General features: G+C 35.0%; 5 protein-coding genes across 5 annotated transcripts; 4 read left to right on the top strand and 1 right to left on the bottom strand.

The window, feature by feature from the left end:
- Positions 1–18,333: 18,333 nt before the first annotated feature.
- On the top strand, positions 18,334–24,264 carry LOC126723886 (uncharacterized). The gene is made up of 11 exons (XM_050427867.1): positions 18,334–18,521; positions 18,615–18,655; positions 18,765–18,832; positions 19,995–20,044; positions 22,109–22,262; positions 22,369–22,613; positions 22,720–22,929; positions 23,075–23,167; positions 23,270–23,371; positions 23,464–23,817; positions 23,941–24,264. Exons 6-11 carry the CDS (start codon positions 22,572–22,574, stop codon positions 23,986–23,988), a joined length of 849 nt encoding a protein of 282 aa, XP_050283824.1. The 5' UTR covers positions 18,334–18,521; positions 18,615–18,655; positions 18,765–18,832; positions 19,995–20,044; positions 22,109–22,262; positions 22,369–22,571; the 3' UTR covers positions 23,989–24,264.
- Positions 24,265–33,549: 9,285 nt separating this feature from the next.
- LOC126726146 (uncharacterized mitochondrial protein AtMg00310-like) lies at positions 33,550–34,251 on the bottom strand. Its single transcript, XM_050431304.1, has one exon. The coding sequence runs from the start codon at positions 34,249–34,251 to the stop codon at positions 33,550–33,552; it is 702 nt and encodes a 233-aa protein (XP_050287261.1).
- A 4,040-nt stretch (positions 34,252–38,291) lies between these two features.
- On the top strand, positions 38,292–42,528 carry LOC126723882 (uncharacterized). Its single transcript, XM_050427860.1, has 4 exons — positions 38,292–38,616; positions 39,014–39,144; positions 41,306–41,410; positions 41,814–42,528. Exons 1-4 carry the CDS (start codon positions 38,524–38,526, stop codon positions 42,235–42,237), a joined length of 753 nt encoding a protein of 250 aa, XP_050283817.1. The 5' UTR covers positions 38,292–38,523; the 3' UTR covers positions 42,238–42,528.
- Positions 42,529–53,952: 11,424 nt separating this feature from the next.
- Positions 53,953–56,149, top strand: LOC126723879 (uncharacterized). The gene has a single exon (XM_050427844.1). It carries the CDS (start codon positions 54,588–54,590, stop codon positions 55,944–55,946), a length of 1,359 nt encoding a protein of 452 aa, XP_050283801.1. The 5' UTR covers positions 53,953–54,587; the 3' UTR covers positions 55,947–56,149.
- Positions 56,150–68,358: 12,209 nt separating this feature from the next.
- LOC126723871 (AT-hook motif nuclear-localized protein 28-like) lies at positions 68,359–69,541 on the top strand. The gene has a single exon (XM_050427832.1). It carries the CDS (start codon positions 68,463–68,465, stop codon positions 69,411–69,413), a length of 951 nt encoding a protein of 316 aa, XP_050283789.1. The 5' UTR covers positions 68,359–68,462; the 3' UTR covers positions 69,414–69,541.
- The last annotated feature ends 2,548 nt before the right edge of the window (positions 69,542–72,089 follow it).

Genomic DNA, 72,089 nt, shown 5'->3' with positions numbered 1-72,089 from the left:
TTCTCACCAAACCAGATAATGAGTTACTGAAAACAAAACAATTTTAGGTGTTTTTGAGTTACAAAAACAGAGTAATAGGTGACAATTTCATAAATACACTCACATTAGCAGGCCCCCCCCGATTAGGAAGGTTTGGTAAAGTTAGGTTTTGAGGTAAGTGGGGTGAGGAGGGGGCTGGTAGGGGTTTTGAGAGCATTGGTAGCCTAGGTTAGAGTGTGGGTCCCACATTTTTGAGTTTTTGGATTTGAAAACATAACCAAGTTTAGGTGATATTTGAGGATTTTTAAGTTATAGGAAATGAGTTATAGAACGATGAGTGACGATATTTTTCCATCCAAACAAGGCTAACAGACTAAGCAATAAGCAAATGACAGCTGTAAGCCTGTAGTCCACTAACACTATACACACGTGTCAACTATTAGTCTAATGCTACTTAAGTTCAAAGACACCGTTTCCCTTTAATTTGCATTTCTTCCTTTGGATTGAAACTGTGTCGTTTTTGATTTCATCTGGTTCCTTGTCACTGCAACCCGAATCTTCTGTCCTCTTGGTTAAAGTTTCAACAAATCTAGAACTCGGTTGAGTCTGACTCTGGGGTTATAGTAACGTCTATGTACTTACAAGCGCGTTTTCGGATTTCTACAGCGCCCATAATTATATTTCATCAGTGAAGCCTCATAACACGTACTCCATGACCTTAGAAGAGCACCACAACACAAACTTGTTGGACACTTTCACAGGTTTCTCTTTTGTTTTTTTATCAAACTTATGGTCAAACAGAAGCAGCTACAACGTGGATATAGTTCCTTTTAATTTATAGGACCAACGTGAATAATTTGTCAATCTACTATCGTAAAATTCAAGGGAAAACCGTTGACTAATTAAGAACTTATCTCTATTATTACTTAATAAAGAAGATAAAAGAAAGCATGAAGAGAATGTGAATATTGGTACGTGATTGACTTTGCCCAAGAATTAGCTTCACACGTACGTCATCTCTTACAACAACTAAACTATACTATTTCCATAAGTTAAATCATTTTTGTTTTTTAGGTATAGCTACTTTACACTTTTTTTCAAAATAGAAGATTAAAAAGGTAATCATGTACACAATGTTGATTGGTCAAGAACAAGAACTAACATTTTTTTTTTTTTTTTTGGCATCTTTCACTTGATTATTATCAGAGAGGGAATGTCTTTTAATCTAAACTAGTTGTAAATTAATTATTACTTTTTTTTTTTTAATGTAAACGACCATATGTTTAATTTATTCATTTAAATACGTAAAGTCAGTTGTGCACATGTCGTAGCAGGAAGGTTGGAACCTAATATTCCATTTCCAGCCAAACTTGACTGTGCTCAATTATTATTAGGCAACTTTGAAATTCAGGTATACTAGCCACACATTTGGAGATCCTTCGATCTAATATCTATGGATATTTTGAAGAAAAAAAAAAAAGTGGTCCGTGTTGGTTAGAGTTTTCTTCAACTAATTCAATAATTTGCTTGAACTTATTAGATTTGCTCATAGCAGATTTTTTTAGGTTGGGCTCCATAATTATTAATGAATGGCCAATATTTATTTTAGGTTTCGTGCATGTCCTAGATAAACCAAAAAAAAATCAAGTCTCGTGTATAAGCAGAATTGCTCAGTTAGTTCAAAATCAAATCTCTTCTTTCTAAGGATGTCGGGATTCAGGATTTCATCGTTGAAGAAGGGGATTCTTTGATACTGTACAATGCTCTCTGTGGGAACACATCACCTCCTTACCTCAGTGGCAGTTGTGGTTTTGGGTATGACAGTGATGTGTGGGGACCTTTATTGCGTTGAATTTTCACATACTCGTAAACAAAGGAATAAACCAGCCCACTTACTTGCAAAACATGCTCAATGTATTGTTGATTTTATTACATGGATGGAAGAGAATCCTAACTTTATAAAGAAGGCTCTTACACATGATGTATCGACGCAATTATAAGTCTTAATAAAGTTTTACAGTCTTCCTATCAAAAAAAAAAAAAAAAAACTCTTCTTTCTAACCTGTTGTAGGTCTAACAATTAAAACAAACAAATTAACAAAATATTGTTCAAAATAAAGATCTCTCACCATCTTGGACTCACTCTTATTAATTACTAAACGTTTTACACACACATGGAATTTTCCTAGTTACATGTGAGTTTTGACATTATTTTACTGGGGGTAAAAATATGCCTAGACTTGCTGTAGTTTATGTATATTTATTGACATCCTTTGTGTTTTAAAATTTTCTAATCACGTCTCCTATAATATTATTTAATTATTTGAAATCAATTACTTCCATACATTGCTATTTAAAATATTATTGAATTTAATGGAAATTAGTCAAATGAAACGAGAATAATTTGTTTTGGTAAATGAAATTAGAATAATTGGAGATATAGTTAGAAAGAAAAGGGGAAAAAAACAAAACAAAACAAAACTATGGCATATCTATCAAAACCATTACAAGGTTTTAATGGTTAATATATACCATTTTACACGGGGAAAAGTAATACTATTTGTAAAAGGACTTTCTGATGTCTTGCAAGGCAGGTATTCTCCATATGTGGCTGCGACTGGTAGCACAAGGTGGATTTTCTAGAGTACTTTGATGCATGATTTAACTTATCTAACACAATCTGCAAGAAAAATATAAAAAATAAAGAGTAAGAAAGACATACTTAATATTGATGATCATCATAAAAAAAATAATAAAAAAAAAAAAATTCAAGATAAATTATAAACTAACCTGATTGAAGACCAACTGAGCTATATTCATGCATTACCCTTAGAGTCTTCAACCTAGACATAATTCTAAACTCTGGTAAATCATTGATCCGATAAATCAATATCATCTAACAAACACTTTCATAAGACTACAATGAAAATTTTCTAGTGAGAGTAAAAGGTCCAAGAAGGTCTATTTATAATCAAAATTGCTTAGGAGTCATTACACTTGACATCTATAAACGCATATACCACAACAGCATGCCTTGTGTAAATGTTGGCATGCAAATAAAGAAAGGATAATCACAACTTTGATTTCTTAGCATAAACGTATGGAGCATTTTTATTCTTTCCAGGTAAAATATACTATATAGGTCACATAAATGAAAGGGCTCCAACTATGTTACCATGTATAATTCGAAAACATTATCATATATTAGATTCCTTACCAAAATAAATTGTATGCATTTAATTTTTTTTGTTTTTTTTTTGTTTGATAATTACAACAATAAAAGAAGAGGAGTTTGAGTCTTGAACGTCTTCATTGAAAATAGGGAAAAATGCTCATACACCCCCTAAACTTTGAAGTAGTGGCCAAGACACCCCCTGAACTTTTATATTGGCCAATTTACTCCTTAAACATTCTACAACTGCTAAATCAATACATCAGTTAGTCTACCTTTAAAACATTAACAGAAGTGGCATGTGAGACTCACGTGAAATTAAAAAGCCACACAGTCTTAAGAATCTGAAATACAATAGAAAGAAGAAAGAAGAAAGACAGACAAACCTGGGTCTAACCAGCAAAGAGTAGAGAGAGAGGCGACAGAACCATGTGATTAAAAAAAAAAAAAAAAAAGCTTGTTTTGATTCCCTTTTGAAAATTTTTTGGTTGATGTTCGGATTGATCACAAAAACCCAACTCATCTTAGCGACCCATCAAAAACATCTCTTTTTAATCTTTTCTCTTGATTCTCTTTTGGCTTTTGCTACTTTAGTTATTTGATATTAGGGAATAGATTACCAAGTTATATAACAATGGGAATCGATCTCATTTTTTGGCATCATATTAACTATTGTAATGAATAAAATAATGGGTTGATGCTTGATGGACAAATACGTGTTGGTATAGTCGTATAGGAGAGAAATTTTTGGGAAAGTATGAAGGAAAATGGAACCTATCAAAAGACACAGTTGCCTTTTAGATTTTGACACTGAGAAAACATAAAAAATAAAAATGTGCCACGGATCAACAAAACAAATCAGCTTGTTTTGAACCCACCAAGGCACCTTCAGGATACAAATGGCGAGATGATGGCGGGATAAAGAACTAGGCGCCGACACACCGTGCCACAGTGGCTCAAGTGGCTCTAGTTCTACTGCCTCTTTCTCTCTCTTTCCTCTCTACCAGTCTGTTCATCTTTTTTCTTTCTATCATGTTCAAATCTTTGGGATTGTTCTACTTTTTATCTCAAGAAAATAAATAAATAAATAATGGGACTGTGTTTTTTTTTTTTTTGAGTTCACGTGAGTGTCATGTGCCACTTCCTTTAGTGTTTTAACGTTAGATTAACTGATGTATTGATTTGGCAGATGTGGAATGTTTAAGGAGTAAATTGGCCAATATAAAAGTTGAGGGGGTGTTTTGGCCACTACTCTAAAGTTCAGGGGGTGTGTGAGCATTTTTCCCTTGAAAATATAAGAAAGTTTTAGTAAAATAACAATACTCTTGACACGTTTAATTAATTAAATTTTTTAATCTTGCCACTATATATATTGGTAATTTGTATTATAAAATCTTGTGCTCTCACTCTAAATAGAAATGAACCTTTATTGATGAAAGAGTGAAATGAAAGCAATAAAATAATACTAGCTCTAACCCTATATTTATATACAGAGACTAAAGTAACCAAAGAAAACTATTAAAAAACTAACTCCCTAAAAGAGGGGAAAGTCTGTTACAATTGCATTCCAGCTCATGCACACGTGTCCAATCACCTTCTCAACATCCTTGCATACGTGGCATCATCTACTGCATTGAGTACAACACTTGATCATAGTGAGGCATTACTTCAATCATAGTCATAGCAGCCGTTTGATCAATGTCTTTGTCACCTTGAAGTTGTGAGCTGATCTAATTAGCAAAATGGACTTCTCCTTGATGCAAGGAAGCATCCTGCTATGCTGTTTTAACACTCCCCCTCAAGAGCAAAGCTCTTGTTTCTTGATTGTGCTTCTTATACTCTAGATACTGTATTTTGTGAGCAAAAATGTTGATGACTCCCAGCCTTGCTAATAATCTGGAAAATTGATCAACCCCAAGTGCTTTTGTGAATATATCTGCCAGTTGATTCCTTGAAGAGACATAAAACATCTTGATGGTACCATCCAACACTCTGTTTCTAACTATATGACAGTTTGCTTCTATATGTTTTGATCTCTCATGGAATATAGGATTTGCAGAGATATGTATGGCTGCCTGGTTGTCACAGTACAGCAACATTGGTCTCTCATGTGGAATGTGCAAGTCTCTTAACAAGTAAAGCAACCAAGTAACTTCACATGTGGTGGTGGCCATGGATCTGTACTCTGCTTCAGCAGAGGATCTGGACACTATTTCTTGCTTTTTAGATCTCCAAGAAATTAAAGAATCACTTAAGAAAACACAATAACCAGTCAAGGATTTCCTTGTGTCAGGGCAGCCTGCCCAGTCAGCATTACAGAATACCTTTAGCTGTAGGTCTGATTCGACAGGGAAGAATACTCCTTGTCCTGGTGTACCTTTAATGTATTGGAGGATTCTAGTGGCTACCTTCATGTGTGGAATTCGAGGTTGAGCCAAATATTGACTAAGTCTATGAACTGCATAGGCTATATCAGGCCTGCTCAAAGCCAAGTACATCAATTTTCCTATTAACCTCCTGTACTGCCCTGCATCTTTAAGTAACTCCCCACCTGCCTTGGATAGCTTCAATTGTTGTTCCATTGGTGACTTGACAGGTTTGTAACCAAGCATTCCTGCCTTTTTTAGAACCTCAAGAGCATACTTTCTTTGGTTAATGTTAATACCTTTAGCACTTCTTGCAATTTCCAAACCCAAAAAGTACTTGAGTGAACCAAGATCTTTGATTCCAAATTTCTGGTCTAATAAGGATTTTAACTTGGCAACACAAGCTGAGTCATTTCCTGTAATTATCATTTCATCTACATACACCAATAATGCAGTAAAAGAAGAACCATCAGTATGGACAAACAAGGAATGATCTACCTGAGATTGTTTGAAGCCAAGCTGCACAATGGTAGCAGAAAGTTTAGCATTCCATTGCCAAGACCATATAAGGACTTCACCAATTTGCATACCAAAGGAGTAGCAGAAGTGGAACTATGAGACTCCCCCTTACTGTGAAAACCAGGAGGCAAATCCATGTATACCTCCTCATCAAGCTCACCATGGAGAAAGGCATTGTTTATGTCTAGTTGGTGCAAAGGCCACCCTTTGGCTGAAGCAAGAGCAATCAAAACCCTCACAGAAACAGTCTTAGCAATAGGACTAAAAGTCTCTAAGAAGTCAAGTCCTTCCCTTTGGATGTACCCTTTAGCAACCAACCTTGCTTTGTACCTTTCTACAGTGCCATCAGGATTTAGCTTCACACTATAGACCCATTTACACTCAATAGGTCTTTTACCTAGTGGCAAAGGGGTAAGCACCCAAGTATGAGTCTGTTCTAAGGCTTGAATCTCCTTATCCATAGCCTCCCTCCAAAGAGGATTTGTGACAGCTTGATGGAAGTACTGAGGTGCCTGATGACTATGACTAACAGTCATGAGATAGGACTGATAGTTTGGATCCAAATGACAATAAGTGAGACAATCTGTAATGTCATAAGGAGTACCTGAGACATGAGAAGAGGTAGCTGAAGGTGATATGGCAGTTGAATTGCAAGCATAGTCTTGTAAGTATACTGGAGTTTTGTGAGTTCTGGTGGACTTTCTAGTTGGTGAAGGATCTGCATTAGGAATGTTAGGAACAAAAAATGCAGTATCAAGGGAATCAGAGGTAACCAAAGGCACACAAGGAGGAGTAGAACTGGGTGAAGGAGTTGAAGAAGGTTAGGAAGGTGAAATCAAAGAAGTACAAGGAGGAGAAGACTCAATGGGAGCATCTGGTATGTTGACAGGAGTAACAAAAGGATCTATAGCAGAAGCAGATGCATCAACCTCAGTAACAAAGGGATCAGAAAAATCTTGTACAGTAGTAGCAAAAGGAAAAATATTTTCATGAAAGTAAACATCTCTAGAAACAAACACAGCTTTGGTGGATAGATTCATTACCTTGTAACCTTTAACCCCAATAGGATAACCCAAAAAGACACACTTAGATGCTCTTGGATCAAATTTAGTCCTATTGTGAGAAAGGGTGGAAGCATAACATAGACATCCAAAAACCCTCAAATGAGAGTAAGTTGGGACTTGACCAAAAAGAACCTCAAAAGGAGTTTTATGATCTAAAATTGAAGATGGAGTTCTATTGATTAAGTAAGTGGCAGTAAGGATGCAATGCCCCCACAAATACAGAGGTAAGTTGGATTGAAATCTAAGTGCTCTTGCAACATTCAAGAGATGTTGATGTTTCCTCTCAACTATTGCATTTTGTTGAGGGGTTTCAACACAACTTAATTGGTGCAAGATGCCCTTTTGAGAAAAAAAATGTAGACATGATGAATTCAGTCCCATTATCTGTCCTAATGCATTTAACCTTTCTTGAAAATTGTGTTTCTACCATGATGCAAAATTGTTCTAAGATGGCTTGAGTTTGGGATTTATGTTTAAGGAGATAAACCCAAGTGCATCTTGAACAGTCATCTACAACTGTTAAAAAAAATTTGCAACCATCAATGGTACAAGTTGAAAATGGTCCCCATAAGTCACAGTGAATCAAATCAAAGCAATGACTAGAGATACGAGAACTAGAAGTGAAAGGTAATCTCTTTTGCTTAGCTAAAGGATAGATTTCACAATCAACCATTTTATTAACATTGAAAAGTGGTACATCATTATGTTTTAATAATGCCAATTTAGCATTTGACAAATGTCCTAATCTGAAATGCCAAACATGTGGCTGGACATGAACATTATTGACAGCATGAACATCATTTACAGAATGAAAAACAGTAGAACAATTTGATAAGGTTGAGATGCTCTCTTTCAACAGATATAATCCTTTGTATTCCCAACCCAGACCAATTATGCTCCAATGAGCCAGGTCCTGGATGAAGCAAAGAGTTCCAAAGAACATGAGACAACAAGAAATTGACTTAGCCAATTTACTAACAGAAAGAAGATTAAAAGTGAATGAAGGAACACATAAAACATTGTGAAGAACAAGTTTTGTTGAGATTTCAACAGTTCCTATATGTGTGACTAAGGCTGACTCTCCATTTGGAAGATTAACAAAAGTATTCAAAATAGCAGTAATAGAAGTAAAACAAGACACAGAATGCACCATGTGATCTGTGGCTCCTGTATCAATTACCCAATCAGATCCATTAAAGGCAGTCCTATCAACTTTTCTTGCAGAAAAAATGGAATGCTAAAAAGAAGGATTAAAGAAATTATTGGAATGATTACCTGACATGAGTGCAGGATTGAAAACAGGATAGGTATTGACATGTGACTGTGAAGAAGATCCTACCAATCTGGAACCCTCACCAAAGACTCCTCCTACACTAGTAGCCATACAAGAAATGCTTGCATTTGCAGCATGATGTGTATCGCCAAGAGCAATCCCTGTCCCAGTGGTTCCTGAGTTGAGAAATGCTAACAATTTCTCACATTGTGCTTTAGAAATGGGGCATTGATTTCCAGTAACCAAGGCACCATCTCCAGAGTTGAAAGATGCTTGATTTGCATTGGCTATTGGCTTGCCTTTGGGCTTGTAACCAGGTGGATAGCCGTGCAATTTGTAGCATTTTTCAACAGTGTGCCCTGCCATATTATAGTGAGTACAGAAAGGCCTTTCCTTTCTCCCATTTCCTTTGAAGTTTCCTTTGGAATTGGCATACATTGCCATTGTATTAGACTGAGAAGAACCAGAATTTCCATGGCCAACATTCTTGTGAGATTCCTCTTGTAAAATCAGTGAATAGACTTTGCTCATTGAGGGAAAAGGATCCATCATGAGAATTTGACTTCGAACAGTGTCAAAACTCTCATTTAGCCCCATCAGAAACCTCATCACATAAGCCTTATTATGAGAATTACTCAGAGTCTTCATAGCTCCACAAGAACACTCTGGCATTGGTTCATAATTCAGCAACTGATCCCATAATCGCTTGAATTTGGTATAAAACTCAGTCACCGACATTTGATTTTGGCAAATTTGAGAAATCTCAGTTTGTAAATTGTAGATCTTAGGTCCATTTCCCTGTGAGAACACATTCTGAAGTTCAATCCACATCTCCCTTGCTGTTTCACAGTACATGATATTGCTTGAGACATCCACATGCATAGAATTTATCATCCATGAAAGCACCATAGTGTTGCAACTCTCCCAATCTTCATATGGAGGTGAATCAAGATCTGGCTTTGTAACCTTTCCATTTACAAAACCAATCTTCTTCTTCACAGTGAGGGCAAGTACCATAGCTCTTGACTAGGATTGGTAATTTTGTCATTCCTAATAGAGGTTGTGTAACAAGAATGTTTCCTGGATTCTCACTGGAATTTAAGAAATAGGGATTAGGAGTAACAGAGGCTGAAGTATTCGGTGAATTCGAGTTTGTGTGTGTGGATTGATTGTTGACAGGCTCAGGGGATGTGTGTGTGGATTGATTGTTTGCTTCAGTGGACGCCATTGCAGGACCTTGAAGCTCTAATACCATATAAAATCTTGTGCTCTCACTCTAAATAGAAATGAACCTTTATTGATGAAAGAGTGAAATGAAAGCAATAAAATAATACTAGCTCTGACCCTATATTTATATACAGAGACTAAAGTAACCAAAGAAAACTATTAAAAAACTAACTCCCTAAAAGAGGGGAAAGTCTGTTACAATTGCATTCCAGCTCATGCACATGTGTCCAATCACCTTCTCAACATCCTTGCATACGTGGCATCATCTACTGCATTGAGTACAGCACTTGATCATAGTGAGGCATTACTTCAATCATAACCATAGCAGCCGTTTGATCAATGTCTTTGTCACCTTGAAGTTGTGAGCTGATCTGATTAGCAAAATGGACTTCTCCTTGATGCAAGGAAGCATCCCGCTGTGCTGTTTTAACATGTATCATCATGGATCATGAGAGATTAAATTATTGTTAAAATGTCAAAAGCATTGTAACTCAACTGACAACTCTTTGTATCATGAGAGATATATCCTTAGTTTAAATCCTCCTATGGTGTAACCCCATTGTGTCTCCTCGTGTGGTTGTGGATACAGTTATTACTTCTTGGTAAAGAATATTAAAAACAAGTTAACGATTACCTAGTGTGGGGGCAACACATCATACTAGCATCCCATTGTTAGCTTATCTGCAAATGAAGGGTCAATAGTTATGTACTCAAATGTGGAGTTCACGCCTAAATGAAACCACAAAGTTTGTACACTAGCTATGAATTATCTTAATTTCTTCTAAATCACCACCAAAATCAACACTCTAATCATCACACATGAGAAGGGGGAATAACAATCACTCACTCACGCCCCATTTTTATAATTAAAAGAAAGATAAAGTTTGGCTACAAACTTGGTTAGAGCACACTACGAAAATGGTAATGTGTCCACTTACTAAACCATACTTAAGTGATTGTATACAATCATTTTAAGTGAGTTATATGCATTGCACATAATAGAAATACTTATTTTCTTTCTATTGTTAAGTTTGTAGTCAAACTCTATCCTTAAAAAAATGATGATCTATGAATTTCTCTTAATAAAGAATTGTATTTGCCATCATTTAACATCCCCATTCATAGAGCAAATATGTTGATATGTCTTTACTATAGATATATACATTTTTGTTTTTAGGTTACACAAAGGGGAGGCATTTGAGCTTGGATTCTCTTAATAGGAAGACTGCACAGTAGACTTTTTTTGGTCTAGTGTCATAATTTTGTTCTTAAAAAAAAATGGATAAGTTTATTTTGAAGACATAGATAAGTAGAAGAGTGTTCTATTTTGTAGGCATTTTAAGTAGAATTGAAGATATATTTTTACTGGGTTGTCCTCAAGTTTTTTCTCTATTAAATCTAAGTTTTGGTGTATTTCTGAACCACATAAAAAAGTCTAGCACAAAGAGATAAATCTTCTTATAAATAGTATAGATAAAATCCTATATTTGAATAATGTTTTTTTTTTTTTTAGATACAATATAAAAATTAAACCTATGATGTCTGTTTTATAATAATTGATCTTTTTCATCATGCCAAAACACTAATTGGTTTTGGTGTAGGTAAGGTTTAAACTCCATATCTTTTATTCGATGACAAAAAAACTTTATCAACTATTCCAAAAATTTATATTAATTTTTTTAATTAATTTTAATGTATAGTATATATATAATTTTATAGTTTAACTTCCTTTTATTTTATTTTATTTTATAAATTGTATTCTTTACTTTATTTATATATTTTAAAATAAATTCAATATTAATTCAATTATTGGACTTTTTTTTTTTACTAGTCAACCTTATACTTTCTTGACAATTCAATGAATCAGTATTCGCTCCATTACGTGGGTACAACTAGTTCAACTAATAAAGTCTCTAATGCTTGAGTAAGAGATCTGAAGTTTAATCGTCGTCTATACCAAAAACTGATTAGTGTATTGATCTGATAATAAAAATTAGGAGCAGACGCCATATATTAGAACTCTCTTAAAAAAAACACATATTTCCCCTATTATGAATTCTGATAACTATGCTCAAAACTTCTTTAAACTTCAAAAAGTCCATGTGTAGGGGCACGATTTTGGGGCTCTGGCCCAACAGGCGGGTGATTCTAGCCCAAAAGTCCCTCAACAATGAATTTGTAGAGAGTAGGTTACAGAACTAGTTCTTGACAGAGGAAACGCAGTTACGACCATGCCATGCAACCAGTTGGACGTAAGGATATCCCTTCGAACTCTTGGAGTAATGGACCCTGGGGCTGTTTCTTATACTTCTATCTCTTTTCTCGTTCTCTATCTTTTTCTTCCCTCAGCTTGCGATCCTTTTTCCATGGGGATCTTCTTCTCTTATATAGCATCCTTCCTAAGATTATAACCCTACACTTGTCAACCATCTGACCTTCCACTTGAGTGCCTGTCCCATAGGTCATCCTTTTTCTTTTCTGTGAGTTGCACTGGCCAAGATGATTCTGCCTTTCTGTCCCTTCCACATTAATGCGGCTGGAAAAGTAGTTCCTTGGCATTTAATGCGGCAGTTGTGGTTGCCCCCCTTCCTGGACGCCATGCACCATTCCTTCGTATTGAGTGACCTTTCGCCAGGTAAGAGGTGCGAATTTGACGCTCACTTGGCGAGTCCGAGGAGGTACTCCTCCTCGGACGCCCCTAAACAGGCCCGGCCCATCATAGTTAGGATGGGATATCCTGCGCCCCCTGCCTTTTCTTCTTATCGTGGTTGGGCTTGGTACATGAATTACGGCCCAACATTCGCTGACAGATTTTATCCCCCACACCATGTTTTAAGGAAAACCTATTTTAGGGTTGTGTATACATTTTTTTCTCTCTTCAATAATCAAAAGGTGAAATGCATAAAAAGAGAGAACATTTTATTTATTTATTTTTTCAACAAAACAAAAGAAAACAAAGAAAATGTTAGGACATTTGTGTTTCACATGTTAGAAACATATGTCACTATTTTATATAATTAGTTAATCTTTTGACAAAACACACTTTATTTGTATTTGGGTAGATCTAGGATATGTTTAATGCTTCAAGAAACAATGTTTCAAGTTCAAATATTAAAACCATGCAAGTCTGTCCAAGAATCAAGTATGAAAAGTGATGTTCATTAAAACTCGACAACTAGCATCTATCGAGACTTAGAGCTGTCTAAATCCCGTGGCTCAACAGCAGCTCGACAAATAGGGTATCTGTCAAGGTTTATGAAACTCAAATTTTCGAGTCTGTTTTTCATCCAATCCATGATTATATGTTTGGATTTTCTTTTCTCACAATCCTAGACATATATAAGGATTATTTTAAGGGTCATCAAAGGTGACACAAGTTGCATAAGTGTTGAGCAAAGTTTCGTTCAAGCAAATTGTGATCGGAGACAAAATTTGCCCTGGTTCATCTTTCTTGTGAAGAAGCTGCTGTGTTTGTACACCGTAGGGTTTTGTGACCAAGGAGTTTCTTGATCTTCATCATGTGATGAACTGAAGAATTTTGCAGTCAACAACCTTCTCTAGTTGGTGATTGAAGTCGCGTGCTGGGATCCGCACAATTGGTTAGTTACGTACTGGGAGCCATGCATTGAAAATAAGAGATTGTCACTATAGAACAAGTCCAATTGGGTATTGGAGTAAGGGTTCAACTGTAAGTTGGTATAAGGTACTGGGATTCCTTTACTTGTAACTGCTTGTTTTGATAATAGTGGATTCTCAGGAGTGGTGACCTTAAAATCACTTGGTGGAGTTTTTTCCATGTAGGTTTTCCCCATTCATAAACAAATCACTATATCAATTTTTTTTCCGCTGCATACTTAGTTTAATTGGTGATTCATTTGTGCTACCACGCATCTTGCATGTTAGTTTGATTAATTAATAAACTTGGCTAATTAATTAATTAATTCATCACAATGGGTCAATACATTCTTGGCTTATCAGAAAACAAATGTGTTGCTATTATATAACCCCACTTGTTAAAATTTGTGACTTGGCAACTCTTTGCTATCTCCACATCACAATTCACATCCCAAACACAAAGGCAAAAATAATAATAAAGTTAATAAAAACTTAATAAAAATTTACAAAATATTTCCAACCTTGTATTAAAAAAAAAAAAAAAGCAAAATAACAAAGAGAGAGGAAAAAAAAAAGAGTGATTTAAAATAACATCCATAACCCTACACCTCATGTTTAGGGTCTTTCACCGAACCCTCGAAAAGAGACTTGAGACCCTCTCTCCCTTTTCCTTGGAATCAAAATATTTTCTCTTTATTCTCTTAGCATCTCTCTGTTTCTCTCTCTCTCTATCTATCAATCTATCTATAAATATATATATATATATATATATATATATATATATAAACACAAAGCTATTTTTGATTTTTTGACAATTCGTTTTTGTTGTTGTTGTTTCGATTGGTTAATCAGGGTTTCACCAAGTCGCTAGCCATGACTATGCTTTCTGAGATCAACGACAAGACCTTTTTCGCCGCCGCAGTTAGTATTATATGCTATTACTATTTATTTTATTTATTTGGATTGATTCTATAGCCACTTCTGTTTATTGCTTTTGGGGAATCTGACTCTTCTTTTCTCGAAAAGCTTTGGGTATTATTATATTTATATGATTAATTAATTGATTTTCACTATTTTAGCATTTTGAAAGTGATTCTAATTAGATTACAGTTATTACAATATGTATATATTCGTTCAAAGGAGTTTAAAAATTATTTGTTCTTATCAAATTGAATTCTTTTTAATAAAGCTTAGCATCCAGATCATCGAGAGAAACATCAGAGGATGCTAAGCTTACGACGTTGTCCAAATCATTGTATCTAGCGGCCTGAGATAATGGAACTGGTTTTGTTTTGGATTTTTTTCGAAATGAATAATAATGAAGTGATTTCTAGCTAGCTCAACTGGTAAAGTTTCTGATGGTTGAATAAGAGATCTGGGGTTCAATCCTCGCCTACATCAAAAATTAATTGGTGTCTTAGTCTAATGATAAAGAACTATCATCAAGAACGAACGTCATAAGTTGAAAATCTCTCTAAAAAAAAATAATCATGAAGTGTGTGCGTGTGTGTGTTTGTAAGTACCTCAAGCAAAGCCTCGACTTGGTCCGACGTCATTTCGAATGATGGTTGCTGTACTACTGGATTTGCCATCATCCCTATCTTCTTCTGCCAATCTCAGCTCACGCGCGCACATTGAAGTACGAGAGAACAAGTAACGGATTGGTTCAGGCTGGATCAAGTGTAATCCAATTCTGTACAGATAATAGGCATGCCCTGGACAATTTTTCTTGGCCCGTGGGCAATGTCCACCTTGTCTTTAGCAGGCTGGACTATTGGGCTGCTCATAGGCCTTTTAACAACCTTTGATAGTCTTATAACTTGTATTTATGAAATAAGGAATAAATAAGTGCTTTGATGTATTCATGAATATATTTTCATGAATTTTTTTTTTTAATCTTTCAATAATTATAACGAGGAGGAGAAATTTAAACCCTGGATATATTGGAGATATCAAGAGGAGGTTCTAATCAATTGAGTTATAAGATTTTTTTTCTTAAAAGAGTTGAGCCACAAGGTGATTTAGAGCTCGTTTGGCATCAGCTTCAGTTTTTAGCTTTTAACTTTTAATTTTTATTTATAACTTTTTAAAACCTCACTTTTTTTCGTTTTTTCTCACTTTTTCAAAAAATTTCAAGGTACAAATATACTTTAGCATACTTTCAGTAAAAAAATAAATAAGTTGATTCCAAACAGACACTTAGTACACTCATATAACTAATAATTATAATGATACAAAAAAATTTCAAGTTGTTATGAAAAACTAATTATCAATGATGATTTGGTACACTCGTGTAATTTATTCTTTTAAACAACTTAGTGTTTTATTAGAGCAATTTCAAGACTTTTTTTTGGGTAAAGGAGAGAGCACATAACCCATTTTTTAATAATGTAAAACATGTAAAGGGTTTAGAAATCTTAATACAATAAATTTATTATTTATGACTATACACAATTGAGACGCAGTGATTACAATTCAACCAAAATATACTTTGCTCTTCACTCTAGCCTTCTTTATAATGACAAACATGTTCTTATCTATAATGCAGTATTGGCCTCTTTCCCTTATGAATTTGGGAGTCTGATGATGATACATTTCCTTTCCCCCTTTGCCGCCTTCTATACTAAAATGATGACCTTAGGCTTGCTGCGTTTTTACTTTACTGTTCAATGAGTCAATTAGTGTTTAATGTTGCTAGTTGAAAATGCTTCTCTATGATCAAACTAGGGTTGCAATTAGTGTGAGTTTGAATTTTGATTATATCCTGACTTATTACTTATTTTTCTTACTATTTGCAAGTTCCACGTAAGTTATTTATTTATTTTATTTAACTTTTATCTTTTACCTTTTAGCTAAACTATTTTTAGCAAAAAACTAGATAAATTATTCTCAAACGAACACTCAACTAAGCCTAACTAGAATGGTCCCTTAGGTATATCTCATATTAGCTAAAGATCACTTGTATGATGTACTATTGGTCTATAATAATTAAATCCCATATGATGAGATTGAGATATATTTATTATATACAAAGGGTACCCCCTTTCAGTATACATTATACAAGATATAATTCTTTGTGTTGAAGAGTGAAGACCCTTTCCCCCCTCTCCTTTTTCAAGTTTGTTTATCTGAAATCTAGATTTTTCTTTTGGCTTTCCTTAATAAATCTAGAACTCGGTTGAGTCTAGGGTTATAGTAACGTCTATGTACTTAAAACCGGGTTTTCAGATTTCTACAGCGCCCATAATTATATATCACCAGTGAAGCCTCATAACACTTACTCCATGACCTACCCATAAGAAGTAGGAACACCTTAAAAAATAAAATAAATAAAATAAAAAAGACAAAGAAGAAGAAATAAAGAAGAGCACCACAACACAAACTTGTTGGACACTTGCACAGCCATTTTTTTTTTTTTTTAAATTATCAAACTTATGGTCAAACAGAACCAGCTGCAACATTGATATAGTTCTTTTTCAAGGACCAACATGAATAATTTGTCAATCTACTATTGTAAATTTCAAGGGAAAACCGTGACGTATCTCTATGTGTGTCTTAGACTAATTAAGAACTTATCTCTTTTTTTTATTGTTACTTTATTATAAAGAAGATAAAAGAAAGCATGAAGAGAATGTGAATATTGATACGTGATTGACTTTCCCCCAAGAATTAGCTTCACACGTACGTCATCTCTTACAACAACTAACTATACTATTTCCATAAGTTAAATCATTTTTGTTTTTTAGGTATAGCTACTAGTGCTGTACACATTTTTTCAAAATAGACGATTAAAAAGGTAACGTACACATTGTTGATTGGTCAAGAACTAACGAATTTTTTTTTTCATCTTTCACTTGATTATTATCAGAGAGGGAATGTATTTTAATCTAAACTCATTGTAAATTAATTATTACTTTATATATATATATGTAAACCACCATATGCTAAATAAGTAAAGTCGGTTGTGCACATGTCGTAACAGGAAGGTTGGAACTTAGGGTACGTTTGGTATACTGAATGTAGATTACGTTAGGAATAGTAATATTTATTACTGGAAATAGAAGATATTGTAATGGAATAACTATTACTATTCATAAGTTTGATTGTTACATATGGAAAGCTTGTAAAAGATGATATATAAGAAAACTTTATATTTTTGGTAATATATTTATTTTAAAACCTATTATATATACTAAGGAATAGCTATTACATCCATTTTAAAGAGGAATAGTTATTGTTCAATTTAAAGAATAGTCATTCCAATGTAATAACTAATCCATGTAATAAAGATGCAACCAAATGACCGAATTACTATTACACATGAATAACTATTCCATTACAGGAGCTATTACAGCATACCAAACGTACCCTTAATATTCCATTTCCAGCCAAACTTGACTGTGTTTCAGTATTGAATGTGCTCAATTATTATTTGGCAACTTTTTTTTATTTAATTTTTTTATACAGGATAGAAATTTTACTTTAGCCTGATTTAAATGTATATGTGTGTGAAATTTCTTCTTAGAGACTTGAATCCCGGTCCTTACTCCTCACACCCTATAAACACTTATACTTGTGGAGTGATTATTGCACCAAGGGTATGCGGTTGTATTATTTGACAACTTTGAAATTCATCAAGTATTAGCCACTCCCTTCGGTGATTAGGACAGAGTTGGAGTCTTCCCACTACAAGAAATCTGGGTTTAGGCGACGTTTTTAAATTCGCCACTATAAGTGGTTATATTGTGACGTTTTCTAAAAATGTCGCTAAAGAGTGAAATTTTAGCGACCTTTTTCTAAAAACGTCGTTGTAACTCAAAACAATAGCGACGTTTCTTAAAACTTCGCAAAAAATATAGCTTTAGCAGCACATTTATGGTATATAGCGACGTTTTCTGAAAACGTCACAACAGTTATTAAGGAAAATGTACTCTATAGCGACGTTTTATAAAGACTATAGCGACGTTTTTAAAACGTCGCAATACGTTATTAACTTTTGACATTTCGCCACTTTTTCAGGTTCCCTCACTTTTTTCCCTCTTTTTTTTTTTTCTTTTTCTTTTTTTTTAGTTAGCCACTCCGTGTCCCACTTTTTCCTTTGTTTAGTCAACTATTCATTAAGCATTTCTTTTCTTTTTTGTTCCTATTGTTTGTTTGTGAGCCATTTTCTCCAACACCACCACACATTTTGCCTACCACCCACTGCCACCACCATAGCCACCGCGGCCGTCGTCGTCCTCCACCAAGACCCACTACCACCACCATACTTTTTTCCCTCTTTTTTGTTGTTCTAGTTTCTTCAAAGTGTAAGTCTTTGTTCTTAATTTATGGGTTTGCATTAATTGGGTATTTCTTTAATGGGTCACTATGTTTTTGTGCTAATTTTTGCTATTTTTCAGTGTTGGTTGGAATCTTTTTGTTGTTTAAGTTTCTTTAGAGTGTGAGTATTTGTTTTTAGCTAATGGGTTTGCTTTGATTTGATTTTTCTTTAATGGGTCATGGAGTTTTGTGCTAATTTTTTCTGTTTTTCTATTTTGGTTGGAAATTAGTAGAGAAAACTCTTATTCAGATTTGGCTTCTTGTGCAAAAGGACTTGAGGATCATGGGCTGAATCATTGTAAGTATTTTTTTAGAGTGTACATATTTGTTTTTCAATATTATACCATGAAAGTTTATATATTTATTATTATTATATTTTTTAATAAATCTTGACTTCTTTTTTAAATATGGCTCTGTGTGATGTTTATTGGGAATGCAATTCTTGGAAGCATTGATAATTTTTTATCCATGAAAGTTTATATATTTATTATTATTATAGGGCTAATATATAAAAAGTGTACCCACTATATAAAATCTTCAAAGGGCTAATATATAAAAAGTGAACTATTAGCATGCAACTATTAGCATGCAGTAGATATCTATTATGGCCTCAAAAGCTTGATGGACCACCTAAGACAATATGCACATCAAGCTTTAGATTGACATCAGTTTAAAATTCAAATTGTCAACAGTTTTCCATTTGCAATTTGAACATCCTTTTGAAAAATTTCTATAGTATATAAAAATTGTCTATAGTCATTTCTACAGTTACATTGGTTTAGTCAATTTTTGTCTGTTTGTGAGCAAAACAGTACGTGTTGTTGCAAAAGCCAAAGTTATTTCACTATAAGACCAAAATAAAACTTCAATGGCTCCCAATTACATTTTTTCAATATTATATCCATATTTTGAAATCAATGGCAGGGGATGGATCCTTATCAATAGCTAGGATGCTTCTTCTTCATTTTTTTTTTTTTTTTTTTTTCAATATCTACAGCAAAGTGTCTCCTATTAATTATTTATACACTAGGTGTTTTCCATGCATGTAGAAAAAGTGAAAGCTTGATGAAAATATAACCAAATGGGGTCCTAGACTTCTAGTTGATGGCAAGTTTAGTCATGATGAACTCTATCCGATTCAACAAAAAATATTTTCTAAAAAATCATTTTTTTCATTTTCTAATATTTAGTAGAGTATAAAAATCTAGTCAATAAAAAACTTGTAGTCTAATCATTGAAAAACAAGGGATTTGAGGTGGGGAATATTTTCCTTTTCTTTTCATTCTTTTTGTTATCAAAAAACACTTTTAACTTTTAAAATTAAAGCTACTAGAGTTAAAATAGTTTCTATTTTGGAACTATTAAATTAGAAAAAAAAAAAATTTAATAGATTTCGAATGTACTAGGACAACTACTCACTTATTTTGGAACTATTTTTAGTGTCCTCTTTTTTTTTGCAGGTTAACTACTCACTTATTGTGATAAGTTTGGAATTTATATTTTTGGAAAGGTGCGTGCTTGGCTTGAGTATAGTAAGTAATTTTTGCTTAAAATTTTGTACTTGAGATGTTGATGATTGTGTTGGGGTGGATTGTTGAGTTGGAGCAAGCAGGTGGCTTGCATGGTGCTATAAGGCGGTTTACATTTATATTTGAAGTGTTTATAATTTTTTTGAAAATTTGAATGGATATTTTTGAGTTATATTTATTGATTAATTTTTGGACTTCAATACTTGTAAGCATTTTATATTTATGATTATGATAATTATATTGGGTGGATTGTTGTGTTGGAGCAAGCGGATGGCTTGCATGGTGTTATAAGGTCATTGTAATTGATATTGGAAGTATTTATTAAATTTGGAAATTTGGATGGATATGGTTGACACTTGATTGAGTCTTTCTAGCATCTTTTAATGAGAAACAAAACAAGGAATAGAACTACTACAAATTCCAAATAATTATTATTATTAACAAATTTCAATTCAATCAAACAAAAATATATTGAGTATTTCTAACGTATTAAGAGGAGCATAGTGTCTAAGTGCAAAACTTATACGAATTACCATGACTACAATTATGAACTAATACTCATTTGTCACAGATTTGCAAAAGTTATAATAATTATAATGACTACCAATTATGAACAAAGATTTGTTTGTCACAAACATCTTTTCTACTATTTAATACTTTGGTTATTTGCAAAACCCACCTCATCCCTAAAATTGGAAAATTATGCCAATAGTAAACTTGGTCAATGCTTCACATTTCAATGTGATGCTACTCATAGATTAGCTAGAAACATTCTTCAAAGAGAGGAAGATAATAAAATCTAAATTTAGTGACTAGCTACATTTTTGTATTGGCATCATTGGATAGTGGTAGCTTTATTATATAATTATTGAAACATTCTCTCCATTAATAAAATTTCTTTTTTCTTATTAGTTAAAAAGAATATAAATATTTCTTTTTGAGCTTTTTACCTTTTAGGTTGTGGGGGTGGGGGGGGGGGGGGGGGGATAAGGAAAACAGGACTTGAAGTCAAATGGGTACAATTGATCAAAACTTCATCAAATATTCAGCATAATTAAATTGCATAATCAAAATATCACCCTAGCTTTAATGCCATTTGTTATTACCTAAGGGAGCGCTATATCTACATTATGCCCCAAAGCATTAGTTATAATTGGGGCTCATCTTAATCACATGAATAGCCTAAATTGATCTATAGTACATGTTAAATGCGAAACTTAGGACATGTTGGTGTTGCACACACTTGTACAATTCAATTCCCACAACCTAGAGTATCACAACAACTCTATAACAAATTTTTATTTTTATGCTACCTTGATTTCTTGAACTGTGACTTCCAATTTGATGACACCTCAGCACTACTAGTTACAAATCATGGCTTTAACTATTTCACTTATACATTTATTGGGGAAAAAAATTTAGTAATTAACAAGTAGCTTGTAAGAATTCACCTTATGAAATCTAGTTTCAATATATAAGGCATCTAGTTCTTTCTCTAGTCTTGTGAGCTCTATCTAGTTCTTTCTCTCTTTGTGTTCAATTTTTTTCCTTTTTTATTGGTGGATTTATTAAATTTGGAAATTGTATTGGAGTTATATTTTTTGATTAATTTTTGGACTTAATCTTACATTCTATATTTGTGATTATGATAATTGTGTTGGGGTGGATTGTTGAGTTGGAGCAAGCGGGTGGCTTGCATAGTGCTATAAGGTGGTTTACATTCATATTAGAAGTGTTTAGTATATTTAAGATTATGTGTAATCTTATTTGCATGTTATGAAACTATGTGGTTTTGAATATGTTGTGTACTATATTTAAGTGTATGTGTAATTCTACTTCTATGGTTTTTACTTAAGTTTGTAGAGATACAAGACTTAATCCATTTGTGTTAATGGGGATATAAATAGACTTGATGTGGTTTGTTTATTATATTTAAGATTATGTGTAATCTTATTTGCACGTTTATAAAACTATGTGATTTTGAATTTGTTGTGTGAATGAAGATATGAATAGAAATGGATATAAATCTTCTTTGCTTATTTTAGTTCTTGAAGGTATAAATGAAAATGAAAGGTTTAGTTATACGTGACGTTTCGGTAAGGTCGTCACAACAAGCCTCTAATGAAGATGTGGATCATGAGTCACAACAAGAAATTGGCCAATCATCCACAGTTAATCCATCAAATGCACCAAATCCAGGTATTTTATATATTTCTAAGATCATGTTTGTGATTATGGTTAACATTGTTTGACAAATATCCCATATTGCATGACAATGGCTTTTATTGTTTTATTCTCATTATAGTTGTGCCGCTTCCAGTACGTGCTACTTGTGGTGCTAGCAAGTACTCATTCATTTGGAATCTCCCTGAAAATCACAAGATTGAATTGCCATTAACAAGTTCAAATCAGCCAATTAAGAAGGCAGGGAGGAACTTCACAGGTTGGTTGGGTACAATTGCATGAAAACCCCATTTGTGCCCAATTAAGTATAAGAATTGGACAAGAATGCCAGATGAATTTAAGGAACAAATATGGGATATTGTTCAGGTATTCAGGAAGTTATAGACTATATGTGTATTATTCTATCTTGTACTGAGTTTTACACAAATGTTTAGCTTGATATGGATTTTGCTAACTAAGCTATTGCATGTAGTCAAAATGGATTTTGCCTGAAGAACCTACTAAGTTGGAGGCAATGAAGAATAGGACATTGTCCTTAATTGCAAAATCTTGGAAGAACCACAAGTCAGCTTTGAAGAAGAAGTATTTCCTAGGAAGAGGAAATAGAGCACGAGTACCACCAAATGTAATTTCTGAAGATTATGAAGACCTTGTTCAGTATTGGAGTTTACCAAAAACGAAGGTATTATTCTATATTGATATGCTTTAATACATCATCATCAAAACAAGAACATTCATATGAATATCTTTATTCTACATTGAATATCTACCATGAAAAATATATTCAAATAATACTTTGTTTAAATATGTAATTTTTTTGAACGTAGGAGCTTGCTTTGAAAAACAAGAACAGTCGTTCTAAGCAAACAAATATGCATACTGGTGGTTCAAAAAACTTTGCTTCATATGCAGAAGAAATGGTAATGACTTAATAATTATCTTGTAAATGACTTATTAGATTGTTGTTAAGTTTGTATGAAACCATTATTCCTAATTAAATAAATGAAATGACCATAATTTAGGTAACAACGCTTGGGCATCCTGTAGAGCGTGCGGATGTATATGTAAAACTCCATCTTCATAAAGATGGTACTCCAGTTAACACCGTAGCAGAAGGCAACATTGTAAGTAATATCATGATTTGCTAAGAGTAATATTGAATCTATTAGCATTGTTAATTTCTAATGTGTTATTGTGTTCAAATTTTGAATATTAGGAAAAAATCAACGAACTGTTGAGTGAGTCCTCAAATCGTGTGCAATCATCTGACCTTACTGGTAGTATTGCATGGGCACCAAATGATGTATATGCTCAAGTGTTTGGTAATGAGCGCAATGGTCGTGTTCGAGGTGTGGGATTTGGCCCAACTCCAAGTATGCATCCTGCCAAGAGCACTCCTGCAATTGCTCAAGTAAGAAGCCAAGAAAGGGATGCTAAAGTGACTCAGTTGAAGAATCAAGTGGCTTCTTTGACGGAGAAAGTGAATCGTTATGAAAACTTGGAGGAGCAAATGACCCAATTGATGCAACTAGTGCAAAATCAGCAAAATCATTTTTCAGAAGCTAGTCGGGTATTAAATTTTAATGTTTTAAGAATGTATTTGGTTTTTAAATTTTTTAAGTATAGTAACTATTATTTTGTTACTAGAAATGATTACTTTATGAACTTATTAGATACTTTAATTTGTATTTAGGGTGGTTTCGGTTTAGATCATCAATCTCCAACTCCTTACAGGTCATAGGCTTCATCCCATCAAGAAACTAGCATATAGCGGTACATGCAATGTTTTAAGGACTCCATGGGCTACTACATAGTTATTTTGAACAACCACAATTATTTTGGAACTATTGTACTTTGTTTATAATATTATCATAGTTTGGGTGGTGGTTCTTTTTTGGTATAGGTAGACAAGTGTTTTGTTACAACCACATTTATTTTGGAAGTATTGTACTTTGTTTAATATTGTCATAGTTTAGGTGGTTGTTTTTATATGTAGGTAGACAAGTATTTTGTTCAATTTAAGATGATATATGTATTGGTATTAAACATATATATATATATATATATATATATATTGAAACTATGGTTAATGTGTTATTGTGGAATATTGATGATCAATAGGTATATTTGATTTCTTAAAAGTTTGTGTTAGTTATTGTTCAATTTTAAGCAGGTTTATATAGCATTTTTAATATTTGAAAAAAAAAAAAAAAAAAGAGCAGGTTTTTGCGACGTTTTGAAAACGTCACTAAAAAGTAAGAAGAAATCCTTTTTAGTGACACCTTTAAAACGTCGCAAATAATCAATCCTATAGCGATGTTTTAAAAATGTCACTAAAAATAAGGGAACAAATGCTTTTGTGACATTTTTGAAACGTCACTATAGGTGTGATTATTTGTGGCGTTTTAAAAACGTCGCTAAATGTATTTTCCAACATTATATACGAAATTGTAATATTAAAAGTTCTTAAACGTCACTAAAGAATAACATATGGCGACGTTTTTCAAAACGTCGCAATAGATCTATAGCGACCGCTCTATTGTGACGTTTTTGAACGTCGCAAAAGAAAACGTCGCTATAGACCATTTGTGTCTATAGTGACTTTTTTTGGGTTTTTAGTGACGTTTTTAAAACGTCACCTAAACCCAGATTTCTTCTAGTGTCCCATTCATTTAAAAAAAAAAAGAGTTGGCAGACCCCTCGATCTAATTTCTATGGATATTTTGGGAAAAAAAAAAAGTTTGTGTTGGTTAGGGTTTTCTTCATCTTCAATAAGTTGCTTGAACTTATTTGATTTTCTCACAGCAGATTTTATTAGGTTTCGTGCATGTCCTAGATAAACACAAAAAATCAAGTCTCGTGGATAAGCAGAATTGCTCAGTTAGTTCAAAATCAAATCTCTTCTTTCTAACCTGTTGTAGCTAGGTCTAAAAATTAAAACAAACAAACAAAATATTGTTCAAAATAAAGATCTCTCACCATATGGGGACTCACTCTTATTAATTACTAAACGTTTTACACACACACGGAATTTTTCTAGTTATGAGTTTTGACATTATTTTACAGGGTAAAAATATGCCTAGATCTTGCTGTAGTTTTATGTATATTTATTGACATTCTTCGTGCTTTAAATTTTTCTAATCACGTCTCCTATAGTATTTAATTTTTCTAAATCACCGCCGTATAACCTTAGTGCGATAGTTACTCCACAAGTATAAGTGTTTGTGGGATATGGGGGGCAAGGGTCAGGATTCAAGTCTTCGGAAGGAGCTTCACACATATATACACTTAGATTAAGCTAGAGTAGAATTCTATCTTGTATTTAAAAAAAAAAAAAAAAAAAAAATCTGAATCAATTACTTCCATACATTGCTAATTATTAAAATATTAATTGTTGGATTTAATGGAAATTAGTCAAATGAAATGAGAATAATTTTTTGGTAAATGATATTAGAATAATTTGATATCGTAAGAAGTTTAATAAAAAAGAGAGTTGGGATACGTGAGAGTTGTGCCTGACCAAGTGCATGGGACTAATTACATTAATGGTTTTAAAAATGCTAAATAAATTTATTTATTAGAAATTTAGAACAATTGGACATCTTATTGTAAAGATTTAATTAGAATAATTGGATATTATTGGAGATGTAGTTAGAATTAAAAAGACAAAAACAAAACCATGGCATAGCTATGAAAACCATTATGGGATTTTAATGGTTAATACCATTTTACAAGGGGAAAAGTAATATTTTGCAATCAAGGACTTTCTCATGTCTTGCAAGGCAGATGTACCCCATACGTGGCTGCAATTGGCAGCACAAGGTGGATTTTCTAGAGTTCGTTGATGCACGATTTAATTTATCTAACACAATCTGCAAGCAAAAATAAAGAGTAAGAAAGACAAACTTCATATTGATCATCACCAAAAAAAAAAAAAAAATTCAAGATAAATTATAAACTAACCTGATTGAAGACCAATTGAGCTATATTCATGCATTACCCTAAGAGTCTTCAACCTAGACATAATTTTTAAATCTGGTAAATCATTGATCCGATAAATCAATATCATCTAACAAACGCTCTCATAAGACTACATCAATGAAAATTATTCTAGTGAGACTAAAAGGTTCAAGAAAGTCTATTTATAATCAAAATTGCTTGGGAGTCATTACTCTTGACATCCCTAAACACATATACCACAACAGCATGCCTTGTGTTAATGTTGGGATGCAAATAAAGAAAGGATAATCACAACTTTGATTTCTTAGCATAAACGTATATATGGAGCATTTATATTCTTTCCAGGTAAAATATACTATGTAGGTAACATAAATGAAAGGGCTCCAACTATGTTACCATTTATAATTCGAAAACTTTATCATATATTAGATTTCTTACCAAAATAAATTATATGCATTTAATTTTTATTTTTATTTTGTTTGATAATTACAACAATAAGGAATTTGAACCTTGAACGTTTTTATTGGAAATATTAGAAAGTTTCAATAAAGCAACAATACTCTTGAAATGTTTAATTAATTAAATTTTTTAATCTTGCCACTATATACATTGGTAATTTGTATCATCATGGATCATGAGAGATTAAATTATTGTTAAAATGTCAAAAGCATTGTAACTCAACTGACAACTCTTTGTATCATGAGAGATAAGTCCTTAGTTTAAATCCTCCTATGGTGTAACCCCTCCACGTTCTCCTCTTGTGGTTGTGGATACGGTTATTACTTCTTGGTAAAGAATATTAAAAACAAGTTAACGATTACCTAGTGTGGGGGTAACACATCTTACTAGCATCCCATTGTTAGCTTATAATTTGCACATGAAGGGTCAATAGTTATGTACTCAAATGCGGAGTTCACACCTAAATGTAACCACAAGGTTCGTACACTAGTTATGATTTATCATAATTTCTTCAAAATCACCACTCTAATCAACACACATGAGAAGGGGAAATAACAATCACTCACTCACACCCCATTTTTATAATTAAGAGTATGATAAAGTTTGGCTACAAACTTGGTTAGAGCACAATACGAAAATGGTAATATGTCCACTTACTAAACCATACTTAAGTGATTGTATACAATCATTTTAAGTGAGTCAAATGCATTGCACATAATAGAAATACTTATCATCTTTCTATTGTTTAGTTTGTAGTCAAACTCTATCCTTAAAAAAAATTATGATTTATGAATTTCTCCTAATAAAGAATTGTATTTGCCATCATTTAACGTCCCTATTCATAGAGCAAATATGCTGATATGTCTTTACCATAGATATATACTTTTTTGTTTTTGGGTTACACAAAGGGGAGGCATTTGAGCTTGGATTTTCTTAATAGGAAGACTGCACAGTACTGTTGAGCTACAATACTTTGAGTTGTATACTAGCTTTTGTCTTCTTTTTTTTTTTTTTTTTTTTTTTTTTTTTTTTTTTTTTTAAATCTTTGTCTAATTGTCTTTTATTGCATACACAATAGCTTGATTACATGAGAATTTGTATTTGCCATCACTTTAAATCTCTCTTCGATCTTTTATGTAGAAATATGATAGAGTAATAAACGTCATTAACATGTGGGTTCAATATCCAAACAAAACTGATTTAAATCCTGCCCAATGCCTTGGGCAAATATGGTGGATATGTTATTACATAAGTTTTTTACCTTTTGTATTAGACATAAAGTTCTCATGTTCATATGTTTAAGAGAGAAATTGGAGACTAGAGATGTAAGGAATAGACTCTCATTACACTTTTCTCTAATTTTGGATGAATTTGATGAGAAGTGGTCAGTTGTTATATATAACATTTACAGCTTATTTCATATATTTTTTTAAAAAAAAAAATTTAAAACTTATTGTACAAATTACTTAGGATACCCACTTCGATGGACCTTAGTTTTATCTTCTTCTTCTTCTTTCTTTCAAAATATATACAAAATCACTTTGTGATTCTTTCATAAAATATGAAAAAATTGTGACTTATAACACCCATGTGATGTTGTTTCATTAGTAAACTAATAAAATATTCTTAAAAACAAACAATAAGTTACTCATATAATAACACATGTCCATATTAATTTCAATTAAAAGAATATTAGAGGTAGGTTTTATGTTACACTCAAAATCTCAAGGGATTGATTACAAGTTACACAATTAATGATTTACCTATAAAATAATATTATATGAGATTAAGTATTATAGTTAAAACCATAGCTATCAATATCATACCAAAATGGAAATTTAAAACATTGATTAAATCAATGAACAATATAAATCAAGATCATTATAAAAGAAAATGTCGGATTTGCAGAATTGTTAGTTTTTAGAAAAATACCGAACCACCAGTATATAGTTTTATTCTAACTGTTTGGTTTTTTTTATTTATAATTTTTTATAATTTTCTACTATATTAATCAAATAATGAAATAATCATATATACTTCAATTTTTCATGGTTATTTATGGTATTTTAAGTATTCTGCTTTTCTGACCTATAGCCACGTTTTAAAAACATGGCTACAGAATCTTTTTTTGGTAGTGTCAATTTTTTAGTCATATATATATATATATATATATATATATACACACACACACACACACACTAGCCTTATCATACACGCTAGGGGTATTTGAAGTGTGGTTTTGGACCATTTTTAGCATCGCACTTTGCGGTGCGGTTTAGTTAAAATCGTAACTGCACCACACCTTATTTTTGCGGTCACATGTGCAGTGCGTTGCGGAGTGGTGCAGGTTAGAGTTTTGCCAAAACCATAACTGCACCGCACCTCATTTTTACGGTCACATGTGCGATACTATATATAAGATGCGGTTTGAAGTTGGTATATTTTTCAAATTTTGGGTTTTTCCTACTCATCCCAAAACTATTTTTTCCCTTTTTTTGGGCCAAGTTTTAAATTATTGAACTAGTTTTTCTTTATTTTGGGTTGGCTTTTCTAGTCAACACTTGCTATGGTTAAAATATTAAACTATTAATAATATATTTAATATTAAAAATAAATAAATATATTAATATATAGGGAGGATGCGGTGCGGTTTGTGCGGTTTTCTTATTATAAAACTACAAATCGCATTGCACCATACGGTGTGGTACGGTGCAGCGCACTATTACTTACGTTGCGGTGCAGTTATGCCATTTTGCGGGCGGTTTTGGTACAGTTTGTGCGGTTTATGCGGTTTGGTGAACACCCCTAATACACGCTTTGCGTGAGACTCTTTTTTTTGGTCTAGTGTCATAATTTTATTTTTTATTTTTAAATTTTGGATAAGTTTATTTTGAACACATAGATTAGTAGAAGAGTATCATATTTTGCAGGCATTTTAAATAAAATTGGAGATATATATTTACTGGGTTGTCCTTAAGTTTTTTTCCTGTTAAACTTAAGTTTAGGAATATTTCTAAACCACATAAAATAGTCAAGCACAAAGAGAGAAATCATCTTATAAATAGTATAGATAAAATCCTATATTTGAATTTTTTTTTTTTTTTTATAGATATGATATAAAAATTAAACCTATGATGTCTGTTTTATAATGATTGATCTTTTTCATCATGCCAAAACACTAATTGGTTTTGGTGTAGGAGAGGTTTAAACTTCAAATCTCTTATTTGAGGACAAAAAAATTCCAAAAATTTATTTGTATTTATTTTTTCCAATTAATTTTAATGTATAGTATATATATAATTTTATAGTTTAACTTCTTTTTTCTTTTTTTTTTGTATTCTTTACTTTATTTATATATTTTAAAATAAATTCCATATTAATTCAATTATTGGACTCTTTTTTTTTTTTTACTAGTCAACCTTATACTTCTTTCTTGACAGTTCAATAAATCAGCATTGGCTCTATTATGTAGGTTCCAATTAATTCAACTGGTAAGGTCTCTAATGATTGAATAAGAAATCCGGAGTTTAATCATCGCTTACACCAAAGACTGATTAGTATCTTGATCTGATAATAAAGATTAGGAGTGGACAACATAGATTAGAACTCTCTTAAAAAAAAAAAACATATTCCCTCCATTATGAATTCTGATAACTATGCTCAAAACTTCTCTAAACTTCAAAAAGTCCATGTTTTAGGGAAAAACCATTTTAGGGTTGTGTATACAATTTTTTTCCCCCAAGAATTAGCTTCACACGTACGTCATCTCTTACAACTTACTATACAATTTCCATAGTTAAATCATTTTTGTTTTTTAGGTATAGCTACTTTACATTTTTTTTCAAGATAGAAGATTAACAAGAACTAACAATTTTTTTTTTTTGCTTCTTTCACTTGATTATTATCAGATGAGGGGATGTCTTTTAATCTAAACACGTTGTAGATTAATTATTACTTTTTTTTTTTTTAAATGTAAACGACCACATGTTTTATTCATTTAAATACGTAAAGTCAGTAACCTAATATTCCATTTCCAGCCAAACTTGACTGTGTTTCAGTATTGAATGTGCTCAATTATTATTTGGCAACTTTGAAATTCAGGTATGCTAGCCACACATTTGGAGATCCTTCGATCTAATATCTATGGATATTTTGGAAAAAAAAAAAATGTAGTTCCGTGTTGGTTAGATTTTTTTTCATCTAATTCAATAATTTGCTTGATGTACTTATTAGATTTGCTCATAGCAGATTTTATTAGGTTGGGCTCCTTAATTATTAATGAATGGCCAATATTTATTTTAGGTTTCGTGCATGTCCTAGATAAACAAAAAATAAAAATAAAAAATCAATTGTCTCGTGGATAAGCAGAATTGCTCAGTTAGTTCAAAATCAAATCTCTTCTTTCTAACCTGTTGTAGCTAGGTCTAAAAATTAAACCAAACAAACAAAATATTGTTCAAAATAATGATCTCTCACCATCTTGGGACTCACTCTTAAATACTAAACGTTTTACACACACGTGGAATTTTCCATGTTGTGAGTTTTGACATTATTTTACTGGGTAAAAATATGCCTAGACTTGCTGTAGTTTTATACTTTTATGTATATTTATTGACATCCTTTGTGCTTTAAAATTTTCTAATCACGTCTCCTATAGTATTTAACTGATCTAAATCAATTACATCCAAGTTCCATACATTGCTCATTACAATATTATTATTGGATTTAATTGAATTTAGTCAAATGAAATTAGAATAATCTGCTTTGGTAAATGAAACGAGAATAATAATTTGATATTGTAAGAGGTTATTTAATAAAAAAGAGATTTTTTATTGGGGGGTACATGAGAGTTGTGCCTGAGCAAGTACATGGGACTAATTCCATTAATGATTTCACAATTATTTGATTAAAACAATTGGATATCTTACTTTAAGAATTTAGAATAACTGGATATTATTAGAATTTTTAAAAAGAAAAAATAAAAACCAAAACAAAACAATAGCACAGCTATCAAAACCATTATCTGGTTTTAATGGTCAATACTATTTTATAGGGAAAATTTTTCTATTTTTCAATCAAGGACTTTCTCATGTCTTGCAAGGCAGGTATACTCCATATGTGGCTTCGATTGGTAGCAAAAGGTGGGTTTTATAGAGTTCTTGGATGCAAGATTTAATTTATCTAACACAATCTGCAAGCAAAAAATTAAAAAGTAAGAAAGACATACTTAATGTTGATTGTCATAAAAAATAAAAAATAAAAATTCAAGATAAATTATAAACTAACCTGATTGAAGACCAACTGAGCTATATTCATGCATTACCCTAAGAGTCTTCAATCAGGACATAATTTTAAACTCTGGTAAATCATTGATCCGATAAATCAATATCATCTAACAAACAATCTCATAAGATTACATCAATGAAAATTTTCTAGTGAGAATAAAAGGTCCAAGAAGGTCTATTTATAATCAAAATTTATTAGGAGTCATTACTCTTGACATCTATAAACACATATATGCCTTGTGTAAATGCTGGGATGCAAATAAAGAAAGGATAATCACAACTTTGATTTCTTAGCATAAACGTATGGAGCATTTATATTCTTTCCAGGTAAAATATACTATGTAGGTAACATAAATGAAAGGGCTCCAACTATGTTACCATGTATAATTCAAAAACATTATCATATATTTGATTCCTTACCAAAATAAATTGTATGTATTTAATTTTAATTTTCTTTCTCAAAAAAAAAAATTTTAATTTTTTATAATTACAACAATAAAAGAAGAGAAATTTGAATCTTGAACGTCTTCATTAGAAATATCAAAAAGTTTCAGTAAAACAACAATACTCTTGACACGTTTAATTAATTAAATTTTTTAATCTTGCCACTATATACATTGGTAATTTGTATCATCATGGATCATGAGAGATTAAATTATTGTTAAAATGTCAAAAGCATTATAACTCAACTGACAACTCTTTGTATCATGAGAGATAAGTCCTTAGTTTAAATCCTCCTATGGTGTAACCCCACCGTGTCTCCTCGTGTGGTTGTGGATACGGTTATTACTTCTTTTTGACATCCACTACGATAGAAATTTCATTAATGTTAAAAATTCAGTACAATACACAGTGACCTCCAGTGAACAGTGTCGGGGTTTTAAAAATAAAAGCTGATATAGCATTGCAGCACAAGCCCGATACAAATATGTAGCAAAAAAACAGAAAAAAAATGGTGGCTTTTTACTGTAGAGCCATGAGGCGTTGGTACTCCGCCAGTAGTCCGCAAGCAACATCAACAATTGCTTTTGGTTGGAGTTGGACATGCTCAAAGTAGAACCTGTTTCTTGCATTCCAAATCGACCACGCCATAGTTGCCCACTGCTCAAGTTCTCATTGGGTAAGTCTGTTACGCACCTGTCTGAATAATTGGAAAAAGTCGTTGGCCATGTTTCTGCAATTCTAGATTCGACTACTCGTCAGTGCCCACACATTTTGTGCAAATGGGCATTCCCATAAGATGTGGCTTGTATTCTCGGACCGGTAATGACAGATATCACATCTGGTATGCACTCAAACTCGGTGTCTATGGAGATTTTCCCTGGTTGGAAGACAATTTGAGCAAGCTCTCCATAAAAACGTTCGGACTTTGGGTGGTACGTTGGGTGCCCAGATTCCGCTCCAAATATGCTTATAGGCATGGCTTAGAGAGTGTTCTGCCCATGGTTGCTTATTCAGACGGAGTGCAAGTCGATAAGCAGTTTTGACAATGAATTTTGCAGCTACATTTTCTGTCCAAATCAGCAAGTCCAGAGAGTTGAGGTGGTCCAATGGTACTGCTAGAATTTCCTGCCTTGTCCTTGGTGCAAACAAAGTCTCTATTTTTCCCCGTCCCATTGCCGAGACTCAACATCCAAGAGCTCACAGACCTTCATGTCTTGGGCATGTTCATTAAGAGGAATTGGAGGGTGAGACAGCCATTTATGAGAGTAGACCCCCACTGTTTTGCCATCTCCCACCCGCCACTTTGATCCATTGAAGATGATGTCTCTTGCTGCAAGTAGGCCTCTCCAAACAAAGGACGGGTTGCTCCCCAATTGAGCTATCATGAATGAACAATTAGGGAAGTACCACGTCTTATACACCTTGTAAAACAGGGAATTTGTGTCTTGGGTTAGTCTCCATGCTTGCTTTGAGAGCATAGCCAAGTTGAAAGAGTGCAAATCTCTAAAACCCATCCCCCCTTCCTTCTTACTTATGCATAGTTTTCTCCAATTAACCCAGTGGATCTTTCTCTCTTCTTTGTTTTGTCCCCACCAATATTTTGCTAGCAAGGAATTGATGGAGTCACACATGGATTTGGGAAGCTTGAAAAGGCTCATGGCATATGTGGGGATTGCTTGTGCCACTATTTTTATAAGGACCTCCCGACCTGCCTTTGATATAAACTTCTCCTTCCACCCCAACACACGCTTGAGAATTTTTTCTTCTAATTCTTTGAAGGTGTTTACCCTTGATTTACCACAAGTCATTGGTAGACCAAGGTATTTGTCACTATTGGTCATTACTCTAGCCCCCATTTGTTATTGGATCAATCTCCGTATTTCAGGATTTGTGTTCTTGCTAAAAAAAAGGAGGTTTTTTGGCGATTGATTGCTTGTCCCGATGCAGCCTCATGTTGGCCAAGAATACTCAATAGTTGTTGACACTCTCCAACCGTGGCTTACAAAATAGTAAACTATCATCTGCAAAAAGGAGGTGGGAGATGCACAACCCATTTTGGCTAGACATAATTCCATTTACCACCTGATTCTCAACTGCCTTATTCAGTAGTGTCGTGAGGCCTTCCGCACACAGGAGGAAAAGGTAAGGAGATAGTGGGTCTCCTTGCCTAATACCCCTAGATTGAGTGATCCACCCCTTGGGCTCTCCATTGATGAAGACTGAATAAGAGGCTATAGTGACTGTCTCCATTGATGAAGACGGTTATTACTTCTTGGTAAAGAATATTAAAAACAAGTTAACGATTACCTAGTGTGGGGGCAACACATCATACTAGCATCCCATTGATAGCTTATAATCTGCACATGAAGGGTCAATAGTTATGTACTCAAATGTGGAGTTCACACCTAAATGTAACCACAAAGTTCATACACTAGTTATGATTTATCATCATTTCTTCTAAATCACCACCAAACTCAACACTCTAATCAACACACATGAGAAGGGGGAATAACAATCACTCACTCATGCCCCATTTTTAAAATTAAAAGAATGATAAAGTTTGGCTACAAACTTGGTTATAGTACAAGAAAAAAATGGTAATGTATCCACTTAGCTAGGCACTTACTAAACCATACCTAAGTGATTGTATAATTTTTTTTTTTTTTTTTTTGATAACATAAAAAGGGAGGTTTTTTTTTATAATATATACCTCATGGTTTCATTGGTCTCTCTCTCTCACTAGCTCTCAAACCCAAGTCTTGGTACTTGTTATAAGTATTCAAGCCATTGAGATACTACAAGAGCCGGTAAAATTTGTAGTCAAACTCTATTCTTAAAAAAAAAATTATGATCTATGAATTTCTCCTAATAAAGAATTGTATTTGCCATCATTTAACATCCCTAGTCATAGAGCAAATATGCTGATATGTCTTTACTATAGATATATACTTTTTTTTTTGTTTTTGGGTTACACAAAGGGGAGGCATTTGAGCTTGGATTCTCTTAATACGAAGACTGCACAGTACTCTTGAGCTACAATACTTTGAGTTGTATACTAGCTTTTTTCTAATTGTTTTTTTTTTTTTTTAATAATCTTTGTCTAATTGTCTTTTATTGCATACACAATAGCTTGATTACACGAGAATTTGTATTTGCCATCACTTTAAATCTCTCTTCTTTTATGTAGAAGTATGATAAGTAATAAATGTCATTAACATGTGGGTTCAATATCCAAACAAAACTGATTCAAATCCCAATGCCTTGGGCAAATATGTTGGATATGTTATTACATAAGTTTTTGCCTTTGCATTAGACATAAAGTTCTCATGTCCATATGTTTAAGAGAGAAATGGAGACTAGAAATGCATGCAAGGAATAGACTCTCATTACACTTTTCTCTAATTTTGGATGAATTTGATGAGAAGTGGCAAGTTGTTATATATAACATGTTCAGCTTATTTCATATTTAAAAAAAAAAAATTTAAAACTTATTGTACAAATTACTTAGGATGCCCACTTCGATGGACCTTAGTTTTATCTTCTTCTATATTTCTCTTTATTCTCTACAATTATGAAATACAAAAAAACAAAAAAACAAAAAAAAAAACTTGCAAACTTTACTTCATTAATTTCTTCTCATTGTTCATCTTTGTATAACTTATTTACTTCAAAATTTGACACAATGCAAATTTCTTAATGTCTTCTAATTTACAATTTACACTCCTGGCATATATTTAATTTGTTGTAAAATATATACAAAATCACTTTGTGATTCTTTCATAAAATATGAAAAAATGTAACTTATAACACCCATGTGATATTGTTTCATTACTAAACTAATAAATATTCTTAAAAACAAACAATAAACTACTCATTTTTTCTTTTTAAGAGAGTTTCAACATATAGCATCTGTTCCTAATGATAGCTCTTTATTATCAGAACAAGACACCAATTAGTTTTTGGTATAAGCGAGGATTGAACCCCAGATCTCTTATTTAACTATCAGAAACTTTACCAATTGAGCTAACTAGAACCCACATAATAAGCTACTCATGTGATAACATATGTCCATATTAATTTCAAGTAAAAGAATATTAGAGGTAGGTTTTATGTTACACTCAAAATCTCAAGGGATTGATTACAAGCTACACAATTAATGATTTACATATATAATAGTATCATATGAGATTAAGTGTTATAGTTAAAACCATAGTTATCAATATCATACCAAACTGGCAGTTTAAAACATCAATTAAATCAATGAACAATATAAATCAAGATCAATTTAAAAGAAAATGTTGGATTTGCAGAATTGACGGTTTTTAGAAAAATACCAAACCACGAGTCTATAGTTTTATTCCAACTGTTTGGTTTTTTTTTTTTTTTTTAATATATATTTTTTAATTTTCTACTATATTAATCAAATAATCATATTTCCTTCAATTTTGCATGGTTATTTATGGTATTTTAAGTATTTTGCTTTTAAACTTGAAGTAAATTGTCAAAATAAAAATATCAATTAAAGTGTCAATTTTTTAGTCATATATACACACACACTAGCCTCATCACATGCACTTTGCGTGTGCGATGAGGTTTTTTTTTTTTTTTTTTTTTGGTCTAGTGTCATAATTTTTTTTTAATTTAATTTTGGATAAGTTTGTTTTAAAGACATATATTAGTAGAAGAGTGTCCTATTTTGTAGGTATTTTAAGTGGAGTTGGAGATATATTTTTACTAAGTTGTCCTCAAGTTTTTTCTCCGTTAAATCTAAGGTTTAGGGGTATTTCTGAATTACATAAAAGTCCAGTACAAAGAGAGAAATCCTCTTATAAATAGTATAGACAAAATTCTATATTTGAATTTTTTTTTTATATAGATACGATATAAAAATTAAACCTGTGATGTCTATTTTATAATGATTGATATTTTTCATCATGCCAAAAAAACTCTAAATCTCTAATTCGATGACAAAAAAACTTGACTAACTATTCAAAAAATTTATTTGTAGTTATAAAAAAATTATTTTTATTTATTTTTTTTCAATTAATTTTAATGTATAGTGTGTGTATATATATATATAATTTTATAGTTTAACTTCTTCTTTTTTTTTATATAAATTTTATTCTTTCCTTTATTTATATATTTTAAAATAAATTCAATATTAATTCAATTATTGGACTTTTTTTTGACTAGTCAACCTTATACTTCTTTCTTTTGACAATTCAATGAATTAATGTTCGCTTTATTATTAGGGTTCCAGTTAACTCGATTAGTTAAAGTATTGATAGTTGAATAAGAGTTTTGGAGTTTAATTTCTGCTTACACCAAAAATTGATTGGTGTTTTGATCTAATAATAAAAAACTATTATTAAAAGCGAATGCTATAGCCTATAGGTTAAGACTCTTTAAAAAAAACATATTTGCTCCCTTATGAATTCTGATAACTATGCTCAAAACTTCTCTAAACTTCAAAAAGTCTATGTTTTAGGGAAAACCTATTTTAGAGTTGTGTATACGTTTTTTTTTCTCTCTTCAATAATCAAAAGGTGAAATGCATAAAAAGAGAGAACATTTTATTTATTTAGTTTTTCAACAAAACAAAAGAAAACAAAGAAAACAAAGAAGACAAACGTGTTGTTATTGTATAACCCCACTTGTTAAAATTTGTGACTCGGTAACCCTATGCTGCCTCCACATCACAATTCACATCCCAAACACAAAGACAAAAATAATAATAAAGTTAATAAAAACTTAATAAAAATATACAAAATATTTCCAACCTTGTATTAAAAAAAAAAAAAAAAAAAGCAAAAAAAAAACAAAGAGAAAAAAAAAAGAAAAAGAAAAAGTGAGTGATTTAAAATAACACCCACAACCCTACACCCCATGTTTAGGGTCTTTCACCGAACCCTCGAATAGAGACTTGAGACCCTCTCTTCCCTTTTCTTTGGAATCAGCATATTGAACTTTATTCTCTTAGCATCTCTCTGTTTCTCTCTCTCTCTATCTATCTCTATATATATATAAACACAAAGCTATTTTTGATTTTAGTTTTAAGGTTTCTGTCGGTTCTTTCATTTCTGGCTTTTAAATCAAAAACTATATCGAAATCACAATCGTTCAATACCATGACTTCAGTTGTCGAGATTGACGGTCACCAGCTAGTCAACGCTCTCGAACCCCTTTCTATCCAGGACCATGGTGATGATGAACGTGATCAGGTACGCTTCTCTTTGATCCCAATCTTTCGAACCCAGATCTAGTTTTTGATAATCCTTCTTTTCTTTTGAAAGTTTTTTGTTGAATAAGCTGTGTTTGGTTGCCGAGAAAGCTTAGGATTAGGAAAAGAAAATAGAATAAATAGTATGTTGTGCGTGTTTGTTTTTGTTTGATTGTGGAAAACTAGGCTAATGGAAATGAAGTTTGACATTTTTCTTGCACTTTAACCAAACAATAGATATACAATTGGCTATAATAATAGAAGAAAAGTTGGAATGCAAATACAATGTTCAATACAAACTTTGCAAATTGTACATGAAACTTTGTTCCCTTTTTTTTTTTTTATGGGAAATTTGAATGATTTGTTATGTGTTTTCACTTGGGTTTTGGGAATTACAGAGTCAAATGCAGAGTAAAAAAGAGATTGAGGAAAAGGGGTTTGAGAATCATGGTGGGATATGTGCTGTATGCTTGAATCAGATAGTGCTTGAGGAGACTGCCCTTGTTAAAGGTTGCGAGCACGCTTACTGGTTTGTCCAATTAATCCCTTTATCAATATATGTTATTGGTGATGTTACTACTTTGTGGTTGTTGAAATTATGGTTATGGTCGTTTGCATTCATGTTCGAATTTGTTACCGGAATTGTAGTTCTGCTGCTTTGGTTTTTGGGGTTTTGGCTTTATTGTGATTTTCATTTTGGTTGGTGATGCTTGTTGAACTGTGATTGCAATGGACAAACATGGGTGGAAAATGTAGTAGTTCAACTATAGTATAGGAGCATATTATACCTTGATTCCTATAGTTCGATTGGTTTGATTAAAGGCAAGTGTTATAAGTGCTGGTAATTATCTCATTTTAACAAGGGACTTACAAGGGGTAGTTTAATATTCATTGCGCTTATGAGGGCAGTCATGAATGGGAATTATGATCCTTCAATCACTTTTTTTTTTTTTGGAGGTAAAAGATAGAACCTTCAAAGTAAAGCTTATGATCTTCGAATGCTGGATTAGGAGTTGGCATGGCCACAGATTCTGAGAATGTTTGCAAACACATGATGGTGGTGGTTTTATCCACATATTGTTTGTGCATTATCTGTGTGTTAGAGTTTGTGTATTGAAAGAACTGATGTAGATATTGATTCAACTCTGATAATTTATCAAACCAGAAAGGGAAAAAAAGGGGTAGATTGACAGTTCAATTGATTTTGTAAAGCACCTTGACAAGATGGTGTAATTATCCCTTATGTGCTTGTATTAAATGTAGGTTCTTGATATGATGCTACATGTCATTGTTTGACATTAGAAGTATTTGTTAATTTTTAACCTATGGGTAGAATAAAAAGATTTTTGAGAATGCATTTGATAGTCTAGTAACAGATTATAAGATTAAACTTAATAAATATCCATATCTATGCCTATGACATGGAAAGCTTTTATTTGTTTATTTCTAATTTTATTTTTCAGACATTGGTGACGTTTGTGGTTGAATAGATTTTTCTAGCATGTATGTCTGTGTATGGCATCAAAAAATTTATTTCATTTTTTCAAATATTGATGAATATTGCAGTTATAGGCGTTATGTAATATTGGCAATAAAGTAGTGGTGTTTCGGTTTTTAAGAAATTTGAGTGTGTGGTAGTGGTATATTATACATCAAATGCATTTGGTTAGTGAAATAAAAATCACATGTTTGCTTCAAAACTTTGATTATATTCATGCTTGTTCTTTTGAATATTCTTTATATTGTTCTTTGGATATGTCTTCTCATTTTCATTTTTATTCTTTTTTTGTTTAAAGAATTTGTGATGACATGCATCTATGCCATGAGGCCTACAGTGTGCCTTAAGTTGGGGAGTATATAAAAAACATCATTGCTTTCATATCGCCTTTTGAGACATGGTTTAGAAATTGTACTGATCAGGTTGCTGGAATCTAATAAGAGGTATGTTAATTTTGATCTTTATCATTCTAGCCAGTATGAACTGAAAATCTTGAATCACTTGGCATTGTTATTCCAAGTATTTCCAGCACCAACAGATTACTTTCCTTATTGCTGTTATAATTACTCTCTCTCATATGATACATTTGTCTTGTGTTATGTTGATACACATGGTAGGAATGTACTTATGTTTTCACATCTTGATACTCATGTTGATTAAGTCATTCAACAATTAACATGAGTATCAAGATGTTTCTGATTTAGCCAAAATAGAATTGGGAAGAAGTTGAAACATAGGTATTAAGGTGTTTCTGATCTAGCCAATGTAGAATTGGGAAGAAAAGAGAAAACATGTAGATTTGGTAGGAATTTAATCAACAAGGTTTAATACTTGTGTTGATAATCTCTGTCTTCAACAAGGTTTATTTATTTATTTATTTCTATGTGGGGTTTGTTTTGGCTTAACATGGATCATTTCTGTTTGACATGTTATTCTTGGTACAATTTTACTTAGGTTCTAATTTCATGAAGCATGCATGAATTATAAATAATCTTTTGGAAAGAAGGGATTGATAACCTTTGGATTAATGTTATTGTGAGCTTAATTTTGTACATGGTATGTGTCATGTTGGTTGGGGATGGGTTTCATGATCCATTGATTGGCTGTTTACTGTATGTTGATTTGGGTGTATGTAGTGAAAAAAAAAAATGGTACTTACGGTGTTTTCTTTTTGATTGTTTGTTTTGCGTAGTGTGACATGCATCCTTCGATGGGCCTCATATAGAGAGAAAGCAACGTGCCCTCAGTGTAAACACCCATTTGAGTTCCTGAATGTCCATCGTGCACTTGATGGCAGGTATATCCAGATCTCTCTCTCTCTCAATCTTTTGTTATCAAGGAAAAAAGACATGGTAATGCAAGAACATTTTCCTGTGGGAGATGTGGGAGTTCTGTTTCAGGAATAATTCCTCTAGAAATTATAGTGAGGAATATAATCAGAAGGTTGGAATGTAAATGATAGATTTAATGTTGATTAAAATGAAGTGTGCTATTGCCCCAGGGGGAAAAGGGGGGGGGGGGGGGGGTGGTGCTTGATTCTCTGGTATCTTTTCTTTTGGACCAATCTGGGGAAAACTATTAGTGACATTTGTTAGTAAATAATGAAAAATTATGTTACAGTTTTGGGCATCAAATGCTTAATAGAAAGTAATCTGTTGTCATTTGTCATCTGATTGTCTTAACTCATCTTTTATTTACAGCATCAATGATTACATGTTTGAAGAGAGTGTCTGCCTACTTCTTAGAGCCACATGGTTTAAACCTTTAATTGTCGAGGATCGTGAAGACTCATTTGATGATCCTGAAGAATATTATCCATATGAGGATGAGGATGAGGAAGACGATCTAGATGAAGTTTACTTTAGTAGTTCATCAAGTATTCGTATTGGTAATCGAAGATGGGGAGATAATGGATTTGTCAGGGGAGGACGCCAAGAAGCAAGGCCAGTGCATCGATCAAATTACCAGGACCCTGGGGCCAGTTCATCTCGAGAACCCAGAAGGAAGGAACCTGTGAAAGCTCCAACAGGGCGACGGGCAAAAAGGGCTCTTAAACGTGAAGCAGCTGATAAGGCGGCTGCAGAAAAGCATCAGCAGCATCTGTTGAGGTTGGGCCGAAAGTGAAAGTGATGCCATTTCTCTCAGTACATAAGCTTGGGCCTCACTCTGATGCGCCTTTGTACAGTATTTCCTTGCTTTCAACTTTGTGAAATAATGTATGATCACTTGGAAAGAGGGAAAAAAAGAAAAAAGGAAAAGAAAAAAAGAAAAAAAGAGCTTTGTGAAATAATGACATGGTAGCTGGTTTCGACATCTTGATGTTTAGGTGTCAAAATTATTTGTTTATTTATCATCTTTTTATGATTTTAGAATTCTAATTATTTGACTTCTTTAACAATGCACAGTTCAGATGAATCTCTTAATTCTTCAAAACCTATCTCATTATCCTTAATTCACTAGGGATGACATATGGTGTTGAATCTTTGTCATACTCGTGCTTTTGAATTCCAGTTTGTCTTTTGCTGACAAATTTGGGTGCAAATGATTCAAAGTTCAACAATCAAATGTAAGAATGGAATTATTGATTTTGTAGGTTTGTCTAATGGTGGAGACAGATCAGACCACCCTTTCGGTCCTAACTTGAGTTTTCACATTAAAATATAGGCAGAATGTACTATACAGGCCTTATTCACAATGTATTATATCCCTCCTTTATTTGCAAATGGGTTGGATCAATCACATTTCGACTTGGTTGGGTTTCGGGTTGTATTGGGTTCGAATCAAAAATTGATTTTATTGAACAGAAAATCTGGTCTTTTTGAGAGTTGTATCAATTTGGTATGGTTTTTATTTTATTTTTTCAAATAAAAAATTTAATAATATTGTTTTTTCCTTCCTTTTAATACAAGTAAGAGATCAAGTATCGTAACCAAAAGTTTAATTGTTACAAAATCGTACAAGTTTCACTATATTTGAAACCTTTAAGCCTGAGTCCTGACCTTGTGATTAAAGAAGTTGTGAATATCAGTAAGAAGAAAAAATAACTTTGATTAAAAAAAAAAAAAGGAAGAAGTGAAATGTGAAACACGTTTACACATTATTAAAAAGCCAAAACATGTGAAAAAAATTCCCTTTGAACAAAAAGGGTTCGGCCCATGTGTGCCCGCTGTTTCAATAAATCAAATACAAGTTGATCCATTTTTCTCACGGGTCCAGAAATCCTTGTCCATATTTATATATTTTTCCTCGAAATTTAAATAGATTATTGGGTCAGGGTATAGTTTTGTCAGGCCTTTTCTTTTTAAAGTACAATTGTGAGTTTGTACGTTATTTTAAAAATTGTTAAGGGAAAAAGAAAATGAAGGATGTAATTTTTCTTTTTGTTAATATATTTTTTTGTTTGATAGAAATCATTTTCTGGAAAAAAAATTAAAATATAAAAAACTAGTTTTTGAGAAATAATTTTAAAAAATTTGATTCGTTTTATTATTATTGTATTGTTTGCATCTTATAGAACAAACTAGTTCCAAATTGTAGCAGAAAAAGAAAAAGATAATAAAATTAAATAAGGAAGGAAAGTGTAATCATAATTCAAAGGAGCTTCATCTCAATTCTCATGGTCTTCTATGAAGTATGATCTTTCCACGAAATTTCATTTTTTGGACGTGAATTTTGCCGAAAGTGCAACTATCAACTATGTCAACATCTAGATCTATCCACATACATTTATGTCAATTATTTTTCCATTCGAAAATGGTACGTACATTGCAGCACAATTATTAATTTTGTTATTGCACTCTGTTCATTATTTACTTGACCAAATTCCTACAACTTTGACATAAACTACGTAACTTAGTATGTTTGGCCAGAGGAAAAAGGAAGGAAAAATAAAGGGGGATGTGGGATCATAAAGTGTGGAAAGAGACATTGCTTGTTTGGTTGGGTGAAAAGTTAAGATAGAAAGGGATATGGACTATGTAAACGACATGAGAGTATCCTACTTTCCAAGCCAATATTTTGTTCTTTTGACAAATTGGAAGATAGTGGACCAAACTTGCTAAAATGAGGTAATAGGTGGGGGAATGGAGAGAAAAGGGCCTCTCAATTATTATTTGTGGGTGGCCTCACTAGTGGCTTGCAATAGATGTAGAACTTCTCCTTCCTTCTAATTTTGTTTAGAAAATGAAAAGTATCGACGAGTTTTAATTATTTCAATTAGTACAATCTTCTCATCAAGGTGCTTGCAGTATACATGGTATTATTCTTACTATTACATAGCATGAGGTCAATAAGTCTACACAGGAGACCTTATTTTTTTATTTAGCAAATAAATAAATAAATAAAAGTTACAATCTCCTAACTTTTTCTTTTTCTTTTTGAAGAATATATATATATATATATATATATATATATATATTTTATGGAAAAGCTTGCAAATTTCATTAAACGTGGGTAGTACCCATAGAAAGTACACCAGATAGAATCTGTGATACAATAATAGGGGGAGTGTCCTCCACCCATATCGTACAGTCAATAACATCTTTGGCATGCTTAGCCATTAGGTGAGCTACTACGTTGTTGTCATGTTGAGTGAAGCTTGTTTCCCATGAAGTGAAAGTTGGCAGCCACATTTTTGCCCTCGCGATGACTTGTTGGATGCAAATTGGGGCAGGTGTCTCACACTCAAGGGTTTGAATAACAACTTGCGAGTCTCCCTCAATTATGACCTGCCTTAGGCTCAATTCCCATGCAAAGATAATTCCACACTCCATTGCCTTTGCCTTAGCCTCTAGTGCACCTAGTGGAAAGTACAGCTTCTTTGAAAGCAACCCCATGATCTCACCTCTGTCATTGTGAACAACGACCCCAATTCCACACTGCCTAGTCTCCTTAAACACTACACCGTCAACATTGATCTTGTACCAGTCAATTAGTAGGGGCTTCTAGGAGGTAGAGGTTTGGGTGGGGCGAGGAGCAGGGAGGTCCACTGTTTGTTTATATTCTTCCATGTGCCTACGCGCATTGTTGACAATCACCGTTGCGGTTTTGGAGGTGCCACCATGTTGAACCTCATTTCCATTATTCCAAATACCCCACGCGGCTGTTGCAAGGACTTCTAGCTCAATGTGGTCGTTTTCCTCCTTTAGTACGCAAAAGAGGTCCATGAAATCTTTTGGCTTCCATGAGGTGCTCGAGGGTTTTACAACAAGGATAGTCCAAACCTCTCTAGAGAGGTTATAACTCCAGAATGTGTGCTTCGGCATTTCAATTGATTCGCACAGGCCACAGTCAACCTCTATTGGGATGTGGCGGTCCCTAAGGCGAGTTTTGGTTGGTAAAATATTCTTGCAAGCACGCCAAATGAAGGTTTTGATCTTGTTTAGGCACTTTAGACTCCAAATGGATTTCCACATTGTCTTCATGGTGGAGCCATCTGAGCATTGGCCATTGTCTTGGGTGTCTTAAAGTCTATGAGCGATGCGATATGCACTTCACACAGAGAAATCACCGTTTGATGTGGCTAACCAGATTTGGCGGTCTTTTGTAAGGAGTGCATTGAGTGGGATGCCAAGTATTATTTCAGCTTCATCGGGAAGGAAGGTGCTGCGGACTACCTCTGTTTTCCACACGTGCAAGTCATGATCAATAAGGTAGGAGACCAGGTCACTGTTGTCCAAGTGGAGCTCATTTCTTGGGCTTACTACTCTATATGTTGAAGGGGTGGGGATCCACTTATCTTTCCAAATGTGAGTTCACATTCCATTGCCAATGCTCCACCTAACTCCTTCAGATATGACTGTCTTGGCTGCCATAATACTCCACTAGGCAAAGGACGGTCTCTTGCCAAGTTGAGCTTCAATGAAGGTGGAGTTGTCAAAGTATTTAGCTTTAAAGACCTGGTAGAACGGAGTGTTATGGTTTTTTAGGAGGCGCCACCCTTGCTTTGCCAGAAGTGCTAGATTGAAGGCTCACAAGTCTTTAAAGCCCATTGCCCCGTCAGTTTTGGGTGTGCAAAGCTTATCCCAGGCTACCCATGGTATTTTTCTCTCTTCTTTTTTCTAACCCCACCAAAACCAGTTGATCATGGCTCCCAAGTCCTTGCATAAAGAGTCCGGAAGCTTGAAACAACTCATGGTGTAGGTGGGGGTAGCTTGAGCAACAGCTTTGATAAGTGTCTCTCTCCCTGTGCTCGACAACAACTTCCCTTTCCAACCTGTGATCTTTTTCTTGACTTAGTCTTTTATCTTATTAAAAGCTTTCTTTTTGTTCTTGCTGATAAGTGAGGGTAGGCCTAGGTACTATTCGTGTTGTTTTATGATTTATGCGTCGAAAAGGTTTTTGATGGCGTCTTAGGTATCGGGGGTAGGGTTTTTGCTGAAAAACAGGGAAGTTTTCTCTCGGTTCATCTTTTGACCTGAGGAAACTTCATAGTCCTGTAGAATCTCCCAGACTCTTTTGCATTCATTCATGTTGGCCTTACAAAAGATGAGGCTGTCATCTGCGAAAAGCAGATGAGAGATGAATGGTGCTTTCCTGCAAACAGCAATGCCATTAATGTGTCCTTGTTGTTGTCCCCTGTTTAGCATTGCCGAAATCCCCTCAGCACATATGAGGAAGAGGTAGGGTGATATGGGATCACCTTGGCGGGTTCCCCTAGATGGCCTAATCGATCCTTTCAATTCCCCGTTGATAAGGATGGAGTAGGTGGCAGTTTTTACAAACATCATTGTAAGGGAAATCCATTGCTTATGAAACCCCAGTTTTCTTATGATCATTTCCAGGCATGGCCAATCGACTCGATCAAATGCTTTGCTTAAGTCAAGTTTGATTGCCATGAGGCCTTCCTTGCCTTTCCGTCTCTGGTTGATGTAGTGCATTGTCTCAAAAGCCACAAGTACGTTATCCGTAATTAACCTGTCAGAGAGAAAAGCACTTTAGGAGGTACTTATAATGTTAGGCAACACCTTCTTGAGTCGGTTAGCCAAGACCTTGGAAACAATGCAAAATAATACATTGCTTAGGCTTATAGGGTGGTAGTCCGTGATTTTCTAGGGGTTGTTTTTCTTTGGGATGAGACAGATATGGGTAGCATTAATATTAGCAAGCATATTCCTAGAGTTTAAGATATTTAGTACACATTCAGTAGTATTTGGCCCAACAATATTCCAGAATTTTTGGTAGAAGACGGGGCATACCGTCAGGTCCTGGAGACTTCATTGGATGCATTTGCTGAAGGGCTCTCCAAACTTCATCAGGTTGGAACTCCCTGGTTAGGACCATGTTCATTTCCCCTATTACTTTAGGTTCAAGGACCTGTTCCACTGCAGTAAATTGTGTAGGCCTATTAGACATGAAGATGGATGTATAGTATTCCAGGATGGTCCTTTTAGTGCCCTCTTCAGTGCTCTGCCACACTCCCTGGTCGTCTAAGAGGCCTTGAATGGTGTTCTTCCTTTGTCTCTGACTTGCCGTAGAGTGGAAGAACTTTGTGTTCTTGTCACCCTGTTGCATCCATAGAGAACGGGATCTTTGCCACCACATATCATTTTCCTTATCTAGTAGATCGTTTATTTCTTTATGGAGGAGATGGATATCCTCAGCAAACTCATGGAGCGTATCAAGAGACTCTAAATATTGGAGTTTATCTTGCTTTTCCTTCAGTTGTTTATCAACGCGCCCGAAGACATTCCTGTTCCACCATTGGAGTTACTGCTGACAACTTTTGATTCGATCTTGTGTCACTGGGACATCACTGGAAGTGTGTGGCATGGACCATGCAAGCTCAACAACATCCTTACATTCCGCCTCATGGAGCCACATTGTTTCGAAGTGGAACCGGAGCTTTTTTCTTCTATTTTTGGGAGTATGAGATGAGTGAAAGATCAAGGAGTAGTGGTCAGATGCAGTCATGGACCTATGTTGCACCCTTGCTCCTGTGAATAAGCTTTTCTGGTTGGAGTTGGCCACTATCCTGTCTAGCCTGCTAGGGTTCTTTGCTCGCCAAATCTTCCATTGCACCAAGTAAAAACTCGGACCACTAAAACCCAAGTCAAGAAGGTTGCATGCATCGAGGGCATTTCTAAAAGCTTGCATTTGGTCTGCACTCTTCTTCGCCCCACCACATTTCTCGTCAAGGTGATTAATGTCGTTGAAATCTCCAAAAACTATCCATGGTAGGCTGAGTTGCGTATTTAAGCGCTCTAGAAGCTTCCAAGATATATGCCGTTGTTGAGCATCTGGGTCTCCATAGAAACCGGTCACTCGCCACCTCAGGTTTGTTTCATGGTTAGAGATGATCACATCAATGTGGAAGTGTGAGTACTTATGGACTTCTACGTGACTTCCTTCTTTCCACAGAATGGCAAGTCCTCCACTTCTACCATCACTAGGGACAGTAATTCCTTGTGTATATTCCAACTTTGCTTGAACTTTTTTCATGAAAGAAATTTTAGTCTTCGTCTCCACTAGGAAGACCAGTAAGGGAGCTTTGTCTCTCACCATCTTGGTAAGCGTTAGAACTGCCTAAGAGTCCCAAGATAATATACTCATTGAGCTGGGCGGGGCTGCTTCACAGCCTCCACCACACTGCCATCCATGTTATGTTCATTTCTTAGATGTTGCCCTACTTTCTATTTCCCTTTACTTCGCTTCAGTGAGATTGAGTTTGGATTAAGCTCTTGTAAAGGACTTGGCCCAATCCTCTTTTTGTTAGGAGAGAAAACAGCTTGGAGTGGGCCAGTATTTTCCTTTTCATTTTTTCTGTCAATGCGTTTCCAATATCTAGTCTTAGGACCAATGGGCTCATCAACCCAACCCAAATCCTTGTCGTATATCATTGCCATTGGCCTATCTGTGTGGTCCGTGTAGGTAGCTAGGCTTTGTACATTAACCAAACCCCTGAGTGGTAAGTCAACATCTTCTTCATCTGTCACCATCATCTCTTCTCCTGTGGCTATCATCGGATGTGCTGCACCTACCCCTGATGCGTTTGACTTTTTTCTGTCCGAGGAATAGCCACTTTCAGGTCTTGTACATCCATACTTTTGCTCGGTTTCAACGACAGTTCCTTTTGCAAGCTCTATTGCTGGTTTTGTCCCAGGTTTTGAGTCAGTTGGTGCATGTGATTCCTCTGAGTGTGTCAGCGTAGTGGCAGAGGGCCTAGTAGGGTCACTAGCTTGCTCAGTCACGTGAGGCGTACCTATCATCCTTGTTTCGTACGAGGGTTTAGCTCCTTCCTTCGCACTGCGGCGATTTTCAGATTTTAGTGGTTAGCTGAAGAACTCTGGTACATCTTTGTTGGGAGGGTGTTTGAATGGTTCACCTCTAAGCCAGGGCCCATATTGGTGTGGTGCTTTCTCTTTGCCGATGGAGGGTGGGTCACCTTCTTGGCACTCTTTTTCTCCATGGTCAAGTTGTATAGAAGAAATTTAGGAGTCTTTCGTACCTGAAGTAGACCCAGCATTGTTCATCATTTTCAACAGTTATCTTTTTTCCCTTGAGAAGCTTCTTGGTGATGTCTATCTTCATTCTGACCTTTAGGCATCTTCCCCATTGAACGCCTTTATCTGGCACGTCAACATCGAGGACCTCTCTTAGTTTGTTGTCTATCATCCAACTGGTCTCCCTTGTCTTGCTTTTGAGAGGTAGATTGACGATTTGGATCCAAAATGGGCACCATTGGAGTTTAATGTCCTTCGGTGCAACGTCTCCGTCAAAGTCTTGGAGCAAGACTAAGTTTTTTTCATAGCTTCATGGACACATGTCCATGATTTTCTTCTTGTCTTTTTTGTCTCCAAATTCTACGAGGAAGAGGTCTTCGTCAATATCTGAGATGTGGACACCTTTGTTCGTTTTCCAGGCCATTCTCATTGTCTTTCATAGGGCTTCTATGTTTATGCTTCTCTGTGTGAGGATTTGCATGACAAGGCAGTTTTCTCCCAATGCTTTGGCAGCCTTAGTGCTATTGCCTCCCAGGATGATATTGTCATCCTCTTCCTCAGTGAGAGTTAGTTTTTTCCAGAATTCCTCAAGGTCATCTACCATTTCGGTTTGCTTTAGGTTTCTAGGTGAGGTAGTGATGGAGGGAGAGAAGAAAGGAGGGGAAAAAAAAAAAGTTCCACAGGGGAACTATAGACTTCTTGCAAGAAGCAAGACCTACCTTTTCTCTACGCTCCCGAGAGGAAACGAGGGACACTCGATAGAGTGAAGAATATTTTGTTTAATATTTTTGTTGGTTATACAATCTCCTAACTTGGGTTTCAACTTTCAATTCTAACTATATTTAGAGGAAAAAGAAAATCTATTGGTATCTTGATTTGATAAAGATAATCATTAAGAAATGAACATGCCATATGTCATAATTATATATACGCACACACAAAAAAGGACAATTATGAGTAATAAACAATTAAAAAAAAAAAAAAAAAAGGAAAGTTGTTTCTACATTCTCATCCCTTCTTCTCATCCTTTTACACCCTCGCATTCCTCTTCATTTCCACTTTCTGCAACAAAACATAGTGCTAACCTTAGTGATATTTTTGTTTGATCTTTTAGACTGTTAGATGAATTTAGTGTCGACATGACATTGATTGGGGTTGGGACCATGTAGTTATATACTCCTAGATGTTGAATTATGTGAAAATATTAGTGTGAATTGATGGCAACAAAAAATCAAAAGAGAAGAAAGAAAAAGACCAGCCTAATTGAAAAACAGGGGAGGGGCTTCACTCTACTAGTCCAAGCTAGTGCCACCTAATCTTAACAACTTTACGTTCACTAAGAAAAAAAATGAGTACTCGCCAAAGTGGGAATGTTGTGTCTTTGGTAGAAAAGTAAAGGGTGTTGATTAGGCCCATTTGCTCACTTCCCTGACTTTCTTGATCAAATGTGGGCTAAGCGTGCCATTCACAAGGGACCTACACCAGCTACACCATGAAAAGAACTCAGCACCTACTTGATCAACCACTATTCATTACTTTTTGATTTTCCCAACTGTGCATATATGGTATTGGATTTGCCTTCTCTCTCCAATCTCCACTGCTAAATACATTAATTTTCATATAGTTTAATTAAGGTGTGATAAGCATGTGTACCAGAAACGTTTAATAAGTTAATGTCACGCTAAAAAATTCGTTACTTTTTTCATAATTATTGAGTTAGAATGTTGTGATTGGCGTATGACAAAAACAAATATACGAGATTATATGAAATCTATGTTGTACTAATTGGCGTATTATTAGACTATTGCCCAATAAAAGCACCATATCTTAGTCGTACCCGGATATTGTTATCCAAACTGCTTCCAATAGAAAATAGAATGCAATGTAATAGTGTATAATTTAATGTATATTTCTATTTCTCCACGTAGGTCCTCTAACTAAATCATAATTACAAGGAATTATTTTGTTGGTACGTCATAATCTGATCAATTTCAAAACGATGTGCCTGTTTGATTAGTACATACATAACTGTATTTATGGTGTAACAACGTCAAGCAATGCAAACTCTACCTGTCTACCTCCAAAAACGGGTGGTTTCATGCAAATGTGGATAATTTTTCCTACTTGAAAAATAATATTCTACCTACTTAATTATGAACGGACACAGGTTAGCTCTAGTGCATAGGACACGTATCATATTTTTGCCATTTATTCGTATCATGTCGGCTTTAGTGCACTGGAGTTAACCCTTACCTCTTATAGATTGTCATAAATCATGTTCATAAGAGATTGTTTACCTCCTATTATGAAAGCATTGTTGTAAGTGTAAATTGGCTGTTGGTAGACTTTCTAGCTCGGCCTCTGTTTCCCAATAAATTGATATTAGAGCCAAAGGTTCAGCTTAGCTTGGATAAAGAAATCTTCACCCATATGTGTTCGGTGTATAGCTTTATGAAAGCATGGATGACTAGCTCTTGGATTGAGTTGTGTTTGGTAACAATTACATTTAATTTGGTGAAAATCCTGTATATGTGGTCCTTATATGTGGCACTCATGGATTTGTGAAAGACTTTAACACTTGAGGGAAGTTAGGTTGATGTGATTAAGGCTCATACGCAAAGGGTGTTGAGGAAAGCAATAGAAATGAGTAGTTGTTATACATTATTGGCTTAAATTTGTGAGGCTCTATGTTTTTTGGTTGAAATGGTGTCTCAAAATGTGGACAAGTATTAAATTATTAATAGATTCTTAGTCTCCCAATGTTTCTCTTGGAACTATCAGGCACAACTTATTGATCTTTACGCAATTTGGTGTCACACTAGTGGATCTTTGAAGGACACACATGAAAGGGGAGTTGGATTGTGTGGTAGAGACTCACTTGTGAAGCTCTTGGATTTGTGAAGGACGCAAGCGAGTTACATTGATGTGGTAGAGGCTCACATGTGAAGCTCAAATCTAAAGGCTTAAAGGGCATGTTTGGTAGTAACTTTCAAGTGTTGTTCAAAATGATGTGAAAATTGTAATTTAAAAAGTGTTGTGAAAATACATGTTTAAAGTACTTATAATGAAGAAAAAAAATTGGTACTGTATTTCAAACAACATATTTTAAAATATGGAAAAAAAAAAAAATTTATTATGTTTGGCACGTGTATGTATTTTTTTTAATATTTTAAGTGACAACTTTCTAACAAGTACAATTATTTTATTAGTAATATTTATTAGAGGAGTACACATGAGAGAGAATGGAGGAAAAGAGAGAGAGAGAGAAAAAAAAATGAGGTATACATGAGAGAGAGAGAGAGTTGTAGTTATGTTAAATCTTATCAAGTGGGTCCTACACTTTTTAAAATATTTACAAAAAAGCCATTGAGTAATTTTATTTAAAAACTGAAAACCGGTAAAAAGAATTTCCTAAATTTATTATTTAATACCCTAAAATGAGAAACGTAACTCAAATACTCCTAAATGAAATCTCATACCAAACGCTTTTTTTTTTTTTTTTTGGCTCTACAGTTTTTAACATTTAAACATTGAAAACTATCATTTGAATTATCTTATCAAACATTTCCTAAACATTTGGGTCGAAGAAATGTCCCAAACACATATATTTCACAAACTTTTAGTGGTTTTGTTGGACTTTTCTCACCCAAACAAAGTTACAAATCTAAAAAGTATGTACACAGTTAGATTTAAAAAATAAAATAAAGAAGATCCTGTTTTAAAACCATAATACGAATACCTCATGTAAAGTACCAAAACCAGTTAGGTATAGATTAGCTTCTCACAGGTTAAAAACTTGATCAATTAAGAGTGATTTGACAGGCAGACAATTCCTTCGTGAATGGGTCTACTTGAGAAATGGATGAACATACAAAAATAGCAGCATATTATGATGAGTGGAAAACAAATTCAAATACCTGATTCAAGTCAGGACAAGTAAAACTTTTGGAGAGCACCATGGAAAAGAGATGCTTAAATTGAAAGAAAAACTTATTCACATGCAGTAAAACTTTAGGTATATGTAACTGGTTAAGGAAAGACTTATCAAATCATATCATTCACATGGTGAGCCATATGTCTCTCTTTTCTCATGTACGTACAAATCATGGACCAAATTGATTTGCATGTCAAGGCCAATTAATTGGTGCCTCATAATTTCTCACTATCAATGTAAACATATTTCTTTCCCACATGGAGTTTGGGGACATTTGAGCCATTATGATGCCTTAAAGCCAGAGAGAGAGAGAGAGATGATCTTGGTTTACAGCTTTGTAGAGCATCTATGAGAGAGAGGTGGGGAGAGTGATAATGAAAGTTGGGTCAAGTGGGACCTCCAATAGCCTCAGTGGAGTAAATTAGTCACTAGCAGTGTAAGCTGCAATGTCAAGCAAAGGAACCCCCCCCCAAATTTCTCTATCTCTCACCCACCCCCTAAAAAGAAAGAAGCAACAAAAAGAGTGACATAAAGCCAATAGTAACATCATCATCATCATCATCATACTCCATAACATCATCATAATCTCCTTTGATTTTCATTTTCCCTTCATTCCCACCAACTACCATACATACCCACCTCTTCAAACTTGCATAAAACCAAGTTACTTCATTTTACTGTAACTCTCTCCAACCCTTCTTCTGTTTGAATTTTCATAGGTAGAACTCATCAAACTTCTTCAAGAACCCACGAGGTCAGAGATATTGAAGCAGGGCTTCCAATGACTTCTTGTCAATCATTCCGGTACTAAAAAAACTCTGTCCTTGTTCTGTTTTTTGCCAGTTCTCTCTCTCTCTCTCTCCAAGAATCCAACTTTTCCTTGTTTTAAATATTTCCTTTTAACGTACTTGAACCTTAGTTACTCAGAACATATCAAAAGGAAACAGAACTATAAACACACTGTATCAATCTGTTTGTTTTGATTAGTTATTTCGCTATATCAACTCTGTTTCTGTTCTGTTTTCCCTGTCTGGTATCTATCTTGCAAACCAAACAGAGAATTGCAAAATATTAATATACCCATTAGAGAAAACATTGCAATGGATTCATTCAATCAAACCACTGGCTTCCGTTATAACCCATGCTCAAACAGAATGAGTCATCATTCTGATGATGAATCTGAGTTTTCAGGGATTCTTGACATTTATGTTCATCATGCTAGGAACATTCACAACATATGTATCTATGATAAACAAGATGTCTATGCAAAATTTTCTCTTACTTATAACCCAGATGAGACTGTCTCAACTAGAATCATTAATGGTGGTGGTAAAAATCCAGATTTCAATGAGAACTTGAGGTTGAAAATCACCCAAGTTGATGCAGTCTTAAAATGTGAAATTTGGATGCTCAGCAGGGCCAGAAACTACCTGGAAGACCAACTTCTGGGATTTGCTTTGGTCCCAATTTCACAAGTTGTTGGCAAAGGAAAGGTGACCGAAGATTACAGCCTCTCTTCCACTGATCTCTTCCACTCCCCTGCAGGCACTGTCCAATTGAGTCTTTCTTTAGACACTTCTCTGCCTATTAATCCCTCTGCCAAGTCTTTATCTGAATCAGCTACCAATTCATCAATATCTTCAGAAGTTGTATTGCTTGATAGAAAAATCTCAGAAGTGATCTTAGACCCAGGAGAGTATTCCAGGATTGAATTTCCGGACATTAATGTTGTTAGAGAGAATCAACAAATGGTGTCTGAGTACTTTGACTTGGCAGGGCATGGCTCTGGTTCTAGGCTTAAATCCACAGGACTCGTTTCGTTTCTCCAACTTGGTTCTTCTCCTCAATCTGTTGATGACTATGAAATGACTGTTAATTCATCTGAGGAACATCGTGGTGGATTGGATTCTCCTAATGAAAGCATACAGAATTCTGGGTTCTTAAGTTCAACTACAAGCAGCATAAGTGATGACAGAAACTCGGCAGAGTCAATCGAGAAAAAGAGTCGCTTATGCGGTGAATCATCAAATTCTGTCAATGTCTCAATCACTACTGAGGCTAATCAGAACTCTGGTGCTAGTCCAGACACTCCAACTTCAAAGAAGGGGACTGAAATCAGAGATGAAAAAGATTCACATTTCACAAGCAAAGAGGAGGAGAACAAAAAGGATATGCATATGGGCTCTGCCAAATTTGGTCAAGTTTTTTCAGCTCCACTTGGGAATATCAATCTTGAGGCTGAGCAGTCTGCCATGCAGCAGCAAATAGTAGACATGTATATGAGAAGCATGCATCAGTTTACTGAATCTTTGGCAAAAATGAAGCTTCCAATGGATCTTGATAAACCAGAAAGTGAAGACCGTGGCGATGTGATTCAAAACCATAGCACCAATTTAGAAATTGATAAGAAGAAAAAGGATGGATCGCGTGTGTTTTATGGTAGCAGGGCATTCTTCTGATTGCTAATTGATGCTGCATAGCTGACAGTGAGTTTGTTCTAGCTAAATATGGAGTTTAATTTATGGTAACTTTTGATTCCTCTCAGCTTCTTATGTGTTATTCATGACAGATTTCAGTTTCTTGAGGCTTACTTAACCTCTTCCCCCATGTTGATGTCAGATATTTTCTTGATATTTAGTGGCATCTGTTCCATTGACTGAAATAGCTACATGTTAGTATGTTACTGATTCATGAGCTTATGATAATTTTATTATCGTTTTGGTCTGCTTTGAAAGTTGTTTGTGTTGTTAGAAGTCTTTGTTTAATATCACTCGGGAAATTGCTGTTACTAGTGCAGTATTAACTATTAAGTCTTTGTATATAAAGCTACTATTAGTATTTATACAAGTGTATGTATGTAATACACAAAAACAATTTTATATTGTTTATAATGATATTGGTATGAGGTCTGGAAACATGCATCTAGTTACTTGCTTACAATTTCGTTTCAAATGTGTATGCCACAGGTTTATTAATTTTCATTTATACCGTCCATTTTGAGGACAGATTACAGCTTATTCCATACTTCTTAAGCCAAAGGAATGGTGTACATCATTATTCTAACACTCTTTAATTCGTGGGCACAAACTACTCTTCAACGAATGGGATCCAATAAGTAAACTTCTTTTTTGACAAATTAACAAAACTGTATTCAACAAACCAATACAACTGCAGAAGCAGCAGAACAGATTACAAACAGTGCTATCTGGGAAAGCCAGAAACAAGAACCAAAAGCTAACTAAGCCCCAAGGAAGTTTTCACAAGCTACAAAGATACCTGTTTCAGATAGTGACAGTGTACTCAACATTCTTACACAGAAATAATTTATATCTAACATCCTGCCTAATAGCTGCTCGGATAATATTAGCTTCCAAATGAACTTCGCGTGCATGAATTCTAGGCATCTAGAAGTATGCTATACTCAAATGTGGGTATAACCCAGCAGCCAAGCCAAGGTCCCAATCAACTTCTGAAACCCTTTTAAGCTTTTTTACAGGCTACAGCCCAATCAATCTCATCAATCTAGCCTCCAACTCCGTTGTTGAGCAGAATGTAAGAATTGGACTTTCATTAATTGGTCTTTTGTTTTCTTAAAACGGGTTGAATGTGAGTCAGTTAATATATACGAGGGTACCATTAGTATGCTGTGGTCATATAATAGGTCTTCGACTCTTGTTACACCTTTATTTTTAACAAAACAAGAAAAAATTGTGTTGTAGTTTGATGTGAGATAGAGTGTGTAATTTGAAGCTTAATCTATGATGAGTGGATGCTCACTATAAACATTAAAGCTAGGCTTCTTCTCTATTTCTAACATTAGATGAAACCCTATCTTGCCCCCATCGAGAGCAGGGCGGAGTCAGGGGGGGTCAAGAGGGGGCACTTGCCCCCCCGACCTGCCCAAAATTTTTCTTTTTTTTATGTGTGTAATAGTAAAAGGTGTAGATTTAATTGAAATTGTGATAAGTACTGTGTGAGTAATTGAACTATATTGAAAATCTCTTTAGCTACATGTTTCAAAATAATACTGTAAAGTGCAGAGCCACAGTAAACAACCACATACATCCTTTTTTTTCTTTGTGGGTATATATATCTCCCTATCTTTTTGAAAAGTCAAACTCAATTGATATATCATATATCTTCATATCTTTTTTTACTTTATCAATATTTTTTAAAGTTCAAAATTTATAAAAATAAACTTAAATAAAGAAGAAAAATCTTAATTGAAGAGACGAAAATAGCACCCAAAAAAAAAAGTTTCCTTTCAAAAGTATTAAGATATAAAATTTGGAAACAATTACATGACAAATTCCATAAAATATATTAGGGGATTATTTTATTCGCTATATATATATATATATATATATATTTTTAAAAAAACACTAATAAACTATACACAATATAATGATATGCAATGATTTTAGGGGATCTTTTAATATTGAATGATCACTTACTATTCATATTATTGGCATTTAATTGTCAAGTTTGGTTAATATTGTGTATATATGATGCATATGTTGTATGCTACATACACAATATGTATTTGTTTATAGAGACACATGTATATTAGTTATAAATTTTGCCCCCTCTAAAGTCGAATCCTAGCTCCGCCACTGATCGAGAGTCATCTTGAAAGAAGAAGGAGCTAGGAGAGGAAGGCTTGCCCATGCCGTGTGCACATGAGTTAATTTTTGTTGTTACTAGTTAGTTTTTCTTTAACTCATGCCATCAAAAGGTAGGTGATTAAATTCGTGCTATTTTTCATGATCATTTGTATTCTGGTTACCAGCATATTTCAGTTGAATCTTACAAAGACAACACTCTAGAACATCACCCAAAATTCTATTAAAGAAAGAACCAAAAAAAAAAAAAAAACAGATGCCCAAGGGACTCAATTTTGCTTCTACAAAAAACAGTTTCCCTTAACCTCCAATTAGCAAGTCTTTGTTCAGTGGAAATACTATTCCACAAAGCTAACTACATACACACATATATATATATATAAAAAAGAATATCAAAATCATCTCAGTTTGAAATGGATCCATTTCATAGTTTATATTACAAATTTAAAGGTGTATTTAAATGATGTGAATTGTTAATCCAAGAAATAAAATCTCAACTATGAAATGAACTCTATGAAATAAAGAGGATTTTGTTACATACAAAAGCATGCTTCAGAATAGTGCTAGCAAACCGTACTAGCCTTTCACTAGAGAATATTGTTCCCAAAATAGCTTTGCATAGTGTAGAATTTTCTTTTATGTAAATTTTTTGCAATCCTTCCCAAAAATAGGCACAAACTCTTTCTCAACGAGTGAGTTCCCAGTTCCTCCACCCATAAATTTTTAACTTAAATGATAAATATTGACTGGAGAGGGTTTGAAAGGAAGGAAGAGCACCTATTCTAGCTAGATTATGGATAAATTACTACTACTTGTTAAAGATAAATCATTTAATTTAACTGTTCAAAACAAGGTGAAAAAATGAGGAATATGTCATTTTTATTTGTCATCAAAAGCGCATGTTTGTTGAATAAGGCAACGGGGAAAGACTGCAAAATGTGAAAAATGACAAAATATATATATGAGCTGGTCATAAGGGTGCTTGAAAGGCTTTGTTGAATTATCCGATTTCTATTCAATTAAAATGTTGAGACTCCTAAGTTTAGTTGACTGTTGACCCATGATACTTTTATTCTTTATTTGTTCATAGTTCTAACAGTGTCATTTTTGTCAAACTTTTACAATCATATTTGCTTCAAGTTATATCAACATTGTCAAATACCAAAAAAACATTGTTACTTGTCTCTACATTTTAATTGGAATAGAAATCAGGTTTTTTTTACCCCTTTCTAGGAATAAAAATGATATATTAAACCATCTTTAATTTCGAGAAAAATGACCCAAGAAGAAAGAGAGGAGATGGAGATAGGATCATCCCAATTATAAAAGGCAGCACAACGGACTACATTGTAAGTCAAAAAATTTACATTCCTTAGAACAAAAATGAAATCTCAAGAAGTAGTAATTCAACAAAGCCAGTCAAGCACCCTAGTTATGACTAGCCAATTGTTATGTTACCATATGGGTAGTCCTCCTACCCATAAATTCCTTACTAGAGTAAGATTATGGTTGAAAAACAATACACAATTTGTAAGACCACTAAATTTTCTGGAGAATAGTTGAATGTGATGGTGGCTCGTGGTCCTGGGAAAGATGCCCAATGTTATTCAAAACAAAATTTGAAAAGTAATGGTAATACAAAGAGGATTTAAAAGGGGGCAATGAATGTAACAATAGGAACACAATGAGCCACATTGTCAACAAAATACAGTTCCAATTGTTTTCAAGAGTTTTCATGGCTATCTTTTTGGCAACTCTTTTGGAAGGTTAAGAGCCATTGGCCATGGTGGGTTTCAACCATAATTGAAGATAATCCTAGCTATGCTCCAGCATACTGAGATATGCAGTTTATTATCTCTTATCTGTCCCTAGTGTAGTTTTATCCAAATGTAAAACTCTAGCTGCGAGAGCAGCTGCTACTTTCCCATCAGCCTAGCCAATGCAACATTTAGTGAAAAAAATAGCTAAATTCAACCAAAACTTCCACACATCAGCCTCAATATTTTGTCCTAAAAACTTAACAATGGACAGTGTCCTAAGTACATCTATTGAGCACTGTTCACTCATTCCACTAAATAAAAATCTTATTTTATTTACACATTGGGAAGAATGGGTTAAAAAAATATATTTGAAAATAATATTAAAATAGAATAATAATAGAGTATTGAGGTTGATGTAGTTTTTTATAAATAGTAGATTAGAAAAATTAATAAGGTGAGTTTTTTAGGCTAATGTAATTTTTTTTTTTTTTTATGCGAAAGATAGATATACTTTTATTGCGACTACGAAAAGGAGTTTACATCATGGATAAGAGCTTGCATAATACAGCAAGGGTCCTCTTCAATCCACGCAACATAATCATTTATGCTAAATGCATTTTTTGCTAAAATATGGGCCGGCATGTTTCCTTGTCTCCGCACGTGAGAATACTCAATACTTCTAAACTCTTTGCTAATGTCTTGAATCCCTTGAGTCACAGCAGCTATTGAAGATGGGGCCCGGGAATAGTTACATAAAGCATTATAAACAATTGTTGAATCACCTTCCAGTACAACATCCCTAACACCGACGTCCTTTGCAAAGAGCAGGCCCACCTCGACCGCTTTGGCTTCTACCTCTGCTGCTCCTAATGGCAACGGGATCTTCCTGCTTAGAGCTGCTTCAGGCCTACCCTCACTGTCACGGATTACTACCCCAACGCCCACTGCTTTCTGTTTCAAGAAAACTGCTCCGTCAACGTTGATCTTGAAGAGACCATCCCGTGGAGGAGTCCACCTAACACTCTGCTGAGGTGCCGGAACAACTGGTCGGTCATGCAGAATCGCCGCTCTGTACTCTCGAAGATACTCTGACGCCCAACTGAAGATCTGCCTCCCCGTCTTACTTGCTCCGCCGCACCTGACCTCATTACGGTTGTGCCATAATGCCCATGCCATCGTGGCAACCTGAGCCACGTGCTCCTCACCCACATCCTCCTGCATTAACAGCTTCCACATTACGTCTAAGAAGGACAGAGATGAACCACCCGGTGCTGGAAACACCATCTTGGAGCACTCCCTTGCCTCCTTAGCTTTTCGACATTCCCACAGGACATGAAACACCGACTCCGGCGCCTCTTTGCAATCTTCACATACCTCATCCTGGACTATTTTACGGCGCATCAGGTTGTCCTTCGTCGGCAAGGCATTATGGCATGCACGCCACATAAAATGGCGAATTTTGTGAGGTACAGGGATGCTCCAAATCCTTCTCCAAAAACTCCTCAATTTGCTAGCATCCGACGAGGCGCCTTTATTAGGCGATGAGAGCAAGTTCACAGCCATCTTGTACGCACTCCTCACCGTAAATAAACCATTCGGTGTTTCGGACCAAATAAGTTTATCCGGTGGTAGCCGGGCACTAATGGGGATGCTTTTGATAATGTCAGCCTCGTGTGGTAGGAACACAGTGTCAATAACCTCCGTCCGCCACTCCCCTTTTTCACTATCTAGCAATTCTGCCACCCTGGTGTCCGCATGTAGGAAAAGCCTTGGAGTAATAATTTTATGTGATGGAGGAATAGGCAGCCATTTGTCCTCCCATACTCGAATGCTTGCTCCATTTCCAACCCTCCACTTCAAGCCTTCTTTAACTAATGATTGGGCTGCCATAATACTTCGCCACGAGTACGATGGATTATTGCCAAGTGATGCATGGATAAACTCACACCTTGGGAAATATTTCGCCTTCAACACTCTATAAACTAGAGAGTCATGGCCTACTTGGAGTCTCCATCCTTGTTTCGCCAACAAAGCCAAATTAAAAAGTTTAAGGTTCTTAAAACCCATACCTCCATTTGACTTTGATTCACACATTTTGTCCCAACTCAACCAAGGGATTCTATTTTCGTTCTTCACTTGGCCCCACCAGAACTTCCTTATCATAGTTGTTAACTCATCACAAAGATTATCTGGCAGTTTAAAACAGCTCATAGCGTAGGTTGGTATAGCTAGCGCCACTGCTTTAATCAATATTTCTTTTCCGGCTTTGGATAACATCTTCTCTTTCCATCCAGACAATTTCTTACCAAGCTTTTCCTTTATATCATTAAAAGTGCTGCGTTTGTTTTTGCCCACAAGGGACGGCAAGCCAAGATATTTTTCATGCTGCTTGATTACTTGAGCACCAAATCTTCTTTTAATCTCTTCCTGGATCTCCTTCGGAGTATTACTGCTGAAAAATAGGGAAGTTTTTGCTCTATTCAGCTGCTGACCCGAAGCTCGCTCATAAACCCCCAACACTCTTTGCAAGGCGTCACATTCTGCAATAGTTGCTTTGCAAAAGATGAGACTATCATCAGCAAAAAATAAATGGGAGAGCTTAGGACCCCCACGACAAATAGCAATCCCCTCCATACTGCCATTACACACTGAAACTTTAATCAAAGCTGATAACCCTTCTGCACACAATAGAAATAAGTAAGGCGATAGGGGGTCTCCTTATCAGATACCCCTGGAAGGAATAATGCGACCTCTAGGGCGACCATTGATCTTGATAGCATAGGATACTGTAGTAATACATTGCGTGATCAAACTCCTCAATTTAATATCAAATCCCAATTTCTCCATAATTTTCTCCACAAAAACCCACTCTACCCTATCATAAGCCTTACTCATATCAAGTTTAATGGTCATCTCACCCACTTTACCCCCTTTTTTCCGACTAATATGATGCATAGTCTCAAAGGCTACCAGAACATTATCCGTGATTAACCTTCCGTGCACAAAGGCACTTTGGGTATCACTAATAATGGATGGGAGAAATTTTTTCAGCCTGTTTGCTATTGCTTTAGAAGCTATCTTATAAGTTACATTGCAAAGACTAATCGACCTATAATCAGAAACATGTTTCGGTTCATTTATTTTTGGAATAAGCACAATATGAGTCTCATTAAAATTTGGAGGAGACATACCATGATTGAGGAAGTCTAACACTATGGTTGTTACAACTTCACCACAAGTATTCCAAAAATGTTGGAAAAAAAGAGGGGGCATACCGTCGGGGCCAGGGGCTTTCAGGGGATACATCTGCTTCAAGGCCAATCTCACTTCTTGTGCCGTGTACACTCGGGTCAGATCAACATTCATAGCAGTTGTAACTTTCGGTTGGACTGCATGTAAGATTTCGGAGAACTCATCTGGCTTGCTTGAAGTAAAAAGCTTCTCAAAATAGGCCACAGCGACTTCCTCAATCTTCAACTCATCCTCCTGCCACCTCCCCTGCTCGTCAACTATACCATCAATATAATTTTTCTGGTGCCTAGCCGAAGCTTTCGCATGAAAAAAACTAGTGTTCCTGTCGCCTCCTTGAAACCAGTTCAATCTTGATCTCTATCTCCACATTTCATCTTCTTTCTCTAGCCAACTGTTGAGATTAGCTCTCGTGGCCCTTAACTCGCCAATCATACCAGAACTAGATGGCTGTAATTCCAACCACTCCAGTTTCTGTTGAAGCTCAGAAATTTTCCTTCCCACGTGTCCAAACTCCTCCTTATTCCAAGCCTCTAGGTCATGTCTGCAATGCTCCAAACAACTCTTCAGTACACCCTCTGCACCTGAATGTTCCCCCATCTCCCATGCAGCTTTAACAATCTCCTCACACCTACTATCCTTCAGCCACATCGATTCGAATCTAAAACTCTTTCTTATTTTCTTTTTCTTCCTTTTTGGCACAAGATGAAGTGAGAGTGGTGAGTGGTCAGATGCCGATGAAGAGAGATGGTACAGTTTTGCAGCTGGAAACAAATCCATCCATTCCTTGTTAGCCAACACTCTATCAAGTCGTTCCCGAATATGCATCCCATCCGCTCGATGATACCACCAAGTGTATTTCGGTCCAATGAAGTCCACCTCCCTGAAACCACAGTAATTTATAGCATCAACAAAATTCTCCATCTGCCTCCTTGGTCGTGTACGGCTACCTTCTTTCTCCGTGAGTCCCGTAATTTCATTAAAATCTCCAATGGCGAGCCATGGCGCCGAGGACATTCCCTTAAGGGATTTTAACTTGGCCCATGACTTCGGTCGCTGCGCTGTATCAGGATTACCATAAAACCCGGTGAAATGCCAGCTACCGCCATCCCATCCTCCTTCTATCCAAGCATCTATGTGATCCTGAGAATATGTTTTAATCTTCACAGTGATTCCTTCCTTCCACAACAGAGCTAACCCACATTTGCTTCCATCACTAGGCACAATTAAACCATGTTTCATCTTACATCGATCCTTTACTTTCTCTAACCATTCCCTTTTCGACTTTGTCTCCATCAAAAACACAATCTTGGGCTCTTCCTTGTTCACCACCTTTTCCAAGGCTTTAACCATCCGGAGGTTCCCAAGCCCCCGGCAGTTCCAACTTAAGAGACTCATTGGTCTCGGCGGGGTTGCCCAGCAACCTCCGCCGTTTCTGTACCATTATTTTCCTCTGCAACTTTCTTCTTTTTTTCATGCAAGTTTACGTCAATGAAGTCTCTGTTTGAGCTTTCAAATTTTCGCTTCAGCCCAACATCAACACTCATCGTTTCATCCATATTAGTTGATGGGCTTTGTCTCACCTTTCTTTTCCAAGTTCCCTCATTTAAGCCCAAAGCCCCTTTGTTTGATACAACACTTCCGGACCCCTCACTAAAACCATTGGGCTTTGTTTTTTGTTTCCCCTTACTTCTACCTTTATTGGGCTTAGCTTTGTCTTTCATTCCTTTCAAGCCCGGATCAGCCCAGCCCACACTAAATTCAGAATTAGTCAACACTTCATCAGCCTTTAATTCTACCAACTTTCCATTCCGATCTTCCTTCTGAATTTCCAATCCCGGATCGTCCTCCATGATCACGACATCAACTAGATTCACGCTGCTATCAATCCAGTTTGCCGTTTTTTCAGTAACTGCAGCCTTAACATTCGGTCTCCTAGGCCCGTTACAAATCTCATCATCAATTGCTTTTAAAGTTTCCTCAAAATCCGGGATTTGCTCCCGAGATTCCCGTACAGCCACGTCATGCATACGTTCACCAATCCTCTGCTCATCTCCACCGCCGTTTACCTCCATTAACGCCGCTGTCTCAGTTTCAGGCAAATCGTCTGGTGCGCATGCAGTCGCAGGATCCATACTACTCCGGTTCTCCATCACCACAGGACCCGATTTCGCATTCCCAGTAGCCGTTGATTGCATCTTCATCCGTCGTGGTTGGTCGAAACCTTGCACCTCAACGACTGATTTCCTGCCATGGTTGAACTGCGGAGCTCTAAGCCAAGGTCCAAATTGTTGTTCCTCAACCCTTAGCGCACCTTCACTATTCAGCCACAGCAAGCAATCCTTATCGTCATGGGAGAGAAGCCCACACCAGTAACAAATTTTTGGCAGCCGTTCATACATGAACGCTGCCCATCCTTCACCTGATTGATCCCACGATATTTTCCGCCCTCTACACAACGCTTTGGTTATGTCCACCTCCACTCTGACCCTCATAAAATTCCCACCTTTCATCTCGCTAGAATCCTTTGGCCTAAAAACTTTTCCAATAGTCTCGCCGATACTCACCGCCGCTTCCACCGTTAACAACTGAAATGGAAGGTTATGAATTTGAATCCAGAAGGTGGTTGTCTTAAACTCTATATCTTGGACCGGTATCGACCCATCGTACCGCTGCACCGCCACCAAATGCCTATCAAACGCCCAAGGTTGTCCCTGCATTACCTTTTCCGCATCTGCTTCCATCTCAAAATCGAATAAGAGGACATTGTCTATGCCTTCACAAACCTCAAACTTCCCTCTAGTACGCCATAATGGTCTGAAGGTCTTTGCCACCGCCTCAATGTTTACGTTTCTCCGGGTAAAAAATTTCGCAGCCAAAACCGCGCCAGTTGCCTTTTTTTCCTTTGTCAGATCCATTTTTACTTCTTCCTCCTTTGTTAGCGAGAGACTCCGCCACCTGTTGGTTAATTCCTCCATTCTGAAACTACTGCCCCACCAGAGCACAACTTACCCCAGTCTACTACACTAGAGACAAAACCCTCCTAGTATCTACGTTATTAGAGGGACCACAGCCTCCTTCACAAAGAAGGGAAACACACTGCTACAGTAGAGAGAGGAAAAGACTACTCCCTACCGAGAACTGTGCATGATGTTGCTCTAATGTAAAATTTGAATGCTCTTTATGAGTTATATTATGAGTTTATGACCATGTAAGCTATTATCTTTTTTTGGTTAAAACATAGGGACTATTTTTTTGGGCATATTACATGGCAGACCTTAAGGGCCCAAACTCATTAGCGAGTGGCAAAATAGGCCGAAGGACCCATATCAACCACGAACAATGAAGGTCATACAACCAACTGAAAGATAAGGGCATAAGGCCCACAGCCTTACAAGATATGCAATTTGATTTGTGGTCCAAATCCATGATGAATGTTAATATGCTTTGGCCTTTAAAATTTATGGATGTTTTTATTTTGATTATTTTCGTTTTAAGATTTATGATTTTTATTTTGGTCCTTAATGTGTGTTTTAGTTTTTTTTTTTTTTTTTTTATGCTTTATGAAAATTAAAATTTTAACATAAATAGCCAAAATGAAAACATCCAAAACTTTAAGAAAGCAAACGTGTACTTTAGTCCATTTATAATATACATATAGATTTATTCTTATAAGATAATTTTTAATTCCCTAAAAGTTCCTCTTGAGTTTTTGAATTTATAAGATTTAACTTTTCTTTTTCCCCTCTTTAGTGAGAGGAGCTCATAACTTTTAACGGAGTAAAAAAAATTATTTTTTTAATTGTTTTTTTTAAGAATAAGCATTTTTTTATTATTCTAAAAATCTCTCTCCCCCTCCCCCAATATGTAAAATTTATGACTGCCCAGCTAAGTGGATGCTTGGAATCATACATTACATCTAGGCTTTTTGAGTATTGGTTTATTAGTAGATACAAATTATTATGGTCTTACCTAATATGGTCTCTGTGAATAACTGTTATTTTTTCTCTTCTGACTGAAATAGATAATTATATTTAAGTATATTCTAAAAACCTTTTCATGGTTTGAACACTCAACTTTGTTTTGAATTTAGGCTTTTATACCAATGCATTAAAAGAAATGAATAACTGTTATTTTTTCTCTTCTAACTGAAATAGATAATTATATTTAAGTATATTCTAAAAACCTTTTCATGGTTTGAACACTCAACTTTGTTTTGAATTTAGGCTTTTATACCAATGCATTAAAAGAAATTAATTAATGTCTAAAATTAAAATATTTTGATACCTAAAATTTCACCTTTTAAAAGGTTTTAACTACATCTTGAGACAATTAGAGTTAAGCCAACACTTCAAGGATCCGGCCCATCCATCTAGTCTTGGTTGACCAAACGAGTTTCAAAATTTACAATAATCAACGACAAGTTGAATATTTTCAATTAAATCAAGTGTCAGGTTTCCTGTATGAAAATCGGACAAACCTAACTTATTTGACAAAGGTTGGCATAGTGCTTTATTTATTAATTATTAGCGTTTCTCTTGCTACCCATTTTTCCACTTTAAGTGTTTTCGTTCCTCTTTGATGAAAATCTCACTAGATATCTTTAGATATTCATCATCCTTTTGAACATTTTACAGTCGTCATGATGCCTCATAAATCATAGATGGTTAGTGTTATCAATGACTGATGGGCTCGATCAATTCAACGATCAAGCGAAACTTATTGTATTGATTGACAATTTATGCATCGATAATCAACGATAGTCTCAGCTTAAACCTATCATAATTGGATCTATCAACACTAAACCCAAATCCCACTTATCTATCATCACCCTAGGAGATCATGGGATAAACATAGAATATCAAAAAATTGTCCCCCCACCTCCCCCCCAAATAAAAAAAAAAAAAAAAACTTCTGTTACTTATGGCCTCCTCTCTTTTTGGTACTAGTTCCATTGTCAATAGTTTCTTCCTATATCTTGAGATAGGAGCTAGAGAGAGATGACCCTATGAAGGCAAAAAAGAAATTTGGTCCCCACCTCAAGCACGGGTCCCACTTTCAATTGTCCCTTCCATTTTTGTTTTGAGAGTTTGAGTTGTCGTCTCCCTTACCACATGATACATCCCTCCCCATGTGGCTAATCATTCCGATCAAAACTCTCTCTCTCTCTCTAAAACATTTTCTCTCACTAAATCTCTCCATTGGGACCCTCCAACTCCAAGTAGACCCTACACTCAAACCTGACTATATAGCCCCTCCTTAAACTTAAACACCACAGAACACAGTGCTCAAACTCAAATCATTACTTCCTCTCTCTCTCTCTCTCTCTAAACATTTCCCAACAATGGCGGATTATGGTGGTGCAATCTCTCTTTCCCAAGGCCTAGACCTCTCTCACACCTCAGACGATGAGTCCTCTGAGCACAGCCCTCGTAGCATGCCCACTCTCTCTACACCCACACCACCTAATCCTGGCTCATCATCCTCTTCCAAGCCCAAGAAAAAAAGCACCACAACTCTTTGTGTCACCGAGTTTGGATCAACCCCAGAAGTCTCAAAGAAACCCAGAGGCAGACCAGCTGGGTCCAAAAACAAGCCCAAACCTCCCATTGTCATCACCAAAAACAGTGACTCCGCCATGAAGCCTGTCATCCTCGAGATCTCCGCTGGCAACGACGTCGTGGAGACTCTCATTCAGTTTGCTCGCAAAAGACACGTTGGTATCAGTGTCCTAAGCGGTTCAGGCTCCGTGTCCAACGTGACACTTAGACACCCCGCCGTGTCTCACGCTCCAAGTCTTTCCCTTCATGGACCCTTTAACCTCCTTTCTCTCTCGGGTTCATTTCTTGGTTATTCAACAACATCTTCTACTAAACCACCCTCTTCTTCATCATCATCATCTCCTTCTTCTTTTGTTTCCATTTCTTCTTTTGGTATATGTCTTGCAGGGGCACAAGGGCAAGTGTTTGGAGGGATTGTTGGTGGGAAAGTTATTGCGGAGAGTTTAGTGGTTGTGATGGCTGCAACATATACCAACCCCGCGTTTCACAGTCTTCCTAGTGATGACACTGATGAAGCTCATCATGAAGAGGTTAAGCCTAACATTGGTTCTGGCGGTGGCGGTGGCGGTGGCGGTGGTGGAAATGCAAACGCTAGGGAGACTTGCACTACTAACAGTACAAATGCTATGTCCATGTCTATCTACAGTACTGTAGGTAGTCCAAGTCCAACGCCTCTCAACTGCATTGCTCCTGATGTTATGCCTTGGGGACCCACCTCTCGTCCTCCTTATTGACTTAGATCATATGATATATAACATGCAAAATTCAAACATTTACTATTGTAGTTTTGTTAATTATTCTCAGTTTTATTGTGGTTAGTTGGATCTATTGGTGGTAATGTGAAATGGGTTTCGTTTAGCCAGCTGCAAAATCTCATATATTTGTGCTTGGTACTTATTTTTTGTGTGTTCTCATGGATCTATTGGTGCTATTCATTGTTACAAAGAAATATGTTTGTGTTTGTGTGTTGTTGTTCATAATGTTTGTCCCTTTGAGGTGGTGGTGGTGGGTCTGTTGACTGTGTTCAAGGCTTCAAGGTACGGTTACTGTTTGTTTGTGCTGCAAGCTAGACTGGTACTGAATTAAGAATAAAACCTGTTACACTATTTTCAACTCATAATTTCAGATCAAAAAATTGGTGTGTAATAACGTGTGTAACAACACTAGTTTTTAATCTTTAAAGCATCCAAAATTTTGTCTCCATCCTGAAAGTGATGGACTGTGATATGATTTAAAATTAAATGGAAAGCGAGTTGCTTAGAACACATTAATAAGTGATTAGGCACCTCGCAAAGAACACAAAATGTTCAAATAAAAGCTCTCAAGGCTTATTTTCAATCACATATAAAACTGATCTACAAAGTGCTTATTTACCCTTATATTTTGCTACCTATGCTAGTTGTTTGCCATTAACAGCCTCTAGATGGTTGACAAATGTATAAATATTATTGACCAATGCTTAAGCAATTAGTATCTAATTAACTAACTAATTAGTTAAAGAGGATTAGATATAGCTATTTGAAAAGCCCTGCATCACTCTACCATTGCTCATGTGTGTAACTATACGGGTAACAAACACTTCCCTTACATGAAATTACACTTTTTACGCTTGTAGCAGCCAAAATTATTGTCTAAGCACCCCCATCCCATCGCTCATGCTTCATGCGATGGCTGATAAGGTGACAACTGACAAGTGATAAGGGTTGTAACATGGAATCAACAATTTTTTTTATATTAATAAGAAATATTATGAAATTAGAAGTACAAAATACTATGCTATGCCTATGATAACAATATGGCATTATATGTGGATGGATACCTTTAGAACTAGGTATATATATATAGTCAATGGTCGATTGTACCTTGTAAATGGGTTTTGCTTGTTTTATGCTAATATTTCAAAAGCTTTGTCCTTACTAGTACTACTATTTAAGAAGAAATGAGACAGAGTAAAAAAGTAGATGGATTGGGTGTGGAAGTAATGTCACATGATAGATAAGAAGGTATGAAGAGAGAGCAGAGTCCAGATTCCAGTCAAAATCAGAATACTGATCAGAACATATATTTGCTTTCAGACGTGACAATCAGAGCAGTCCAATCCAACCTCTCTGCACTCTTATTTATTTGCTTTTTGTCATCTTTCAAGTTTCAACACACATATATGAGATGAGAGGGATAGGAGGGTAAAAAACTTTAATTTTGGTATAGACGAAAATGATGAAAGATACTTTAGTGAAAACTGAAAACCTGGCAATGAACATGAACATGGTAATTGTGTCTATGTATTGTGAAGGTGACTTGTGAATGGCTGCGAAATTTTATAGCCAATAGCCAAGCCCAAGTGGGCGCACGCGAGGTCTGAATCTGATCAATGCAGAGAAGACCAAGGTTGGACGGCTCATGTGGCAGCCTCCCATTGGCTTGGTGAGAGAAATAAAAGCTGCTTTGACTTCCTTTTTAACCTTTTTAGTTATTACTGTTGAAAAATGCTAGTAGGAGTTTACAACTATTTAAATTTATACAACTTCTTTCAGACTGGCCATGCTAAAAAAAAGTTGTTCTATTACAGTTATCCTAGTTCGTCCAAGCTCGCACAACACAAGCTTTTCCATTCTCATTTGCTTTTAACGTTTAAAGCAGCTATAAAGTTTGGGTTATTAAAATTGTGTAAATAGTTTACTGTTATTCCAGTTGGTCAAAGCTCACGCAACACGAGCTTTTCCAATCTCATTTGCTTTTAAAGTTTAAAACAGCTATAGAGTTAGGATTATTAAAGTTGTGTAAATAGTTGTGGTCCTAAGATTAAGATTGTTCTATTACCGTGATCCCAATTGGTAAGAGCTCACGCAATACAAGCTTTTCCAGTCTCATATGCATTTAAAGTTTAAAACAGCTATAGAGTTAGGGTTGCTCATCGTCGAGTAATAGTTATTTTATTTTAATGTTTGAGAAAATGTTCACTTTTAATCTTAAACAAAACTATATTTTCCATATATTCACTTTTCTTCTCAATTAAATAAAAGAAATTTAATACAAATTTTCATTCTTCTACGCAAACCAACAGGGTAGAAAATTATAATTCTTTTTTACCCTCTAACTAAACAAAGAGGTCATTGCACACCGAATCTAAATCCTAGTGGGAAAAACTGAAAAAGCAATAAATGTATTGGGAATTGGAGGTAAATTGTGACTTGTTGAGTATTGAGGCAGCAGGGGTTCAGAACCATTTTAGATGCTTTTGTTTCTGTTGCTTTAACAGGTACAGAGGGGGTTGAATTGAAGTAGCGTGATCAGCATCAGCTGTGTTGAGGGGCCTCTCTGATCAATAACATTCTCCAATGCTAAGCCTAGCGGTGTCAGTAATTGGCTATGGTTAATGTATCTCGAAGAGACAGTTCTTTCTTGGTACG

Source organism: Quercus robur, chromosome 1, assembly GCF_932294415.1.
Source record: "Quercus robur chromosome 1, dhQueRobu3.1, whole genome shotgun sequence".
Taxonomy (NCBI): Eukaryota; Viridiplantae; Streptophyta; class Magnoliopsida; order Fagales; family Fagaceae; genus Quercus; species Quercus robur.
Note: the sequence above shows the minus strand (reverse complement) of the source record. Positions and strands in the feature narration are given on the sequence as shown.

What these genes read in the sequence shown, in the direction of transcription:
- LOC126723886 (XM_050427867.1), top strand. Translation starts at nt 22,572, where the DNA reads ATGCCAGATGAATTTAAGGAACAAATATGGGATATTGTTCAG. An exon ending in AAATATGGGATATTGTTCAG is followed by an intron (nt 22,614 to 22,719) that starts GTATTCAGGAAG and finishes TATTGCATGTAG; the next exon opens with TCAAAATGGATTTTGCCTGA. An exon ending in CCGTAGCAGAAGGCAACATT is followed by an intron (nt 23,372 to 23,463) that starts GTAAGTAATATC and finishes TTTGAATATTAG; the next exon opens with GAAAAAATCAACGAACTGTT.
- LOC126726146 (XM_050431304.1), bottom strand. Translation starts at nt 34,251, where the DNA reads ATGGGGGCTAGAGTAATGACCAATAGTGACAAATACCTTGGTCTACCA.
- LOC126723882 (XM_050427860.1), top strand. Translation starts at nt 38,524, where the DNA reads ATGACTTCAGTTGTCGAGATTGACGGTCACCAGCTAGTCAACGCTCTC. An exon ending in GTGATGATGAACGTGATCAG is followed by an intron (nt 38,617 to 39,013) that starts GTACGCTTCTCT and finishes TGGGAATTACAG; the next exon opens with AGTCAAATGCAGAGTAAAAA. An exon ending in GGTTGCGAGCACGCTTACTG is followed by an intron (nt 39,145 to 41,305) that starts GTTTGTCCAATT and finishes TGTTTTGCGTAG; the next exon opens with TGTGACATGCATCCTTCGAT.
- LOC126723879 (XM_050427844.1), top strand. Translation starts at nt 54,588, where the DNA reads ATGGATTCATTCAATCAAACCACTGGCTTCCGTTATAACCCATGCTCA.
- LOC126723871 (XM_050427832.1), top strand. Translation starts at nt 68,463, where the DNA reads ATGGCGGATTATGGTGGTGCAATCTCTCTTTCCCAAGGCCTAGACCTC.